Source organism: Adiantum capillus-veneris, chromosome 29 (assembly GCF_014529385.1).
Source record: "Adiantum capillus-veneris isolate H3 chromosome 29, ASM1452938v2, whole genome shotgun sequence".
In the NCBI taxonomy this organism is placed as follows: domain Eukaryota; kingdom Viridiplantae; phylum Streptophyta; class Polypodiopsida; order Polypodiales; family Pteridaceae; genus Adiantum; species Adiantum capillus-veneris.
In genome coordinates, this window is record NC_140959.1 from 86154716 (window position 1) to 86226804 (window position 72089).

The window sequence follows — 72089 nt, forward strand, 5'->3', positions numbered from 1 at the left end:
GACTTAGTGTGCCAATGTTGTGTGAGAGAGAGAAGAAAAAGAAGAAAAGAGTTTTAACTTCGTACGAAACTATCCCAAGAGACCTTAAAGATCTAGCCAACGAGGAGTTGAAGTCAAGACCTGTTATTCAAGAGGGAAATGGCATAACCAATCTACCACACTTAGGTGATAGAAAGATTATACAATTTTCCTCTTTTTACTACCGCACACACACCCACACACACACACACCCGAGGAGAAGAGAGTTTTAACGTCATAGAAAACTATCCCAAATGACCTTAAAGATCTAGCCAACGAGGAGTTGAACTCAAGACTTGTTATTCAAGAGGGAGATGACATAACCAATCTACCACACTTAGGTGATAGAAAGGTTATACCATTTTGATCCTCTTTTTCTTAGCGCACACACACACCCGAGAAGGAGAGAGTTTTAACATAGTAGGAAACTATCCCAAGAGACCTTTAAGATCCAGCCAACAAGGAGTTGAACTGAAGACGACCTGTTATTCAAGAGGGAAATGGCATAACCAATCTACCACACTTAGGTGATAGAAAGGTTATACCAATTTCCTCTTTTTATTAGCGCACACACACACACACCCGATAAGAAGAGAGTTTTAACGTCGTAGGAAACTATCCCGAGCGACCTTAAAGATCTAGTCGTTGAGGAGTTGAACTCAAGACCTGTTATTCAAGAGGAAAATGGCATAACCAATTTACCACACTTAGGTGATAGAAAGTTCATACCATTTTCCTCTTTTTATTAGCGCACACACACCCACACAAACACACCCGAGAAGAAGAGAGTTTTGATGTCATAGGAAACTATCCGAAGAGACCTTAAAGATCTAGCCGACGAGAAGTTCAACTCAAGACCTATTATTCAAGAAGGAAATGGCATAACCAATCTACCACACTTCGGACCATAGAAAGGTTATACCATTTTCCTCTTTTTATTAGCGCGCACACACCCACACAAACACACCCGAGAAGAAGAGAGTTTTGATGTCATAGGAAACTATCCGAAGAGACCTTAAAGATCTAGCCGACGAGAAGATCAACTCAAGACCTGTTATTCAAGAAGGAAATGGCATAACCAATCTACCACACTTAGGTGATAGAAAGGTTATACCATTTTCCTCTTTTTATTAGCGCGCACACACCCACACACACACACACACCCGAGAAGAAGAGAGTTTTAACGTGGTAGAAAACTATCCCAAGAGACCTTAAAGATCTAGCCGACAAGGAGTTGAACTCAAGACCTGTTATTCAAGAGGGAAATGGCATAACCAATCTACCACACTTTGGTGATAGAAAGGTTATACCATTTTCCTCTTTCTATTACCGCACACACACCCACACACACAGACACCCGAGGAGGAGAGTTTTAACGTCGTAGGAAACTATCCCAAATGACCTTAAAGATCTAGCCGACGAGGAGTTGAACTCAAGACCTGTTATTCAAGAGGGAGATGGCATAACTAATCTACTACACTTAGGTGATAGAAAGGTTATACCATTTTGATCCTCTTTTTATTAGCGCACATGCACACACACACACACACACACGAGAAGAAGAAAGTTTTAACATCGTAGGAAACTATCCCAAGAGACCCTAAAGATCTAGGCGACGAGGAGTTGAACTCAAGACCTGTTATTCAAGAGGTAAATGGCATAACCAATCTACCACACTTAGGTGATAGAAATGTTATACCATTTTCCTCTTTTTATTAGCACACACACACCCCCACACACCCGACAAGAAGAGAGTTTTGACGTCGTAGGAAACTATCCCAAGCGACCTCAAAGATCTAACCAACGAGGAGTTGAACTCAAGACCTGTTATTCAAGAGGGAAATGGCATATCCAATCTACCACACTTAGGTGATAGAAAGGTCATACCATTTTCCTCTTTTTATCAGCACACACACACACCCGAGAAGAAGAGAGTTTTGATGTCGTAGGAAACTATCCGAAGAGACCTTAAAGATCTAGCCAACGAGAAGTTCAACTCAAGACCTGTTATTCAAGAGGGAAATGGAATAACCAATCTACCACACTTAGGTGATAGAAAGTTTATACCATTTTCCTCTTTTTATTAGCGCACACACACCCACTCACACACACACTCTCCAGAAGGAAAGAGTTTTAAAGTTGTAGGAAACTATCCCAAGAGACCTTAAAGATCTAACCGACAAGGAGTTGAACTCAAGACCTTTTATTCAAGAGGGAAATGGCATAACGAATCTACCACACTTCGGTGATAGAAAGGTTATACCATTTTCCTCTTTTTATTGGGCACACACACCCTCATACACACACACACCCGAGAAGAAGAGAGCTTTGACATTGTAGGAAAGTATCACAAGAGACCTTACAAGATCTAGCCGACGAGGAGTTGAACTCAAGAACTATTATTCAAGAGGGAAATGGCATAACCAATTTTCCACACTTAGGTGATAGAAATCTTATACCATTTTCCTCTTTTTATTAGTGCACACACACCCCCACACACACACTTGAGAAGAAGAGAGTTTTAACATCATAGGAAACTATCCCAAGAGGCCTTAAATATCTAGCCGACGAGGAGTTGAACTCAAGACCTGTTATTCAAGAGGGAAATGGCATAACCAATCTCCCACACTTAGGTGATAGAAAGGTTATACCATTTTCCTCTTTTTATTAGCGCACACACACTCACACACACACACACACACTCGAGAAGAAGAGAGTTTTAATGTCGTAAGAAACTATCCCAAGAGACCTTAAAGATCTAGCCGACGAGGAGTTGACTCAAGACCTGTTATTCAAGAGTGAGATAGCATAACCAATCTACCACACTTAGGTGATAGAAAGGTTATAACATTTTCCTCTTTTTATTAGCGCGCAAACACCCACACAAACACACCCGAGAAGAAGAGAGTTTTAAAATCATAGGAAACTATTCCAAGAGACCTTAAAGATCTAGCTGACGAGGAGTTGAACTCAAGACCTGTTATTCAAGAGGGAAATGGCATAATCAATATACCACACTTAGGTGATAGAAATGATATACCATATTCCTCTTTTTATTAGCGCACACACACCAACACACACACACACCCGAGAAGAAAATCGTTTTAACGTCGTAGAAAACTATCCCAACAGACCTTAAAGAACTAGCCGACGAGGAGTTGAACTCAAGACATGTTATTCAAGAGGGAAATGGCACAACCAATTTACCACACTTAGGTGATAAAAAGATTATACCATTTTCCTCTTTTTATTAGCGCACACACACCCAAGAAGAAGAGAGTTTTTAAGTCGTAGGAAACTATCCCAAGAGACCTTAAACAACTAGGCGACGAGAAGTTAAACTCAAGAACTGTAATTCAAGACGGAAATGGCATAACCAATCTACACACTTAGGTGATAGAAAGGTTATAACATTTTCCTCTTTTTATTAATGCACACACATCCACAGACACACACACCCGAGAAGAAGAGAGTTTTAACAACGTAGGAAACTATCCCATGAGACCTTAAAGACCTAGCCGACGAGGAGTTGAACTCAAACCTGTTATTCAAGAGGGAAATGGCATAACCAATCTACCACACTTAGGTGATAGAAAGGTTATACCATTTTCCTCTTTTTATTAACACACACACCCACACACATACACTCAAGAAGAAGAGAGTTTTAACGTCGTAGGAAACTATCCCAAGAGACCTTAAAGATGTAGCCGACGAGGAGTTGAACTCAAGACGTGTTATTCGAGAGGGAAATGGCATAACGACTCTACCACACTTAGGTGATAGAAAGGTTATACCATTTTTCTCTTTTTATTACCGCACACACACCCACACACACACACACACCCGAGAAGGAGAGAGTTTTAACATAGTAGGAAACTATCCCAAGAGACCTTTAAGATCCAGCCGACAAGGAGTTGAACTCAATACGACCTGTTATTCAAGAGGGAAATGGTATAACCAATCTACCACACTTAGGTGATAGAAAGGTTATACCATTTTTCTCTTTTTATTAGCGCACACACACCCACACACACACACTCAGAACAAGAGAGTTTTAACGTCGTAGGAAATTATCCCAAGAGACCTTAAAGATCTAGCCGACGAGGAGTTGAACTCAAGAACTATTATTCAAGAGGGAAATGCCATAACCAATTTACCACACTTAGGTGATAGAAAGGTTATATCATTTCCTCTTTTTATTAGCACACACACACACACACCTGAGAAGAAGAGAGTTTTAACGTCGTAGGAAACTATCCCAAGAGACCTTAAAGGTCTAGCCGATGAGGAGTTGAACTCAAGACCTTTTATTCAAGAGGGCAATGGCATAACCAATCTACCACACTTAGGTTATAGAAAGGTTATACCATTTTCCTCTTTTTATTAGCGCACACACACCCACACACACAAACACCCAAGAAGAAGATCGTTTTAATGTCGTAGGAAACTATCCCAAGAGACCTTCAAGAACTAGCCAACGAGGAGTTGAACTCAAGACCTGTTATTCAAGGGGGAAATGGCACAACCAATCTACCACAATTAGGTGATAAAACGGTTTTACCATTTTTCTCTTTTTATTAGTGCACACACACCCACACACACCCAAAAAGAAGAGAGTTTTTAAGTCGTAGGAAACTATCCCAAGAGACCTTAAAGAACTAGCCAACGAGGAGTTGAACTCAAGACGTGTTATTCAAGAGGGAAATGGAATAACCAATCTACCACTACTATGGGAGAATGCTATTGTTACCGCACAGCATTACCGCATAAGAGGAGAGAGAGAGCTTCAAGAAAGAGAGAGATTGTATGTTGTAGCCCCGTCGGCGCGTTTTCCGATTTTTCCGTGAGTATTACCGCATATATAGCCGCCCAGATTACCGCAATAGGAAAAGAATCCACGTGGCCCATTCCTCTCCCACTTTTCCCTTTCTATAAATCCTATTCTATTTTGTTACTTTTCAGAAATTGGTACCCCCTTTTTGCATGGAGTGTAAGAAATCCCATTCTCATTGGGATTTTTAGTACCTCTCTTCTCTTTGCTTGCCTCATCTATTGGTATGATTCTCCTACTCTACTCATTTGTACTCCATGAGATTATATATCAAAAAATATTTTGTTTCCACCTCAAAATCTTATGTCAACTATGCATTCATATGGAAATGCCAAGCGAATGATGATCAAAATTGTATTGTCACCCCCTTTTTGCACGGAGTGTAAGAAATCCCAATCTCATTGGGATTTTTAGTACCTCTCTTCTCTTTGCTTGCCTCATCTATTGGTATGATTCTCCTACTCTACTCATTTGTACTCCATGAGATTCTATAAACAAAAATATTTTGTTTGCACCTCAAAATCTTATGTCAACTATGCATTCATATGGAAATGGCAAGTGAACGATGATCAAAATTGTATTGTCTTGTGTTCGTAAACAAATAGCCCTTTTGTACAACATGAGTAGAGAAATTAAAAAGACAAAATCCAAAAGATATTTATTAATTTTCATCCTCCAAGAGATCTCTACAAGTGCTTACATCCATGTCCAACCCCATGGTAGCTAAATCAACAAATAAATCTATTGATTCATCCTCTACAACCTCTCCTATTGCATCATCATCACCCTCTCCATCCTCGTCCTCCTCCTCACTATGGTTGGTTATTGGGAATGGTTGGTTCTCCTTGACCTCAACTGCATCATCGTCATTGGTGTCTTCTTGAGATGGTATGGTGGGCTCTGCCAAAGTCTCTATGTTCGTATCTGCAAAGATAGATCTGCTCCGTGGTGTGACTGGAATAACATACCAAAGTCGTCTTCGATACATACAAGGCACATAAAACACATGTAGGTCATAAAGCAAACAACAACATGAATGTAGTTTTGTATGTATCATATGATGTTTTAGTGAGTTGCACATGGACTTTACCTGCTCACAACTACTAGGTTGCACCAAGTTGTCAGTCTCCCCGCGATCAAATTGCCCGGAGTCTACCATATAGAGCCCATTCTCATGTCTCTTAACCTCACCCGCAAACCATCGGCAGTCAAAGAGATATTTGTGAAATGTTCTGAAATCCACTTTGATTATCCTCTCTATTGTTCCACATTCCCCCACCTCTTGTGTTGTCGTGTCAAAGTTGCCCATAACTCCACTATCGTGAGTGGTTCAACGCTCATCTATCTTGCGGGTTTGAAAATGACGTTCGTCGGACCACGTAGAGTTGAATGTGAAGGCCTGCAAAAACCAATCAAGATAGATGAGAGAGAGAGAGATGACACACATACACACACACACACACACACACTCGTACACACACACTAAGAACATTGAGTATATTACCCTTGGTAGACATCCTCGCGTGTACTCCCATTCTTTAGGGCTTATTTGTTCTCCTTGTGCCTTGGCCTTGGTCATGGCATTGTGTATCCACCCAACTGGAATTAGATCAGGTTATTTGGCAAGCTCTTTAGGAAAGGGAGGTGCTCGCCTACCTCCATGCGACCTCTTCCATGCTTCCCTCTCCCATTCTCTCGTTGTACGCACCTCCACATACATATCCACCCATTTGCCCATGATGGGAGCATTGAGTAGACAATGGTTGTTGACTATGGCTTGAAATTCCCTATCCAAAATCAAAAGAGAACCTTTCCCACTTGGAATGTTTGCGTGTTTTTTTGGATCCTCTTCCTCCATCTTTAAACGAGGCAATGATGGGTCTATTGTGAAAAGATATTGAGAGACATACACAAAAGCCTCTTGTACAATCCAACCCTCTGCCATGCTTGCCTGAACACATGTACATGAAACCATTAGTGATTAAAGTAACCAATAAAAAGCGTTGTGAATACAATCCAATCCTAATAAGATTTAAGGCTTAAGATCGATGAATACCTCTGGTCGTGATCGTAGCCTTACAAAGTCTTTCAAGGTCTTTAGGAACCTCTCAAGAAAGAACATCCACCTGGAGTGAACCACACCACAAATGGCTATCTCCTCAACAAGATGGAGCAATAGGTGAACTTGGCTAACAAGGATAGAACGTGGGAATGCATCCTCAATAGCACAAGTTGCTTCAATCGCTAGAAGTCGAGCTGTTGGAATGGCTGAAACTTCGATTTCTTTGGAACTCACAAACCTGTAAAAACCCTTCATAATCTTCATAGTAAAGTTAGTCTTCAAAGTAAAGTTTAGGAGGGAGGATCAAATGTTCTATACCTGACAACTTCTCCCACCTGGAATATTGCAGTCTTTACCTTCATGTCCGCACATTCAGGGCAAGCATCAAGCCCTGCATGTTCATTGTGGAATAGCACGCATCATCTTGCCTAATAGCCTATGACATAATTAAAGAACACTCGTTATTGCATATAACCACGAAAAAAACTCACAACTAACACTTATTACACTTAAACGTACCTCAATAGTGCATCGACCCCTCCATTGCTCCATCCAAACATTGCTTGAATATTCAAGATCTCAAGAGACTCTCGTCATATGGAGTAGGAGCATCCCTTGTAAAGAGCGGTGTGTGCTACCTCTAGCAATGAATCTTTGGTTTTTTGGGCGGCTTCTTCACATGCACACTCAAGCTCACACTCATTCGCCACCTCACGTGCAAGAAGATCCTCAACCATATTGTGCAAATGATCTTCCTCCACCTCCATGTGGGGCGGGGTGGTGGGGAGATCCCCATATGTGGTGGATGTAGGATGTGCATGCTCTCGTGTGGACCCACCCACATCGGACGGCAAGTGTGACTCTCCTCCCATGACTTCTTCCTAGCGCAATCGCTCTTCCTTCCTCCTCTCGCCTCCGCCCCCGATCACACTCTAATGGGGAGCGACATCAATGGATGCCAAAACCCTCGGATCGCTAGTTTCCATTCGAGCGCGTTTTCTCGGATCGTCCCATAGTCCATAATCATCCACCTGAGCCAAGCATATACGCCGAAGCCATGCAATCGCACGCTTAGATTGCGTACATGGACATGGTAATCGCTCGCTCAACCATCGAGTTCGTTCCGCGCCAACCGGCGGACCCGCGTCATCCCAATCGTCCTGCACACACGACCACACACTAAATAAGAAAAAATTAAATAAGAAAAAGAAGAATCAAGAATGTTGGTACTGACATGACTGACACTCATTAAAGATAGAGGGGAGGTGGGTACAAGAGGTCATGCAGTCGGCGTAACTTTAATGTTTCATCAGAGATTTTCGCGGTAATACAGGCGGTAATACAAGCGGAAAATGGCGCGGTAATATACGCGATAAAATCCCAAGCAAATTCTTTTATATAAAGGGGGCACCTGCGTGCCCCCGCGAAATTGAATGCCAAAAATTCAAAAAGGAGCTCCTCTTCTGCACGGGCGTGTTTCCCTCTCCATCTCCAAGCTCTCTCTCCTTCTCCCTCTCCATCTCCAACCTCTATTACTCTCTTCATCTCCATCCCCACCATATCCAAGCGATCGAGGTCACGATTGTAAGTGCTCGAACTCTCTCTCTTTCTTCTCGTTCTTCTACACACACACACAAACACATGCACACACACACACAATGCATACACATTGCACACACACACACACATGCACTAACATGCACACACACATTGTACACACACGCACACTATTTTGTGCACAATCACACACTAATGCCCGCATTAGTGCGTGCATGCGTTACAAGCACACACTAATGCTTGCATTATGGTGTGCTTGTGCATGAATTAATGTGTAAACACACTAATGCATACACAAGCACACACTAATGCAAGCATTAGTGTGTGCATGCATTAGTTAGTTTTTACACACTAATTTGTGCTCAAGCATACACTAATGCAAGCATTAGTGTGTGCATGCATTATACACACACGCATTAGTTAGTTTCTACACACTAATTTGTGTCCAAGCACACACTAATGCAAGTATTAGTGTGTGCATGCATTATACACACACTAATGCTTGCATTAGTGTGTGATTGTGCACAAATTAGTGTGTTTTCACACACTATTTTGTGCACAATGCATGCATTATACACACACACTAATGCTTGCATTAGTGTGTGATTGTGCACAAATTAGTGTGTTTTCACACACTATTTTGTGCACAATGCATGCATTATACACACACATTATAATGCATGCATTGTGCACAAAATAGTGTGTTTCCACACATTAATTTGTGCCCAAGCACACACTAATGCAAGCATTAGTGTGTGCATACCTCTCTCGCGCTCATACACACACGCATTAGTTAGTTTCTACACACTAATTTGTGTCCAAGCACATACTAATGCAAGCATTGGTGTGTGCATGCATTATACACACACTAATGCTTGCATTAGTGTGTGATTGTGCACAAATTAGTGTGTTTTCACACACTATTTTGTGCACAATGCATGCATTATACACACACACACACACACTAATGCATGCATTAGTGTGTTTCCACACACTAATTTGTGCCCAAGCACACACTAATGCAAGCGTTAGTGTGTGCATACCTCTCTAGCACACACTAATGCTTGCATTAGTGTGTGCTTGTACACTAATTAGTGTGTTTGCACACACTATTTTGTGCACAATGCATGCATTATACACACACACACACACACACACACACACACACACACTAATGCTTGCATTAGTGTGTGATTGTGCACGCATTAGTGTGTTTTCACACACTATTTTGTGCACAATGCATGCATTATACACACACATAATGCAAGCATTAGTGTGTGCATACCTCTCTAGCACACACTAATGCTTGCATTAGTGTGTGCTTGTGCACAAATTAGTGTGTCTACACACTAATGCATGCACAAGCACACACTATTGTGAGCATTGGTGTGTGAAAAAATTGCACACACTAATGCAAACATTAGTGTGTGCTTGTGCACTAATTAGTGTGTGAAAACACACCAATGCATGCACACACACACACACACTAACGCTTGCATTAGTGTGTGCTTGGGCATGCATTAGTATACCAAAACATACTTCCATTAGCATTAGTGTACCAAAACATACCTCCATGTGGGTGTGCGATGAAGTTGATTGAGACCCCAATGGTCAACGAGAAGCCCAACGGTAGATTAAGGTTCAACACACACACATTAGATTAATTTATTTTCCACACACTAACGCGCACACACAATAGATTAATTAGAAGCACACACAGACACACTCTAAATGGATGCAAAAAAAATAAGCACACAAACCATTTCTTAAATAGAAGATAAAAGGAATCTTATGCAAGGAGGAATTCTATGCAATAAAGAATCTCACTTTGACTAGAATCCAATGTTAATTAGGGTCCCTTTTTTTGGTGAATTGTAGGATATAGCATCCTCTTCAACGCCCGGCTATCGATCCATAGAGGACTTTCTCGCCGAGGGCCTCTCTTACGAGGACGCTTGTGATGCTTGCTACTCGCAGTCTTCCTCCCACCAGTCACAATCCACCTTCGGCTCTCGATGGTTCCGAGATGCAGTACATGACCCCGACCTCGAGAGGGCATACCGCGCCCAGGGAGAGTGGCTATCCTCGCAGCAGAGTCTTCGAGGGCGGTACACACCAGCACAGTTGGTTGCCTATGGGCTCTCACCGCTTGCGACACCGGGCGTCGGCATTCCGATCGTGCAGAGTGTGCCTCATAGTGGGCCTCCCTCCACCTTACCCTCGACTTTCCCGTCTCCCGTAGCTCCCTCCACCTTGCATTCGCAGCGATCCACGCCCGCACCGTCGAGTTATCCGTTGCCTACACCACCCAGCGGTTCGGTCTCGGGCTAGCGCTCTTCGGGTGGCCAGTGCTCTTCCCATAGTGGTGGCTCACGCTCTTGTTGAGGTAGTGGCTCGTGCTGCTTTGGTGGTGGAGGGGGCAGTGCTACAGATTCACCTCCTCTTACACCCCGACCTCCTCGCTCACCCCTTGGAGCTCCACATGAGGATGAGGACCGCAATGCGCCCACCCCGGACGCTCGTTATTATATACATCGAGGGGGGGAGGTGGATCTAGGTTTCTCTTTGGGGAGGACATTTCGAGGGCACCTTAACCAGCTGATCCACTCGACATACCAAGATTTCTTTAAATCTTTCAAAGATCAGGATCCAGCCGACTTGACGTACATTCACACGACATTGCTCATGCGGTTCCCTAATCCGGAAGTGGAAGAGTTCTCTAGGCAGTGGCTTCAGGAGTACATCAAGAATTTCTTGAAAAATAAGAAGTCCAATGTGAGGAGGGTGGAAAATAGAACATTTAAATCTGAGGGTCACAACTATCGCCCTAGAAATGTTCACGACGAGGAGTGGGAGAAAGCCCAGGGCGAGCTGAAGGACGAGAGAGCGGCAGGTGCTAGGGCGCACACTCGACAGGTGAAGGCGAGGGCGCAGCAAACGCCCACACATTACGGCTCAGACGGAAAAGCAACATGGAAAGATAAATTTGTGAGTGCGCGTATTTTTATTTGAATTGATTTAATTTGTGGTAATAAGGTTAGGTTTGTGATATTTTTTAATTGATATACAGTCAAATATTACTATGACCCGCCCAAGCCGAGAGATCCAGAGATACAGAGAGAGCCACTCCGAATATCAGACATGGTGCTGGCTGTATGAAAACAACAAAATCAATCGCGAAGAATTTGAAAATGCATGTGGTACACTACAACCTGTAAGTGTGAACTTTTTTTTTAAAATCAGTGCATGCAGAATTATGTATCCATTTGTATTAATTAATGGTTTTGTTGTTTTTTTCTTTTCCAGAGTCAAGGAGTCCCTCGAGAGGTCCCAGGATCCAAGTAGCTCAATCCTCCAAGTGTTTTTGGGCCTGCGCGTCTTCTTTTCACCACAGTTGTATAGCCCCCATGTATCGACTATTTGGGCAATTTTGTAATATTCAATATAATTAAACACTTGATTTTGGCCCAAAGTCTTCGTTTGGCCACAGTTGTATAGCCGCCATGCATCGCCTATTTGGGCAATTTTGTAATGAACAGTTTCTCCAATATAATTAAACATTTGATTTTGGTCCAAAGTTTTGGTGCAATGAAATTGTTGTTTTTTTATTTATTAAATATATAGGAAAAAAAAGGCAAATGACCATTTAGATGGGTCCTACCAAGGACCATCCAAATGGTCATCTACTTTTTTTAAAAAAATACTCGCGTGCGCGGTAATGGTTGCAGTAATACTGGCGGTAAGTAAAGCGGAAATAAGCGTTAAAACGTAGCCGGGCCGATTACCGTGTGCATTGCTGAAGGACCATTACCGCGAGCATTGACTCGAGCATTACCGCTCCCGAGATTTTTTGACTTGAACTTTTCCTTTGTTTTTGTGCCCCTATCTGAGCGGTAATGTGCTCCAAATGTCATAGTGCACACTTAGGTGATAGAAAGGTTATACCATTTTCTACTTTTTATTAGCGCACAGATACCCACACACACACACCCGAGAAGAAGAGAGTTTTAACATCATAGGAAACTATCCCAAGAGACCTTAAAGATCTAGCCGACGAGGAGTTGAAGTGAAGACCTGTTATTCAATAGGTAAATGGCATAACCAATCTACCAATCTTAGGTGATAGAAAGGTTATACCATTTTTCTCTTTATATTAGCGCACACACACACACACCCGAGAAGAAGAGAGTTTTAACGCCGTAGGAAACTATCACAAGAGACCTTAAATATCGGCCGAGGAGTTGAACTCACCCACATACACACACCCGTGAAGAAGAGTTTGAATGACGTAGGAAACTATCCCAAGAGACCTTAAAGATCTAGTCGACGAGGAGTTGAACTCGAGACCTGTTATTCAAGAGGGAAATGGCATAACCAATCTACCACACTTAGGTGATAGAAAAGTTATACCATTTTCTTCTTTTTATTAGCGCGCACACATCCACACACACACACACTCGAGAAGAGGAGAGTTTTAACGTCGTAGGAAACTATCCCAAGAGACCTTAAAGATCTAGCCGACAAGGAGTTGAACTCTAGACCTGTTATTCAAGAGGGAAATGGCATAACCAATCTACCACACTTAAGTGTTATTCAAGAGGGAAATGGCATAACCAATCTACCACACTTAGGTGATAGAAAGGTTATACCATTTTCCTCTTTTTATTAGCGCACACACCCACACACACCCAAGAAGAAGAGAGTTTTAACGTCGTACGAAACTATCCCACGACATCTTAAAGGTCTAGCGGACGAGGAGTTGAACTCAAGATCAAGACCTGTTATTCAAGAGAGAGGCTTTTAGAAATGGATGGAGCACCAACAGCTACCAACTCTCCCGAGGCTTACTGCCTGTGATGCCAGCCTTCAAAAGTGTATACATTCCACCAACCAGCTCTCCTAAGAGCGCGCTCTCTCTCTCTCTCTCTCTCTCTCTCTCTCTCTCTCTCTCTCTGTGTGTGTGTGTGTGTGCAGATTATGTTTTGGTTTAGTGTAATCCCACCTACAATTTTTGCTTCGTGCAGCTGCCCACCAGCCAACAGATCTCCAGATAGCTCTCTCTCTCTCTCTCTCTCTCTCTCTGGGGATAGTTTCCTACAACGTTAAAACTCTCTTCTTCTTCTTCTTCTTCTTCTTCTTCCTCTGCAGGTTCACACCGATTGGTAGCCCGCTTCTGAGTCCGTTGAAGAGTATCCAGGTTAATTTTCAACAATAGATGCTGGATGGCTTGGCGTTGTCGGTAGGTGGGAGTTGAAAGCAGCTGCCCAGCGCGGTAGCATGCAGACGTGAGGGCTGGGTCTGTAGCTGGGGTTGTGGAAGGCAGCAGTAGGTGTACACGTGGGGGCAACCACGAAATCTACAGGTGCTCACTATGGAGAGGATGAAGCTTCAAGCTCCTCGCTACCAGGGGTATGCACAGAGAGTCTGGGGAGCATGCGTAGTCAGAGCAGACACGAGATGGTTGGCAGAGGAGTGCTTTAGGTTATCAAGGATTCCGGACCCCCTCCCAGACACGTGGTGAAAGATCTTTCATCCGGCCAAGTCTGACGATAGTGTGCCCTGGAGAGAGAGAGAGAGAGAGAGAGAGAGAGAGAGAGAGGGGCTAGCCGCTAGAGCCCATTAGGTGTGTAATCTGTGCAGTCTGGACCGAGCGAGAGTTGTCTGCACGCTCCACTCACACTGTGCATCTCTAGGGGGCGATGGCAGTCAAGACTCAAGAGGCAAGGTGAGGTAGACTGTTCGCGCTGATTCCCATGCTAATTTCATGCAGGCAGCAGGTGAAACATTGTTCGTGCTTAGGGCATGGTCACGCGAGGCTTAGTTAGAACTAAGCCCTGACATCCTCTGGCTGGAGCTCAGCGCCATGACAGTCTACAGCAGGTAGAGAGAAGAACAGCAAAGCGCAAGCAAGAGAGAGAAAGATGGCGCTGACCGGGGCAGCGGGTGGGCATAGTTGTGTGACTATGCCTTTTTAGGCATAGTTAGCCTAGTATGCCGGTGGATGCTTGCAAAAAGCTGCCGACTGTCAGACCTTGCCGGCTTAAGTTACGGGAAACTAAGCTCCACGTGACCATAGCTTTATTCCCAAGTTGAACCAACGATTTCTTGCACGTAACTTTACATCACACAATGATGATAGGATCTTATATAATATTGTTGACGGCGTTCTTGACACCAATGATAGACTAAGTCAGTGCTCAAAAAAAAACCTAGGTTTAGTGTAATCCCACCTACAAATTTTGAAATTTATCTCTAAATTTTATTTTTGAGGTGAGAAAAACCTACAAAATTTTGAAAAAATTAGTGTAATTTGGTGTGAAAACCTTCAAATTTTCCTCTATTGTTTCACAAATGTAGGTTTGCCAAGTTTTTGGAAAAAATATTTTCGAGCAATGATTATAGTGCGGCGCCGCCACCCCCAAGCATAGTCGTTGGAGTTGAGTCGGAGTGGAGTGACAGTGATGATCCTGACAGCGGACCACTATGAGTCACAACCTGTAGACTACAATGTAGATAGGCAAAGACTCAATGCTCATGAGCTGGGCTCTCGCCAGCTCAAGACGCCTGTCTCATCACCAATGAATCAAATGCTAGATTAGGTCTTGAAGCCTCTTATATAACCTCAGGTTTCATGGGCGACCTCATGGAAAGTGCCATTTCATCTCTAATGCGGTTGAGCTCATGGAAATTGTCATTTCATCCTTTGATGCCGTCGACACCTCTCTTTATATTGATGTTACTGAGCTCACCTCACCTCAAGCACCCCAATCATCTTGGCAAGTTGTCCAGCCTCAAAGCATCACACAATGGTTATGATGCTATTGAGATTAGATCTTCTCAATATATCCAACAGAGAGCATTCACATTTTCATCACCCAAATATGAAGCTCTTTGCGACGTCTCATGGTAATGGTGATCGGATGGATCTAGACATACACCAGAGCATTCAAACAAGGATCATGATAGGATCGCAAATCATCGATAGCCCTCAAACACCCACTTGTAGCAGTGATGATGGCGCATGAGCCCGAGTTAGAGCATCTTCCCCCTACAAAGATCCTAATGAGAAAACTCAAAAATCAAACCTCAATCTCTTGCATCTTTTACTTGCGTGCATAGTGGTGGCCATATGAGGTCTCGACTACAAGACAGATCATGTGAGTGGAACTCCTTTCCAAAGATTGGCTTTTTATTTAATCAAGGTACTTGAAGCTAGGCTCATGTCCTCTTCCAAAGAGGAGTTGTGCCAAGTCTCTAACTAGGATGTCTTTACCCGCATGCGATATGCTAGAGGCCTTATGTGTATTTTACGATGTGAATCTGATAGGGAGGTTCTACCATCTAACTCTTAACAAGTAATACTAGATAACACCTTATCAGATATACAACACTTCACATCATTGATCTACACATAGGCTATGCATGCAATGGGTAGCTTCTCTTTATGCACTCGCATTGAGATCGTGTGGGCCTTCCAAGTTGAGATTGATAGGAACAGGGCCTCTGAAGGATCCATTGATAAGCATAGGGAAGAAACTGACGGACATGGTAAATTCCTTGCACGTGTCTTTTTTTTTCTTCTTAGTAATCGTCTCAGCTTGGCAGGTGATCACGACCGTTCTCTCTCTCTCTCTCTCTCTCTCTCTCTCTCTCTCTCTCTCTCTCTCTCTCTCTCTCTCTCTCTACCACCCATCTCGGAGTCTACAGCTCTCAAGGTTTGGTAGCCACAATATTGGAGGCTTCTTGTGTCTGTTGCTATTCTCATTGTATCTACTGACTTCTTGGCCTCAATCTCTGTCACAGCCCTAGGGTAAAGAGACTTGCAACCATCATGTGCTCTCTCTCTCTCTCTCTCTCTCTCTCTCTCTCTCTCTCTCTCTCTCTCTCTCTCTCTCTCTCTTTGTGTGTGTGTGTGTGTGTGTGTGTGTGTGTGTGTGTGTGTGTGACGTGAGTCTATTTTGGTAAATTGGAGTAGATAGGTGTACTTTTGAAGGAACGCTTAGCTATGGGTGCAATAGCATGGAGGCCCACAAGACTCTTGCTTATATTCTAATGAGGCCAAGGCCATGTATGCGAGGCTCTTGCAAAGGCCTGCTTCTACCACCATGCACATCTCAATAAGATGAAGTTTTACTATGTTTCCATGTGTTTTATTCACTTTAAGCACACAAAAGCCTCTCAATATGGCATCAATGTGATTTGTTTGCAAGGTTGTGAGGGTAAGAACTTACAGTTCTAAGTTTTGATGGGTTGTGAGAATGAGTGCATGTCCTCCAAATCATTTTCCCTCTAGCCTTCATTCATTGCTGCAGTTTGGAAAAAATTCATTTTGGCATTTGCTACTGTAGGTGATCCTTAGTTAAAACTCCACTCTCCACAATTCATGTTGCAAAGTGAGTACAAGACCCTCACTTCCGAGGGGGGATAATGCCCAAGTGAAGGCTTTTTTGTATTGCTAATTGTTGTGTGCCAGTGTGGATGAGTGCTCTCTATCATTGGGTCGCCTAAGAGGTTGTTTGCCACAATTTAGGAGTATCGAGATAAAAATACACTTTTTTTTTCCAAAATATGTAGGTTTTGTCATCCTCAAAATGTATTGTTTGAGGTAAATTTCAAACTTTGGAGGTGAGATTACACTAGCTAGACCACGGAAACGTGGTGCAAAGAGAGAGAGAGAGAGAGAGAGAGAGAGAGACCTTAGAACTAGGGCTCGATAAGTTTTTTTTCAAAAAACTTGGTTTAATTCTCAAATACGATAGATTTTTCGACTCTTTTAAGGTAGATTTCAAATTTTGAAGGTGGGATTAAAGGCTAGACCTAGGTAATTTTCGAGCACTACTCAAAAGACCAGAGGGAGAAAGAGAGTACTTTTCTTGATCTACTTTTATAAAATTTGTCAAGAGCAAGGGGCTTGAGGGTAAAAGGGACCATGCCGTCGCCGGAGGCGGCGCCGTTTTACTAGTAGGTATTATGTGGGGTATGATGACTTTATGAAACCAAGGTGAAGGCTTGTTACTCTCCATGTAAATATACATTAGAACTTTACAAGGTAGGGCGTCTCTTTTGTCCTTGGGAGTCTTGTGTAAAAGACCATGGGATATTTGTAGTTGTAACAATAAGAAGGTGTGCTAGTGGTTACATCATTCTATATTACAATGTTGTGATCATACAATGTTAAGTTGCTAGGGTAGATGGGATGGTGTTGATTGAAGGCATAAGAAATGAGGGTATCAGTCAATGTGGTTTATCTCGTGAGGCTCTTCTTTAGGGATATTCTTATAACTTTTTTAAAAAAATTAATACACAAAGGTTGCTTGAGTCGGTAAGTTAAGGGCCGTGTCATAAAGTGATTCTACAATCCGCCATGATTGTCAACTTATGTTGTGGCACAAGAAGTCAATTTGATTCAACTTCCTTACCATGCTTTTCTAATCTTAAATATAACGTTTTAGTAGACAAGCCTCTTGTTAGGTTTCTTTTTGGGTAGGTGTATATCACAAAACTTAACAAAGAATGTCTTCTCTAGTTATGGGGACAATAGGGCTAGAAGAAGGTAGGGTTCTGCCAGGTAGAGTGGTAGAAGTAGTTAAGTAGGAGCATGATTTACCCCTTATAATTTTTTGTGTTAAAAAACACATTTGTAAAGCCCCGTTATGAAAAGAAGTCATCGTGCGTGAAGAATAATCACTCGTCGAAATATTCTTTTTCATCGGAATATTATGGCCGGATGGCATTCGAAAAGTGGTTGAAAAACGACCGGCCGATTGATCGGTTGGCCGGTGTGAATAGTCAATGGCCGGTGGTCGGTGGGCATTGTGATGCATTGTAAAGTGGATGCAACAAGGTGTGCGAGATGGTGAGAGTGAAGCAAAGCAAGATCTCCAAAAGAGTATAATCCCTTTGTGACTTACTTTTTGTTTGAAGTACTAAAGCCATTGAGAGGTTGCTTTCTCGTAAACGTAACCCCCATTGGGTGAACCACGTATATCGTGCTCTCTCTCTCTCTCTCTCTCTCTCTCTCTCTCTCTCTCTCTCTCGTGAAAATTATCTCTCCCCCATTACGTAATCTACTCAATTATCTACGTAGCTACGTCCTATTACCTACCCTCGATTGGAGTAGCTCGCAGCCAATTAAGATGGGAAAGCATTGGTTATCCATGAGTGATTATGTTTTCCAAACTCTCTAGCATTGTACGTTCTCTAGCTTTGCCCAAGTAGTTCTACTCTTCCCCTCTTGTGTCCTCTAGCATCATTAAGTTCACGAGTAAGCATAACTATGTTTAAGTTGATTATTAGGACCCTTTAGAGTTGTAGCCTAATTAAATGCAATTGCATGCTTAATGCAATCCATTAGTCTCTCTCTACATATAATCTATATAAGCAAAGCTTTCATGTTCATGACCCTTAGAAGTAGCCCAGTTTAAGACATCACCATGGATTTCTTCAAGTAAGTTGGTGTAGCATCATTCATAGAGCCTGCTCAAACATAATACATTCTCGCCCTTACAAAAGTCACCTTCTTTGACATGGTCACGTGCACATTTGATGGATGGGCAATGGATGTTCCAAATTTCAATGGTCCAATTTGAGATTCTATCAATGCTAGAGATGAGTCCTTTGACTCCTAATGGACAGCCTTCTAGGGTGTCAAACTAAGAGAGCACTTAAGTGATGATCTAGCATCAATTCCAATCCTCGAAAAGTCATGCCTAATTATTGTGCCGTGAAACGCTATGTTCTTAACACAGAGCAATAGACCCAATCGACCTTGAACAAAGGTTGGGGTGTTGGCAGTCATCCTTCATATCCAAGGCCTCACAATTCAACATGGAACCAAGGGTGACCTCTTGAGTAAAACCATGTGTGTGCTAGGAAAAGGTGTTGGATAACATATGCTACCAACACCATAAGTGTACGATAGGCTACAAGCAAGAATTGCATCCATAATCTTAACAAAAGAATAGTAAGGGCAAAAGGAGAGACAAGATGTTAAAGTACATATGGTTCAAAAATGTCGTAGTATTATGGATATCTATAAAGCCACAACCCTACATAAATAATTCAAGAGATAACACCACGTAAACAACAGACAGTAGCTATAAGCATTGGTACTTGCCACCATCAAACAACAAAGAAACTAGGTTAGCTTTCTATTAAGTGGAAGGCAGGTGTTGACAAGGAAACATAGCTATTATCCTCTTTGACTCCTTAATGAATGCATTAAAACATTAAACCTGAGTATCCATGGTTGTGGATGTTTCCCAAGTGAAACAAGGGCCAAAATTGCTCATTCATTGGTGATTCTGCTCAAGACCCTTACATCACAAGCGTTGTTTCGTTCGTGAATAAGTTGGTTTCAAAACAGCAGTGCAAGGTGGAAAATCAGAACTTCAAAATAGAGAAAACACATATCGCATCGAGGGCTTGCTCTTTACAATTAATTACATTGTTATACACAATCTCACGAAGTGGGGCACTCGAGTGCTTGTACATCATTCAAGCGCATGGAAAGAAACAAGGACTGTTTATAATTATGCTTTTGTCAACCTACAAAAATGGCTTTAGAGAGTAGCACTTACAATGTTGCCTTCACTTATTTTGTATAAATACGAACGAGCATTGGATGTGTTCAACACTACAACCTTTCATTTTGCAATCTTTGAAACTCATTGTTGAAAAATTGACCAAAGGTTTTTCAATCGAGGCAGTTCCTTGACAATAGATGCTCACACTTAAGTAGCCTACACATATGCAACTCTCTGCCAAGGTGCACCCTAACTAGTCCCATCGCAATCAGATACATCATACATCGATCATCTGACATACTTCTTTGCTTCTTGGGCTTGTTACAGACCCAAAAAGAGAAGCAAATCAGTCATTGCAGCCAAGCTGCAACCAGACAAACCTAAGCGAATCAGTGTCCATATCAATTTCTTCGTCACCTTTCGTTCGAATTCTCTTTCCTGACGGTGAGAGTGCATGATGTGTCTGGAAAATACTTGAAAAAGCTTCTATATAAAAATATACATGGAGCAACGCTGTATATGACTCGAGCTATAACCGATATATAACAGAAAGCATATGCACAGAAGTGCTCCTTACCTCTTAACCCAATGAGGACCCACCCTCAAAGCAAAGGCAGGCAGCTCAACCAATGCCACAATAGGGTGCCCTCTCCTACTAACCTCATGCACATTTGCCACACAAGGGCACTCACATAAGGTCTTTCAAGGTAGCCCTCTCCAAATAACCTCTCGCACATTTGCCACACAAGGGTACTCACATAAGGTCTTTCAAGGCACCTTTCTATGATCTCTGTGCCAAGGTCTATGCATTCAATAAATAGCCCATGCAAAGGGTTCCCACGATTGGGCAGTAAAACCCACATCAAGCTCCCACTTGTCTTATTGAGGTGCTTTTGGTGATTCACTAGGCCCATCCACAAGATGGATGATGGACTGTTGCATGCTTGCATCCAAGTCTGCCACGTTTTTCATTACATGGACACCTGTCCGAGAGTTGTAGTAGCACAGCATTCCCATATCAGGTGCAACATCCACTTTGGTAAACTGATTGTATGTGGGCAGTGGTATCATATGCCCTTGCCCCGTATGCTTCTCTGCCCAATTCTTAGTTCTCCAAAATTGTAGCTGCTTCTGCAACTTTTTCTGAAGAGCAAAAGAAAAAATTTATTGAGTTCAAGAGCACAGTTCCGAGAGAGAGAGAGAGAGAGAGAGAGAGTCAAAACATCCTACACCACATGAAACGAAAAGACACGAGTGTTATTAGCTGAAGAACATCAATGATATTGCAATCTATAGGCTACAACATGGAATTATATTACAAAGAATAAACTCGTAAAACCCGAACAAAGATTGAACTCAACCATTCAAGAAGCCTCAACGATAACCTCTAATCTGAAGGGGGGAAAAGAAAGAAGGAATTGGCATTCCCCCTTTCTGTTCTTTTTTTTAGGAGGGGGGGGGGGGGGGGGGGGGGGGGGTTGTTCCCCTTTGAAAATTTATTCACTTCGCCATAAAAATTACGAGCTAATATGCCTGAACTCTAACACCCCCTCTCGGCTCCTGGAAAGGAAGATGGACCAGGAAGTTGGAGTGAGCAATCTGCAACTGTAAAGAGAGGGTTTCCTGGAAGAAGTTATCTGCTACAGAACTCCAAGGGCGAACAATACAAGGTGCCGTAGTATCATCCGACCACTACCCCCGAAAGACGTTCGGGAAGTAAAATGTTGTCTACTGAAAGTAAATCCAACTCTAACAAGAATCTCCTCAACTCAACCGACTCAAAAGTTGCACAACCAGAATCTGCAAAAAATATTGTTGTTGACTACTTCAAGAGAATGCATCAAAACTGAGGGTCAAGGCATAAACTACTGGAATCCGCATCATTTCTCAACTCTCAAGTGCTCCACCCTTGAGGAAAGAGTCAGAAACCTGCACCTCCGATCATATACCACATGCTAGAATCTCCAAGCTGCTATGGAAAGTCCAAAGAATGGAACAACCAAAGCTACTGAGAAATCAACTGTCCGAAGAAGAAGAACCAAAGAACTGCACCAACCACCATATACAATGATGAACCGCAAACTATATCTGAAGGAACTTAATCAAAATTGAGACCGAAACTGCTACTGATCTTCGGTTATCTGGAACACATCCCAAGGAAATATCACCCCACTCTCAAAGTGAATCGAGAACAAACGTCCAGTAAAAAGGAACACACATAAATATTGAGACTACAACTAACACGGCAAGATCAAGAGACCTTGCATCCAAGCTTTGTAAGAGAAGAATAAGATGCTACTGAACGCCACCGACTAGACTGTCAATCCTGTATGGCACTGCACATGGAACCATTGGTACTGAAATGAAGTAGTCCACGGAAACTGACTCCCAAACTGGCTCCACTTCCCCCTCTAAAGAGAGAATTTCCGGACCATGGATAACTGCCATAACTCTCCAGCAATCTCTTCTTGTGTAATTGGATGACTCAAGGTAGGTGAATCCGAAAGCAAATATACCTGTGAAACCTGGACCCAAATCTGGGCGAACCGAGAGGAACATCTCCCCAATTGCAAAGAATGCCATGGAAATCTGCCAATTCATCTCCTCGAAGACAACATAGCCATAGAAACCTGTTGGGGTATAGGCGCATGTGCCTTGCCCGACCGCCCAGAGTCTGGGCGCCCACTGACTTGTATACCTTATACATAGCATAAGTGTATAGGGGGCTGCTCACTCTTTTGAGTCTCCCCACCCACATTGTGTCTGTCTCCTTCTCTCTCTCTCTCTCACTCTCCGTCTGTGGTGCTCCCCGATCCCCTTCAATTGGTATCAGAGCATATACAGATTCTGCAAGGTGCAAAGAGAGCGTAGATAGTGCCATCTCCTCTAGCTCCTGCCACTGATCGTTAAACATGTTTGAAGGTCTACCTACATCACCACTCAATGGTCGATGCAACCCTCGCTGTGTCAATGCGTCAAGCATACACTCTCTCCATGCCGCAAAGTCTGACCCATCAAACATGCGCATCTGTGAGAGGTCACAATCTGATCGATCACCTGTCTCTGCCATGAGCACAATGTAGCAAACTAGAAAGCAAAACCACCTCACTAACAACACCTAAAAACTGTATACCAATATGGCCAGAAACACAATGTAAAACCTGTGAGACACACTCCAAAATAGAGCTCCCGCAATGTCAATACAAGCCTCGCATGCTCTAGTATCACACTGCAATCTGTAAGCTGACCAATCGAGATCAAACTCACACGCAAGTCTCGACGGCATAGAGACTTGACATGTTGGCATTGTGGACATAGAGGGCACATTAGGCGTCGATGTTTCAGGCGTTTGAGACAACGGAGGGTTTTTGGCATAGCTTTCACACCCGGACTCGGATACATGTGATCCAGGAGTCTACCTTGGGGTTTTGGCACGCTCCGGACGCGCTCGTCATATCAGAATTTTTAAATTCTGAACGCTGAATTTTCTGCTGCAGCAGTTGTTTATTGTGTGTCAAGGATTCCACACATGGTTTGCTCTCAGATGTGAGAGTGATATTTGCTGCAAGTTTCCTCACAGGTGGGAGGATACGATGTATGCCTTATGTGGTTTGATGCTCAGGGAGACTAATGTGATTGCATTTTGAGCTCGGCAATGTATGCCTCGAGCATGTTTTTTGGCAGTCACAGGTAGAGAAGATATTTGTGTACTAGATTTGCAGGTGTTTGCAATGATGTATGCAAAGTGTGGAGATTGGTGCATGCATTTGGAGTGCGGTTTGATGTGCTTTGGTTGCTCATGGTTTTGAGCGTGCAGTCAGTTTGGTTACTGGTTTTGTGGCCGTTTTACTGACGAAACTCTGGCGAAATTTTCCCAGGTGTTTTATGCGCATCATTTATGCGATCTAGGTAGAGATTGCGGGTTGCACTCAGCATTTGCGTGCGGTGTTCTCTGCAGGTGGGAGATTTGTGCGTGTGTATGCATCGATACCGTACAGTGTGGGCTTGGTGATTAGCTCACAGGTTTGACAGGCGTACAGTTATCTTGGCACACTCACAGGAGTGAATATTGTGATGTATGCTTGTGTGGCTACGAGCTAGGTAGCCGGATTCGAGCACTAATGGCTTGAGATTTTTCAGCAGGTTTCAGCTACAGGTTTACAAGTTTACAGGCAGGTTTGAGGTCTTATTTGGGCGCTGAATTTTCAACCATTGTTTCCTCTTTGCAGGTGTCCATGTATGGCTCAGTTGTAGGCTGATTTGGGACACATTTGTGACTTGTTTATGCAGCTGAATTTTGGGGCTGTTTTGGGGCTGATTTGCAGCCATATCTTACAGCCATATTTGCAGACTTTTGTTGATGCGATTCGAGCCAGTTTAGGGCTGATTTGGTTGACATTTGCTACTCATTGTTGGTTGCTCTTTTGCGAGCATTATGGCTGATTTTTCATTTGACTTCCAGCGTTCTGGTCTGACACAGTTTGATGGTGTAGATTTTGTTGCTTGGAAGGAGCATATGCTTGTTGCATTGGCGGATTTGGGGCAGGATAAACCCTTGCGTGGTTTATCGGCGAAGCCCAATTCTATGCGTGATGATGATTGGCAGGATCTTGATGAGTTAGCCATGTCTACGATTTGTTTGAATCTGGTTGAGTCTGTTTACTGGCAGGTCTCGAGGGAGACTACAACTCATGCTTTATGGCAGAGTTTACATGCTATGTACGCGACATCCATGTCTACAGGGGAGTCTAGTCCCACTTCTATGTCCATGGGAGAGATTGGTCCCACACGCAAGTCTCGACGGCATAGAGACTTGACATGTTGGCATTGTGGACATAGAGGGCACATTAGGCGTCGATGTTTCAGGCGTTTGAGACAACGGAGGCGACAGATGCGTGATGCAGATTTGGGCATGACAGATGCTAGTGAGATCAGTACGGTGGTTACTGAGTATGCTTGTGACGGCGATGTCACATTTACATCTAGCTTGTCTTCAGACAATCTTATGTCTACGGATTGCATATCGGATTGCACATTGTCTTCACATTGGTTACTAGATTCAGATGCTACATTCCATGTCACGTCGCATCGTGAGTGATTTAGCACGTTTTCTAGTGGGAGACTTGGTTGTGTGCACATGGCTGATGGTGTTGTGTATGACATTGAGGGTGCAGGAGACGTATGTTTATCCTTGCCCAGTGGTATGAGATTTACCCTGCGTCATGTGCGTTATGTGCCAGATCTGAGACGGGATTTGATCTCAGTCAGACAGTTACGGGATTGTGGATGTCAGATTTCGCTACGAGAGCGAGATTTTGTGATGCATTTGGGTTCGCTAGTGATTGCGAGAGGTGCCAGGAGTGGTACAGGTTACCCATTGCATGTGGATCACGCGAGAGACAGTGTTGTCTATGTGATCATGCAGCCAGGTAGACAGCGAGAGAGCATGCGAGTCTCTTTTGCTCATGGGTTGCAGGGTACTTTGCATGGAGTGCAGAGTAGTGAGCTCGTTGTGCACACAGTTGGGGCACGACTTGAGCAGTCACACAGAGAGGTGACAGAGTCAGACATGCATGCTTTGCTAGTGACTGAGCAAAGCAGAGAGTCAGTTGTGCGAGATACTTCTATGCAGGATAGACAAGTAGAGCGGTCTTGCTCTAGTGAGTCACGACAGGAGGACGTTGTGAAAGAGTCTATGCATACGGAGTTAGAGCATGAGAGCTCTAGTGAGTCACAACAGATTGAGTGGTCATGTTTACAGTGGATGATTGCAGAGGAGGCTGAGATGTCAGCGATTATGCAGTCATTCCTTTCTATGCTCGACAGTGAGCATGGGGATATAGTTGTGCAGGATATGTCTTCCAGCAGACACCTAGAGCAGCTGGTTTGCTCTGAGGTTGCACGACACGTTGATACATCTTTTGTGGACAGTCAAGAGATGCATGTGGCTGACACGCCTTGTCAGTCAGAGATGCCTATTGCCAGGGACATATATGTTGATGCATGCTCCGTAGAGCTAGCAGGGCCCGCTAGCATTGCATCGGCATTCGGTGGTCTCATGTATGAGATGCTGATCTTGAGACCCGATATCACAGCTGCAGTGGGAGCATTTGCAGTTGGGGTTGTCAGTCGTTTGTTGACTGATGATGGCATAGTGCACGAGGGAGATATGCAGGTATTGCGTACATACTTGCAGTACGTGTGCGGTACATCTGGTGGTGTATGGACTTACACAGGAGCAGGACAGCCGGATGCACACGATCACAACCAGCCAGTGGGCATCGGTTGAGAGCGGTTTTCTCTCGCCTTTTGTAGTCTTTAGACTAGGTTCCCTTGCTTAAAGGCACAGTCGCCTTTAAGTGGGAGGTTGTTGGGGTATAGGCGCATGTGCCTTGCCCGACCGCCCAGAGTCTGGGCGCCCACTGACTTGTATACCTTATACATAGCATAAGTGTATAGGGGGCTGCTCACTCTTTTGAGTCTACCCACCCACATCGTGTCTATCTCCTTCTCTCTCTCTCTCACTCTCCGTCTGTGGTGCTCCCCGATCCCCTTCAAAACCTACTCCAGAAGTGTTGAAGAAGATCCTACCACTGTCCAAACACCTCTCTGAAGAACAAGCTGAAAATGAATAGCTCCCCCTCTGGATCCAACAACCGCATGCTTTCTTCCCTTGCAGGAAGGCACGGCAACATGACTCCATCTAGGCAAACCAAATTAATCCAGCACTGCTACCCATTGTGAAACCTCCATCGGGTTCCCCTCCGTAAAAAGAGGCCGGGGTAAACAAGGATAAAGACAAAGAAGTCGTAGACGAGGATCCAAGGCCTCCACATACCCAAATCTGCCCCATACTAGAGAAAAATCAGGAAAAAACAGTAAGATTCTTCTCTCTCAATCAAGGCCAAAGCGGCACCAGATCATCCAAATCTGAGCATCCAAGGTGGTCATATCACATAGGGCTTTGATACCATGTCAAAAGTGGCAACCAAGATGCAATGAAGACAAGAACTGGCTCGTGATCCGTTCACATGGTGGACACCTCTATTATCCTTTCCCAAATCAATCTCTCTCTCTCTCTCTCTCTCTCTCTCTCTCTCTCTCTCTCTCTCTCTCTCTCTCTCTCTCTCTCTCTCTCTCTCTCTCTCTCTCTCTCTCTCTCACACACACACACACACACACACACACACCCAAGTGTCGTAGATTGGTTATGCCATTTCCCTCTTGTATAACAGGTCTTGAGTTCAACTCTCCTTGTCGGATAGATCTTTAAGGCCTCTTGGGATGGTTTCCTACGACGTTAAAACAATCTTCTTCTCGGGGGTGTGTGTGTGTGCGCATGCATGCTAATAAAAAGAGGAATTTGGTATAACCTTTCTATCACCCAAGTGTGGTAGATTGGTTATGCCAATTCCCTCTTGAATAACAGGTCTTAAGTTCAACTCTCCTGGTCGGATAGATCTTTAAGGTCTCTTGGGATAGTTTCCTACGACAATCTTGATGGTGGTTTTGTTGAGAGCTCTATAATCAATGCACATTCTTCAAGATCCGTCTTTCTTCAAAACCAACAACACCGGAGAGCAGTAGGTGAAGTACTCGGCTGGATAAGACCCTTTTCCAAGAGGTCTTTCACCTGGTTCATAATTTCTTCATTCTGGGCTCGGCTCACACGGTAAGGTGGCCGGTTTGGTGGTGTGCTTCCAGGTATCAGATCAATGGTATGATCCTCAAGACGAGCTAGTGGCAACTCGCTTGGCAGGCCCTCAGAAAAGCAACCGGCATGAGTGTGGAGAAAATCTTGGCGTTCTTTTTCAAGATCAGACATATTTGTCCTATGATCATCCTTCAACTCTTTCAAAAAAATCGAGTAAACAAACAGACTGAATTTCATTGATTTTGAAACGGCCAAAGCCAATACAGGAGGGACAGACTCGCCCTTAAGTTTCACATCAAGTACAATGGTTCGGCCCTTTTCTGTAGTCAAAGTCGCTTTTCTAGCCCGATAATCGACCACAGCGTTGTTCTTATGGTATCAGGGAATGCCCAAGAGGACATCACAACCTTCCAAGGGCACTATGTAGAAGTCCTCGTGCCCCAAATACCCCTGACAATGCAACCAAAGTTTGCCAATGATGACAAGTGTAATGGCTACGTCCTTGCCGAGTGCCGCTAGAACTGCCTCTGCTTGTGGCCCCATCCGATTGGGTGTAATCTCGAGCCGCACCGCCAATTCAGGTGAAATGAAGTTGGCCTTGGCTCCTCCATCAAAGAAAATTAGGGCTTCTTGATCTTTCAGTTTGCCCCAAGCTCGGCAAAGTTCTTTACTCTCATCAATTGTGCTTGGGTCAGTACCCATGCAATCTGGAACCAGTCCTGCTTTCATATTGCCTTTCCGTCCACGTTTCTCAGCTGCTTTTGAACTCTCTGGCCTTTCTTCATCTTGTTCTTTCTGTGCCTTTTTAGGGCAATTCGCGAAGATGTGTCCTTGTTCCCAGCATCCAAAACACTTCCCCTCTTTAATGTAGTTGGCTCTCTCCCGAGGAGAGAGCCGGGGTCGTGCATCCTTATCTTTCTGATCTTGGGGGTTCTTCTTCTTTCTACTTTCATTTTTAGAAGTCTGTTCTGTTTTCTGCGTCATGATCTCATCTGTGGGGTAAGTCAAACTGCCTGAGTGTATGGCAAAGCCCCGTCTCACATGACTCATCAGTTTTTGAATAGAATCTGACTTTTGCTCTAAGCAATGATCTCGGATCTCCGTAGGAAGTCCCAAGGTAAACCGCTCAATCTGTTCTTTAAACAAAATCTTCTTAGATGAAGAAGCAGGTAGAAAAGAGCTCCAAAATCTCTCACAATATGCGTCCAAGGTATCTTTTTTGGTCATCCCTTGAAGTAAGAGGTAGCGCTCCGAATCTTGGAGTGCTCTGAGTAATGCCCTCAAGAGAAAGCTATATCAAACTGTTGTATGAAGACCAAAGCCCTCGAAGCATCTCGGAATCCAGAAAAAGGGTCAAATTTAATTGACTGTCCACCTTCTTTAAATTTTCGAACTTTCTTGCTTTTATCCTCCAGAAAGTCATATTGGTTGACTTTATAGAAATTCTTCTTCTTTGCATAAAATCTGTGATCATCGGAGTCCGAACTATCTGAAGGCGAGTCCTCTGTAGAACTCTCAGAAGCTGGGCGAAACTTAGGTTTCTTTGCCTTTTTATTGCCCTTTCCGAAGCTTTGCGGAGTCAAAAGAGCTAGAAGAACTGTCAGAAGAAGAAGAAGAAGAAGAATTGGATACTCCTTCAAATTGCACATGCTTCTTCTGCTTTCGTGCCGAGGCAAAAGTAGATTGACGACCCAAATAACCCGGGAAGTCAGTTCCTTTCTTCTGCTTTTTGTCGTGCTTTTTGGCTTTGTTGGTTGCATCAAAAAGCTGGGTAATCCGTGTATCAACCACCTCTTCTAACTCTTGCTCTGTAAACATCCTCGGAGTAGGAGGTTTCTTGAGTGCCGGTTTGAGGGGTGGTTCTGTGGCCTTCCGCCACTGAGAGTGGACTTCGTCGAAGGATGTCTGAGTCAAAAATTTTGCAAATTTGATCAATCATCTTTGTCGCATCGTCAACCAATTGTCAACGCTCCATCTCTTCAATCTCCCCCTGAGTAGGCCGAGGCGGGCCGTACTCCTCGTGAGAATCTTCTTCATGATCTCTTCCCGCATCCCCGGATGCAGAGGAAGTCGACTGACCTCTGTTTGAATCCATAAGTGTCGCGAGAAAAAGGATCGGATTTCTCAGTAGAAGAGAAATCGGCCGCGCTCTGATACCACTGTAACAAACTTGGACACTCCAAGTCAAGATTCTACCGCGACACAGCAGAGATTTACTTCAAAACAGTTCACAATTTATTCGACACAGCCCGGTGGAGTTCCGTGCCAAGAGGTATTGGCCCCAAAGACTGGCACCCCTTTCGGTATTTCTTTTTATATTAATCTTCGAGCAAAGCACAACTCCCGCAGGTGCTCGCTCTCAGACTCTGCGTCCAGATGCTCTGCAGAGGAAGCCCCCTTGGGTTTATTATAAAGGTTACAAGGGATGCTAAAAGCAGAGCCCCAAAATCTTGAAAATCAAAAGCTTCTTTAAAAATCAACTTAAAATAAAGCAACTTTTCCCAAAGTTTCCCCCAAAAGCTTGCGTAGAATTCTCTTGCTTTTTCCCACGCAAATCCAGCACAAAAAGCGGAATTCCGTCCGCTCAGCCACGTCAGCAGCCCAGCGGAATTTGCGCCGCAAATCACAGGATTCCGTACAGCATGCCATGTCAGCAATTCTGCATAAATTCCGGGAGGCTGCATGTGTATCTGCTGCCGCCATGACACGTCACCAGTTTGTGACACTTTGTGCACGTGATCAGCTTTTTCAAATATGGCGGCCAGGGTGCTTTTGGTGCACGCGTTGATGCATATGGATCTTACAGTATTGGTAGGGGTGATTACGGACCATATGGTATGGATACAGGCACTTACAAACCTTACGGTGCATATGGAGTACATATGCCAGGGCTTATGTACAAAGATCACTAAGGGTATCCTACTGGAGGAATTGTTGGTATACATAATGACAATGAGATGCCTCCAACCTTTGGGACATCTTTAATTCTGAGGGTAATTGTACCGCCACACATGTATGACCGCTTTATGCGGCATGCCTATGAATCCCCAGAAAGACTCTAAAGACGGAGGCGAGAGCCTGAAGTTTGACATTTTCTCGAGGCCTCGAGATGCGAGCAAAGCTTTGGCTTTTAATGAGTAGCTTGATGCAGCATTTTCCAGAGGCAACTTTACGGAAGCTTCCAAATTTACAAAAGCTGCTTCTTTCCTGAGGGAGAACGCACAAAAATGGTGGTCAGCCTTACTGTTACATGTAGAAGCATCCCATACTTGGGCGGGGTTCAAGAGATTGCTTTCTTCTCTATGGTTGACACCTAAGCATGAAGCAAAGATTCTGACAGCTTGAGACCACTTATGGATAACTGAGGATGATACTCTTTTGGCTTACAACCAGCGGTTTTGGGACACGTTTCTCTTGTGGCTTCTTCTGAGATGGTTTCTATCGAGGTGCCAATGGAGTGCTACAATTGCAACTTGCCAGAGGAGCGGCAGAGCTATTGCTTGAAGCATGAGTCAACAAGAATTCAGGTACTGTTGGACCATGCTCAGGATGGTTATGCACTGCTCCTGGTATCTTTGACCTTCGGGATGGCTGCATCAGGGTCAAAACCATCTGATAAGGAGCCCAAAAAGGGTAAGAAAAAAGATTAAGAAACTTGTAAAGAGGAAGCCACCTGAAGTGACTCTATTGACAACTGAGCACAAGGCTGAGTGGTACAAGCAAGGAGTGGTGGAGGTGTGGGTGGGTGGGTGTGTGTGTGCGCAGAGGGGGGGAAGGGTGTTTGGGTTGCTACTTAATTACCATTCTCTCCAATAAATCCTTCACATCGACAGCTTGATAATCACGTGCTTGGAGAGCCTCAACATCACAATCCTGTTCGAGCAAGAAAATCCTCTTTAATACACACTCCCTATGCTAATATGAATTTTAGAAATAAGATGCAATCATGTATGCAAGGATCAACCTCCAGTGATAGAATTGCAACATCATCAGTCTGCACGATTTCATCTTTGCTCACTTCAGCGGCCAGCCTCCGAGACTTTCTTTTTGCTTTAGGCAGAACTTGTACAGATGCCGAATCAGACGGTTTCACGTCTAACACATTTATAGAGACCTTAGGTATGATTAGTTTGTTCTCGACACTGACAAAATCACTTTCACTTTTAGAGGATCTTGAAGGCTCTGAGAAAATGGGCCTTCCCTCCACTGATTGTCCTTTTGTATCAGAGCTCGTCGCCTTTGCACCCTCTTGCATCTGTACACCCTCAATCGCCGTCGATGCATTTGAAACACTGCCCTCATTTGGTGGAGCATTGTCTGACCCTTTCACTGAATCTGGAACACTCCCCTTCTCTTCCTTAGCTGCAACACTGAGAGGGGGCACTTCAGGTACAGATGAAAGAGAAGGGCTCGATGCTTGCACAGGTGTGGAAGCCTCCTCAGAGGTTGACTTTAGCCTCTTTTTGTTTTCTGCAATGACACCGTCATTACCATCTTCCGGTTTTTCTCCTTTCTTCTTTTCTGTCTTATGGGAAGTTTTCTTTTTCTTCGTCTTTGAAGCACTTTTGCTATCAATTTTCCCACCTGATGCAGGATTCTTTTCATCGGCAGCCTTATTTGAAGGCTGTTCCAGTGCCACCTTTGTTTCTTCAGTCTGCGGATTTGTGCGTCTTGAGCTGCTTTGTGCTGATGATGATTCTGAACGCGAAGACCCAGGGTTCATGCCATCGCTATCAGTAGAGGCACCTTTCTTCTTCCCTTTATGAGAAGATTTTTTGCTCTTCTTATGGCTAATAGTCATTAATGGGCACCCTGATTAAATCAGAAACTAAAAATATGAAATTTGGACCATCAGCAGGTGCAATACAACTAAAAGAAATTGTCAATGCCAAATCTATAAGATGATCACAGTTCAACATGAATTTTACAAAACATGCTGATGGCACACCTGCCAAAGCAGGAATAAGATGGTGCAAGTGCGTGTGAAGGTGGTTCGGCGTGTGTGTAGCAGAGGGGAAGGGGACCAGGATGGGGAGTGGGGAAAAGGTATTCCAGTGCCTTACCATTGGATACTAGCTCAGATTGCAGCACATGAAACTCTTCTTCCTGCAGGTAAGCAATAAAAGTTTGAGCAATTAGATTGCTACAGTCACTTCCTTCTTAGAATTGAAAAGATGTAAATTTACAAAAGCCCGGGACAAAACAGCACTCTTTTCCTATGGAGGACAACAATACAATGTGTGCATATCTTGTTACCCCAAAGATGATAATTAAATGCACAGCTAGTTGCTAAAACTTCAGTGTTTTATCAGTTAAGAAAACACCCCTGTGCACTCCAAACAACACTAGCGACCCTGCCCACAGATCCCTTGATTTGTCGTCCACCGCATTTGGCTTACCTGTACTCTAGTAAGATTCTGGAAGCAATGAAGGTTACACCATGAATAAACCATTCCATTACAAATACAATACCTTTGGGTAAAAGCTGTTGATAGTCTTTATAGATAAAAAAGGGCATAGCTTACTTCAAGTCGCAGAAGGTGAGAGACAGAAAGAAAAACAATTGAAATTCTATATCATCAGTAATCCTATTTCTGTTTCAACACCCCCTCAGTTCCAGGATAGGTGCCTACACCCCTACGGTTCCAGAATTGCCCCCTTGCCGGCTCATTATCCCAAATGGCAGCATTCCTTCCTAAGGATTCCTCAGCAAACCAAGGCGAGAACAGCATTCTGTCACAGACACGATTCTTCCCCTTTCCAGTCAATATGCTTTATGATAGCAAACTCTGAGAAAAAGGATAGTTGATTACTTGTGTACAAAAACAGCTACACAGAATCAAAGATGCTCAGAAAGAGAAATAACCCAGGTTTCATGAACTATTGTGAAGCTGTAAAAGTTTGAGCCCACTTTCGATAGTGGAGACATGGTTTTGACCCTGCTTCAGATGTCTTGGTAGAGGAGGTAGACATTCCCATCTCCATCTACTTTCCTGGTTTGCGGAGCGAGTACCTACCACTTTTGTTCAGGATAGACTCAGTGATTGGGACTGTCCTGGAGCACCTCGCACAGCAGCCTCAGTAGCTGCCAAGGCGGCCGGCATTCCCTCAGTTCGCGTTCTGGTTAGGGACACTCACACTCTCCCGAAGGTCATCCTCCTTCCTCGGGTGAGTGGGGGTTGGTTTAGACAGAGCGTGGAGTACTCGGGCCTCCCCGAACCAGTGCTTCATTTGGGCCAACTTGCGAAGGCCTGTCCACAAAGGAGGCCCCGACCTACACCACAGACTCATCCCCAACCTGCAAGGGCTGGCCAGCAGCCACAGGCAAAGACACAAAGCACACAGGCAGAGCCACCCTTCGAGCCTGGGGCTCAAGCGGAGGAGGGATGGCAGCAGGTTCGTGGTCGACGACGGCAAGGGCCACAGCGACAGCCTGGCACTCAGGGTGGTCCTCAGGCACCTGCCGCCCGGCAGTGGGTTCCCACGGGGAACCGATTCGGTCCTCTTGAGCAAGACGAGGTCCCTGCTCCAACCCCCACCTCAGCTTCACCCTCGACAGCCCCCCTCCTCCCGAGTTCCCCCCGTTCCTCATCAGCCCCCACCCCCCCCCCCCCCCCCTTCTGCTCCCGCCGCCTCTCTTCCTCGCCCCTCTACCTTTGCCGATCCCCCTATCCCCTCTTCTCCCCCACTTCCCCCTCCCCCTGCTCCTACACCCCCCCCTCCCGCTCCAGTTCCACGGTCGCCCAAGGAGGCAGGGCCATCCCCGGCTGCTAGGAGATCTCTTGGCAGCGCCTTTGCCACGAGTCGATTGGTGAGAGAGGGACAGCCTTTCTTGCGACCCCCTTTACAGGTACAGACGTCTCCCTTCGCAGCAATCCCTCGTGGTCTGACGAGCTTTGACATTCGGCGCCGTCGGGACTTCTTTGACTATGATTTTACACGCTTCCTCGGCGACTCCTCGGCAGACCATGAGGTAGCCTTCTTTAGGGTTCATGTTTTGTTCCTTGCAGCTAGGGGGATAGAGGCCTTGGACTCAGCTGTTGGCTTCTCTTTTCCCCTTTGTGGCAGGGACCAGACTGAGTGGACTCTCGACTCAGTGTTGGAGTGGTTGCATACACAGGCCCTAGAGTTCTCTCACCACATGGGAGACCTAGGAGTTACAGACATGCTGCAGACTCTGTGGCCATTGGCCAAGTTTGCGATGACCCCTCCAGATGCAACAGGATGTAGACACAGTGTGGTTCACTTCTTTGCTGATACGCAGTGCTCGCCATGCTATGTACACATTCATGAGGACTCCTGGACAGAGGAGGTTGCTTTACGTACGGCTCGGTCTACTTGGACTTGGGCCAGGCACTCTTTGCAGTCACGCCTATCTAGAGGACGCTCGGATGCGGATTACTCCCCATCCAAGCCAACCTCAAAGATAGGGGCCGACCGCGTCAGGAGCTTCAACGTTGCCTTGTGGGAGGCGAGATTGATCTCCTTATGCTACAGGAGCATCATCTGTGTGAGAGCCGCATCAGACGTTGTGGTCAGGCTTGCGTGGACGATATGATACTTTTTGATCAGCTACTTTTGGACCTGGAGGCATCCAGGGTGGGGTATGTATGACTATTGCGGATTCTTTGCAGCAGACCATTGTGGACAGAGGGATTATTGTGCCAGGCAGGGCTCAGTGGATCACTGTGCAGGTTCAGGGTTGCCTTGTGGGCTTCTTGAACATATATGCGCCCAATGTGGCAAGTGCACGAGCAGAGTTTTGGTCACAGATTGTTGAGTCTCTGCCGCAGGCAGAGCAGTGGTGCATAGGGGGTGACTTCTTCAACATGTTGGAGGACCCTTCTGACAGGATTGGTGGTAGCCATGCTACTGTGCATGGAGTTGAGCTGGCAGCTTGGGAGAGGTTTTGTATGACTTTGAGGGTTTTGGATGTGTGGCAGCACTCTAGCTTTGTGAGGCCCCCAAACAGCCTGGCCTTCTCTAGTTCGGACAGCAGAGTGGGAGGAGTGAATCTATCGCGGATAGATCGCTTCTACACTAGTGACCATTTCTGTGACTTGGGTGGGACAATTGACATTTTGGCAGGGACTTCCTTTTCTGACCATGCACCAGTGATCCTCACAGTGGTAGATAGATAGAGGAGGGGGAGCACGATGCTTCGCATCCCTGAGAGGGTCTTGCTGGACTCTGCACTCAGAGAGCGAGTAGAGGCTCTTTGGACAGAGAGCTTGGACATGCAGGATTCTCCTGCTGACAGAGTGGCCTCAGAACTAGCTCCGCTTAGTCATTTGTTTCTCCAGGAGTCATTGGCTCGCCTGGCTGCAGCGAAAGAGGAGGAAGAGGAGGAGCAGCGTCTCAGACAGGACGTTGCTTCCTTGCAGAGGATGCAGGAGCAGCATCCAGACAGTCCTTGGTTGGAGGAGCAGTTACAGCAGGCTCGCCCGGAGCTTGTTAGCACAGAGGAGCGGCGCCATGAGTTTGCTTTCCATCGACAGGCATCTCAGTGGACGCAGGTGGGTGACAGAGAGACTGGTGCTTTCTTCGAGGCAGTGGGACCTCGGCATACGCATGCCAAGGTCAGTCAGTTGAGGAGACCCGACGGATCAGTTGCTTCTAAGCCAAAGGACATGCGTGCAGTTGCCACTGACTTTTACCGTGAGTTACTGTCTGCAGAGCCTCAGTCAGAGCGTCAGGATGCATGCAGGGAGCAGGTGTGAGCACAGATGCCTTGCCTTGTGACTGAGGAGATGCGTCAGCGGCTTGAGCTGCCACTTCAGCTTGAGGAGTTGTACACGGCTCTTAGTGCACGCCCCCGTGGTAGCTGTCCAGGTGAGGATGGCTTGACTCCCAGTTTTTTCTTGGAGTATTGGGACTTTCTTGGCCCATATCTCTGTAGTGCTTTTCAGTACAGCACACAAGAGAGATGCCAGACAGCATGAGTAAGGGTCTCATCTATCTCATTCCCAAGGAGGGTGGCTCCTTGGATGAGATTCAATAGTAGCGCCCCATCACCATCCTCAACTCAGCCTACAAAATTCTTGCCAAGGCTCTGAGTTTGAGGATCCAGCCACTTCTAGAGAGCCTTATACATGGGACTCAGACAGGTTTTGTCAAGGAGCGCAATATCCTTGACAGCATCTTTACTTTTTGGGAGGTTTCTGCCCTAGTGCGGCTCTGTGGTGAGGATCTGGTGATTCTTCTTCTCGATTTTGAGAAGGCCTACGACAAAGTTGACTAGGACTTTCTGGAAGGCACTCTACGCAGGATGGGCTTCTTAGATGCTTGGATCAGAGGGGGTCAGCTTTGTACAGACGGGCACACAGTCAGGTACTTTTGTCAGGGGGTAGGGGTGATCGTTTCATGCTCACAAGTTCGGTCAGACAGGGCTGCCCTCTTGCCCCATTCCTCTTTCTGTTCTATGCTGAGGCGATGAGCAGGTTTTTGGTGTCGCAGCAGGTTGGTCTACGGGGCTTAGCACTCCCTATTCGGGGAGATGAGCTCCTGGACGCTGAGTTTGCTGACGGCTCAGCCTTGCACTTGGATGGCCAGGAGGCCAACCTCCACAGCTGTGAGTAGGCTCTTGAGACCTTCTATGGTGCATCTGGCGCATTGATCAAACGGAGAAAGACAGCAGCTTTCTCGGCTGGTAGTGCTCTTGTACCCGATTGGATGCCAGGTGAGGGTTTCAGGTGGATCCCCCCAGGGATTGCAGTTCGGTACTTGGGCTGTCAGGTTGGTTTGGACTTGTCTCCCGAGCAGCAAATTGCTCCCCTCCTCCTGTCTATCAGGAGGAAGTTGTTACATTGGAGCTCCGCACGACTTTCTTTGGTTAGCAGAGTTGTAGTGGCCAACCAGGTGTTGTTGGCTACTATGTGGTACATCACTTCTTGCTGGATCTTCTCGAGTTCTTGTATCAGCCAGGTAGAGAGGCTGATCAGGAACTTCCTTTGGTCAGGGCATGACACTCGGACAGCCCGGGCCAAAGTGGCTTGGCAGGTCATCACTCTTCCTTGTTCACAGGGAGGGCTTGGGATCATCGACCCAGCACAGCAGAGCAGAGCCTTTCTTGGGAAGTTCATCGTTCGAGGGCTTCTTCCAGGTGAGGAGCCCTGGAAGGAGTTCTTGCTACAGTGGCTTCATGCTAGGTGCCTCAGGCAGGAGGCCCCTGGCAACCTTCGACCAGATGGATCTTCACAGAGATGCGCAGAGTTTGTTTGAGCAGGAGACTGGAGGACCGCTTCGCTGTGGGTTTGCTTCGATCTTGAGAGCACTTGCGGTGAGGCCTGGAGCAACGGCAGCCTACTTGCACGGAGGAGCGCCTGCGATAGCCCCTTGTTTCGAACCCCAGGTTAGCACTCAGAGAGGCCACTTGGTTGGTAGTCGGCCTCATGTTTCCTGGGGTCCCATGGCAGCGGGTCCAACACGCTCTTTAGGTGATTGGTTACAGTTTTCAGGCTTGTCAGAGGAGCTGCAGGCTTTCAGCTTCAGGGCATGAGAGGGGTGCAGAGCATGTGCCAAGATATCTCAGAGGCAGTTCCAGCTGTGTGGCTCACCCCTCTCGAGTCAGCAGCGCCCAAATGGATGGGAGTCTTCACACGACTGGAGGTTCTCATCTCAGTTCGGGCTTGCTCAAAGACTGTTCTCTCCCTGTTTTTCGAGTTACAGGGTGAGGGACGCTTACAGCGAATTGCAGTAGAGTGGCAGAGTGCTGTTTTCACGGGATCCGAGTGGTGGGCATCTGTGGGAGGACTTGTGTCATCGATCCTGACCCAACTGCTCTTGAGACTGGACACTGGAGACTGTGGGCTTGGGAGTGCTATCCACTGGCACGAGTACAGTGGGATCCTGGAGAGTGGCTTTAAAGGGATCCTTTCTCTTCTGCAGACCACCCAAGCGTCCCTTTCTTTCAGTACACTGTTCAACTGGGACGGCACATACTAGCAGCACAGAGAGAGGCTCGCCCTGCTGCAGCACCTCATTGGCAGGAGGAGGGTCTCACACAGCTGAGTTCTTGGCAACTTTTTGGGAGAGGTTGTGGGACTCCAGACACCCGAGGCGAGTCACTTTGTTTCAGTGGTTGGTCGCACACAGAGCTACAGCAGTTAAGAGTTGGCTGGTGCATAGTGGTCTCTTGGCCGCATGCGCAGCTTGTGACCATCTTGTGGAGAGTCAACGTCACTGTCTTTGGGACTGTCCCTTGGCACAGCAGGTGTGGCTTCGTGTTCTTCGGCTGATGCCTGCTCTTTCCACGGCTCGGCAGTATACTTGGGGAGCAGCTGCTTGGTCCACTCTCACGGGCCCGGCACTTCAATTTGAGCTATCTTCCACCAACAGGATGATAGTGATGCAGGGGGGGGCGACCTACACTCCAGCCTGCCACATAGCTTACTCCACAGGAGTGGTGCAATGAGAGAGAGGACTACTGGGAGCTCATCAGTGGCCTGACACTCTGGTTCATCTGGCGGGCCCGTTGCTTCCACATCTTTGAGGCTCGCCCTGTACCACCAGCAGAGACTATTCGCGATCTTTGGTTAGAGCTGATCCACACCCTCAGAGGACAACTCGATAGACTTCAGGGCAGCTCCGACCACATGAGGGAGCGCAGAGAGGCCTTCCTTCGACTTTGGCGTCCTGGGCCTTTTTTCACCATGGCCCATGGTGTACTCAGATGGCACTACCGTCCACCTGTGTGGCTCTTCCCTCCCCCCCATTTCTTGATTTAGCCTCATTGTACATATATTGTTTTTCATCGGGAGAGTCTCCCCATCATGGTTGTTGTAGCCCTCTCTCGAAGAGGTGGTTGTAGCCCTATGGGCAGTTTCATTAACCAATAGAAGGATCTTTTTCTTGGAAAAAAGAAAGGACATGAACCGGTAAAATAAGTATTGAATTCTTGAATTTTTGCTTAATTTAATTTAAAGTTCTCTTCTGAGAAAGGACCAACTGAACTCACCATTGAGCAAGATTTTGAATTTTTCCGGTTTCTCTCCGGGCAGTTCAGTTGGACCTCTACAATTGAGGACAATTGTATATAAGTGAGAGGAATGTTGCTAAATTGGCTTTATCTGACAGAAAAATAATTCTAAATGAATTATTGGATTTATAAGTGAGAGGGTTTTCTCGCTTGGAACACCAAGGAAAAATAATTCTAAATGAATTATTGGAATTTTAAGTGAGAGGGTTTTTCTCACTGGAGACATCCGAGTACAGAGTATTCCTAGTACGTCATTCAAGCAATGACGGGAGCACTGAACGGGAATATCTGTAAGGCCACCAGGAACGGGTACTTCTGATGTGTCACATCGGATGGGTGACAGGGAGCATCGGGAAGAAGTATCCGACCATCCGGGAACGGACATCTCTGATGCGTCATAGGATGGGTGACATAGAGCATCGCGAAGGAGATTGTACCGTAAGTTCAGTAGGAAAGGTCTAGGTGATGGATATTCCTGATGTGTCACAAGGTGCGTGACGAGTACAGTGGAAAGGGAATATCCATAGTTAGGAGGACATTCCGAACTGTGTTAGAATTGTGCACAAGGAAAAGCAAGCACTTGAATGAAGATGGGTTCAGAGGAAACTTTGAGGAAAAACAGATGCTTTTCAAGAAAGCAAATGCTTTCCCATGAGGAAGTCTATGTCTACATTGCAACTGTGCATGTGATTGCATGCAAGGACGCCAGGTTTTATTGAGTTTTTGGACAGATTCAGACCCTTTTTAAAGGTGACCGGCCGCCCACTTAATAAGTGGGCAGCCTATGATTAACTAAAGCCGTATAAACCAGCCAACGATTTTTCTCTCTTTTTCTAACAGAACAACGCACCCCAAAAAAAAAACGGCCGCGATCTCTACACAAGCAGCCTGCGCTCAGCTATTCGCGCCGTGGCCAGGAGCTATAAAAGCATCACATGCCCACTCAGAGGAGCATCAGTTTTTGCAAGAAGAAGATGCTGCTGCAGATTTCATCCGCAAAGAAGATGTTGCAGGTGATGCCCATGGCTGCCCCAAGTGTACTAGATGTCGCCAGGACCCATTGCGCAAGTTCCCTCGCGAAGAAGTGCCTACAAAGCGTGTTTCCATCGCACCAAGCTGCTGTTTTTCTCTGTTTTCAGCCCATAAACGTCGTAGACGGGGCTGATTTACAAGAAGGAACCCAAGAACACACCTGTTTTGTGTGTAGGATTGGAAGAGAGGATTTTATATGTAGAGATCTCTTCCGGGGAATTGCTTTTCGAGAACTGAGTTGCGTTTCGAGCGTCGAGACTTTGAAGGTAATGATTTTAATGTTATAATCTCTAAGTATTTGTTTGCAGGTGTACTTCCTCTTAGTGAGAGAGTAGGAGCAAAGGGAGGCATGAGCCTCTGCAGGAGAAAAGTGCTCTGAGGAACTAGAGCCAGATCAACCCAAGGGTTTCGTACCCAAGTCTGGGAAGTAGATCCACGGATCGGAGAGAGATAGCCTCTCGAGTTGTGATCCGGAAGTTGAGATTTCCAAGTAAGGACTCCGAGTCCAGAAAGCAGAGTTCTTTTGCGGGAAGAGGAGTCTGGAAAACAGAATCGGAAAAGAGTTGCAGGGATGCCATGCCCTAAGTCTGGAAGGTGAGATCCAGAGGCAAGAACCTTGATTCTCGAGGATTTGGAATAAGGAACGGAAGTTCCTTGGAATAGGGTTTTCAAAAAGCATCTGGTCTCCAAAAGCTGCCAACGCATTTTCAAGAATTCCGTACAATTGCCACGTCAACAAGAAGCGCAATTTGCGGTCCGTACAGTGCCATGTCAGCCTATCAATGGAAAGCATGGGCCATCCGTACAATGCCTCAGCATGTGTCAACATGATCTGCAAAATGTTCGTACAGTCCTACCACGTCATCAGTAGCTACGCGATTTTCTTCTGTTGTGTGTGTGGATCCTGCTTTGTCTTTAGTCACTTAGGTCCCATCGAACGGGGGTCCCATAAGTTGGTAAAACTCTTTTGATAATTAGGCCTCTCTACGGGGAACTACAAGTTGGTGAGAACCTCTTCTTCTTCTACTGCTTATAGGGTTTCGGTCCCTTGGCCGGGATCTGCAAGTTGGCTAGAGTTAGGCTCGGGAAGCCCTAACCCCATGGGTCTTCAGTGGCTTGACAAGTCAGCAGTTTGTGACATGCTCTGATACCTATATTACACCAAAGGGAGATGGGGAACAATATGCTCCACCCTACCTACCCCAACCTCTCTTTAAGGTTGGTGGAGCCCCCATGCTCGGTTCCCACCAACCCCTACCCCGGCTCGGCTACCCTTGGCCTTACGCAACAAGTTTATGTTGGCACTTGAGAGTGTTACTATCACACTGCGTAGCAAAAAGCAATCCACAATTGCTTTGTCGAGTACAAGTCTTAAGTACACAAATGATGTAATGATAGCATGTGAATAGTGTGACTGCAAATGCTACTTATAAAGTTGGGTGTACAAGTCGAGAGGCCGATTGTCCATTACTGTGACAGCATTAGTAGCATATAGTTGGTGTGGAACCCATATTCCACGCATGGATAAGGCACACTGAGGTGCACTAACACTTCATCAAAGGCAAGGCATCGAAGGTAGGTTGTTGGCTCACAACATCGACCGTAGATACGTGAGGATGGATAAGCAGACTCCAAGCATCTTCACAACAGCCTTTGGAGCACAAAAGCTGAGGCAATTTCGAGCAATTCTTGGAATACGAGAGATGGCGCTCAACATAAGTTGAACATAGGAGCACATGAATGGCTTCTCAACTGCATTCATCACGGGCACGAAGTAGCAGACACGATGATCATCGCCAATGGTGCTACAGCTGGACTTCACCAACATGGTCTACCTACCAAGAGTGATGGTCGTTATGTTGCACTCACTACCCATTTCACATTGATCGTTCTACATAGTCAATTTATTATGTTGTATTTCCTACTTATGTTTTGTAGTCCATCTTATCAATTTGAGTAATGAAGAAGACGACGCGGCTTGAAGCCTCCATCTCCATTGTGTGCTCTCTTGGTTGTGTGTGTGCACTTGCAATAGCTCAAGCTCTCTCCTTCTCTATATCTTACATTGAGGCTCTAGTTCTAAGTCCCCCCATATAAAGAGGTTGATAGACTACACTAGCCTGTTCATTATTCCAGATATCGCAGTCCTCCAACATGATAATATAGTCATCGTATGATGTTTCTCTCCGTTTACTATACATCTCACGCATTCATTCTAAGCTCTAACAAGGAGTGAATAGGACAGCATTGATTGACTCTATCCTCTTAATTCTAATACTAGATTGGCTCCTTTCTTGTCTATTTCCCCATTGCTCAAGTGACCTACATTCAAACTTAATCTATCACAAAAGCTTGACTAAGAATCAAGTGAGATGAGAGTAACCAGATTTTTGCAAAGTGTGCATCATGCATAGACATTGCAGACATGTTCTTGTTTGCACAAAGAAGGCAAAGATGCCCTTTAGCAGCAGAGGGGGGGGGGGAGGGAGGGGAGGGAGGGAAAGAGTGCAAACCATCCTTTCAGCTTCTTTTAAGCTTTGCAAAATTGTTGTCCCAAGTATCTCATAAGCAGCTTCCTGATTCAAGAACAAGATAGGTTGAATAAACCGAGAGTAATCATGTCAGTTTCCAACAAAGATTGTGCATAGCACACTTTTTTAGCAAGAACAGTCTGGCTATTAAATCAACTTTTACCATATTCTGCAACCTTTCCATGGTGGCATGCAGCATTGCTTCCTGATCATTCATAATACACAAAAACTTCTTAAAAACAGGTTAATGTGAAATATATGAAAGTCCAAATGCTCCTGGCTTCTCCATAAATTCACATTAATCTAAATAAACATTAAAAGTAGTTGAGTTTAGGAAGCGGAGACGACAATGGTGAAAGTAAATACACATAAATGGAAGATTTGATAATAAAAGCAATAGGAAAAATGTAAGGGCACACATATACACATAGAGGGAAGGTCAAAAGTCATTGAACCTTACATGCATTCATCATGAACATGCCCTAATTTTATGCTGCAAACCACCAAAGACCACAAAACTCTCGAGGAAATGCTCAACAAAGCATAAGGATTTACTTTTTCATTACTCGATTCCAGGTTGGCCCAAACCTCAGCTTGATGGCTCATTATAAAATTCTGAAAAACATGCATAAAACAGATTCAGAGGTCTATCAAAAACCTAAAGCATTAAGAAAATTGGTAACAAAAGTCACCTTTCCTTGATACAAATTGGCCAAGTGATCTCGAACATCGTGCTCAACTTGCTTTAAAAGCTCATGTGGAGATGGGGTGGGAGGCGGTTTGGCTTCCTCAGTAGCTTTGACGAGATCCTGTGCTACATGTAAGCTTCTCAACTTCTCTAACTGATTATGAAGGGTACTCTTTGGAGATGCTCCAAGAGCCTCCTCCCCCAGTGTCTTCCCTGATGCATCACACTAAACAAGCCTGCTTGGCCTCTTAAATTGCAAAAGGAAAGATAAATCTCATTGTAAATATTCTTTGCTCAACAAGTCCCCATAACTCTCTTCACAGTCGTACAGAAGCTGATCTTCATGTATCATGGATTCGCAACTGGTGTTTCTGAGCATTACAAGCCACACAATGAAACCAGACAACAGCTTATGTCAACTCTGTAGGGCACTAGGCCCCCAATGCAAATGCTCTGAAGGTGGATGATCAACTAGCAACTGAAACAAATGAGCCAACATGCTGCTGTTAAGTCTACCAGTACGCGCAAAAGTCCCAGTATCTGGAAAATTTGAGAACAAAGACCTTTTGGATCCATGAATATCATATGCTAACACCTAAAAACATACATGTACCATCTCCTTACTTTGTTCTAAAGAATACCATTCTTCAGTTTAACCTGTAATACATAACATCCAGCAAACAGCACTAGTCACTTGCTTATATGCAATCAAGGTTTACCTATGTTCTGAAACCATTGGTACAAATCTTGAAGGCTGAGTGCCTGCTCCTCAGTATGCAGCAATCCTGCCTAATTGTCAACCATAGAACAATAGAATAAAACACATTAATTATGTCTCAACCTCCAAAACCTCAAAATGCATTATTTAGTTAACCTATTTGTACAGCACATCGCATGCACCTTAGTTCTCCAATATTATATAGAATCACAAAAGTGAATAACACCAGATTAAGCTGTGCGGGGCACATAGCGTACTAGGAAGCTAACAAGGCCGCAGAATTCTTTTATGCTGGACTTATGAGCAATTTGCAACATCACAATCTATGAGTGAAATCATGAGTTCAAGATTGAAAGATCCACACAGAGTCCAACATGGCTTCATATGCCTAACTGTGCACCAGATAAGTTACGACGTACCAATTTTCGTGAGTGTTTGAGTAGTACACTTGGGCCACTCATAAACGAGGTGTCACCTCCTCCTGGAAGTATTGGACTCTCATCTTTCAAAGCCTCACCCAGAGAAAGATCCTGTAGCATTTCTGTACGCATTCTAACAAAGCCCATGGACTCCTTGACTCGAGCTCGAAATTCTTCTCGTTTGGTGCGCTCATCCAGTGGCCCATGGTCATCAGCAGTGGCAGTAACAACCTTCTCTGGGACTTTCTCAAAGGCAGCCCTCCGTTCCAATTCTTCGCTATCAGCATCAGAATAAGATTCTTCTTCCTGGTTACGCGAGCCATCGGGTACAACCGTATACATCCAAAAGCTCAAGTCCGTCGTGTCTAATGCCTTTTCAAAGTGCCTAGGGCATTCTTTAACTGGCTGAGGTACGAAAATCTGATCATCTTTGGGATGTCTAGCTTCTTCATCAGTGGAGCAACCTGTACACATATCTGTCTCCCCTTTTGAAATGCCTTGCGCTTTTGAGTCCTTGAAATGTGCCCTATTTTTCCTTGCCTTTTTGACCGCTACATTTGCAACACAATCGCCAGCGAATGCAATACCGGTAAGGCTCGACAAAAGACGGGATGCTTCATCATCATCATGTCCGTTTGTTGTGAAGAGTGGAGGCATAGATGAAGCCGTCAGAGTATTGGTAGACTTTGGCCCCTCCATATGGTAAGTCCTGGGATTCATGTTAAACAATGATAACAGTGTTAAACTAAAGGTTGGCGGGCGTGAAGGCAATCATACGGTGATCAACACTTACTGTAGCGTATGCATGTACATGAAAAGATCAAAAAAGTGGATGCTTGGTTGACAAGTAAGATGTGCATGCAGACATACATAAAAAACTACATCAATTTTGTGGATAAGCCTCCATGTTCGACGCTCCCTCCTCTACCAAGTACAATGGCACACATACATACACCTCTCTCTCTCTCTCTCTCTCTCTCTCTCTCTCTCTCTCTCTCTCTCTCTCTCTCTCGCGCGCGCGCGCGCACCTTCTCTCGAATGCCCAGGAAGGACAGAACGGAGCTGGCGGGGAGTGCCGGTAAGGAAGGCTCTTCCGACGTCGCCATTGCCAACCTCTGTGTGCGGACATAGTGAGTGTGTATCACTATAGGGAGCCTGTCTTTTCGCTAATTGCCCACGTCTCTTCCTGAAAATATGAAAACTAGAGTGCTTCATTAGCTGCGTTCGTATCGAATTAAGATTTAAGTAAAATATTCGAAGTGATTATCCATCTTGTGGTTTTTCTGTGAAGGTACCAAGAAAGAAGAAAGGAAGCAATCTCCTGTTTTCATTGAAAGGCTGTAAAGCTAACGATTTCTCAGTTTGCGATGAGAAGGACGTCAAAGGGCCGAAATTGTAGTTTAGAGCAGGAATAGCTCAATAGCTGCACGTCTTGACAAGGCAACTGATGAAGGTCGATGCCACGTGGATGAAGCACTTGCCGTTGGATGGTCGATGCCACGTGGATGAAGGATTGTTCCCTTGCATCCCCTGGAAACAACCTAGGGCTTTCTGGCCCTGCTCTTGTTGCGCACATCTCGAATCAACGCATTCCAAGGGATGACATTCCACATAGGAAGCTCCTTAGCCACACTTTGTGCTTTCTCAAGCGTACCACATTTGACATAGATATCGACCAAGACAATGCTGCCAAGCACAACATCTTTCTTCAATAGCCTCCGACTCACAATATACTTCTGAGTTTTTGTGCCCATATGAGCATCTTGTGTAGAGCCACATGCCTTCAAGGTACGTGTAAAGGTAATGACAGATGGAGAGAGACCCTAGCTTTGCATACTTATTGACCAAGACAGTGCCAAGCACGACATCTTTTTTCAACAGCCTTTGACTAACAATACAATTGTGAATTTTTGTGCCCATATCAACATCTTGCTTAGAGCTACATGCCTTCAAGATGCATGCATAGGTGATTACATCTGCAGAGAGGCCCTCAGTTTGCATCTGCTGAAAACAAATTAGAGCTTTCTACCCCTACCCACGTGGGACAAATCTTGCAATTAGTGCATTCCAAGAGTGCACACTCCAGACAAGAATATCCTCGAGCACTTGCGTAGAGCCACATGTCTTTAAGATGTAAGCGTAGCATTCAAGACAAAAGTATAGGTGACTGAATTTGAGAGATACACTTGCTTTTGCATCCACTAAAAACAGCCTAGAGATTTTTGGCACTGCTCTTGTTGCGCACATCCCGCAATTAGTGCATTCCAAGAGGTGACATTCCGGACAGGAAGCTCCTCAAGCACTTTTTGTGCACCACATTAAGCATACATAACGACCAAGACAGTGCCAAGCACTACAGCTTCCTGTGCCCTTGTCGGACATATCCTATAATCAGTGTGTTCCGAAAGACGACATCCCACACCACATGTGGCATACATATTGACCAAGGCATTGCCAAGCATGGCAATTGTTGGCAACAACCCCTGACTAACAATATCATAGTGAATTTTAGGCCAATATCAGCATCTTGATGCACTCTTATGTGATTGCATTTGGAGAGACTCCCTCACTTTGCATCCCCACCGAAAGCAGCCAAGAGATTTCTAGCCTGCTCCTATTGCGTGTATCCTGCACTGAATGCATTCCAAGAGACAACATTCCGGATTGAAAGCTTCTCAGACACTTTTTTGTGCTTCCTCAAGCACACCACATTTAGCATACACTGTTGATCAAGGCAACGCCAACCATGACATCTTTTTTCAACAGCCTCACTAGCATCCATGACCTTTGATGTTGAAGCCGTGATGTCCATGTTCTCATTTGCTATCCTAGAGCCTTGAGCATATTTTACTAGGAAGCTTTGCAAGGATGCATACATATCGACAAAGACAATGCCAAACATGACATATCAACATCTCAAGCGCATCACATTTTTAGCATACATATCACCCAAGGCAATGCCAAGCACGACATCTTTTTCCAACAGCCTCACTAACATCCATGACCTTTGGTGTTGAAGCCTCCAGGTGACATTCTGAGTAGGAAGCTCCTCAAACACTTTTTTTGCTTTCTGAAGCGCACCACATTTGGCATACATATTGACCGAGACAGTGCAAAGCTCGACATCTTTCTCCAACGCACCACATTTGGTATACATATCAACAAAGACAGTGCCTAGCACGACATCTTTTTTCAACAAACTCTGGCAAACAATATAATTGTGATTTTTTGTGCCGATATCAGCATCTTGCACCACATGCCTTCAAAATGCATGCATAGATGATTGCATCTACTGAAAACAAACTAGATCTTTCTCCTGTGGGGCAAATCCTGCAATCAATGCATTCCAAGAGTCCACACTCCGGATAGGAAGCTGAAAATAGACTAGAGCTTTCGGCCCTGCTTCTGTAGTGCGTATCCCATGACCAGTACATTCCAAGCATTTGCATCCACTGAAAACAGCCTAGAGATTTATGGCTCTACTCTTGTTATGCACATTCCACATTCAATGCATTCCGAGAGGCGACATTTCAGATAGGAAGCTCCTCAAGCAGTTTTTGTGCTTTCTTAAGCGCACCACATTGGGCATACATATCGACCAAGGTAGTGCCAAGCACAAAATCTTTCTAGCTATTCTCTTGTTGTGCGTAGAGCCACATGCCTTCAAGATGCATGTGCAGGTGATTACATCTGATGAGAACAATCTAGAGCATCCTGAAATCACTACATTCCAAGAGTCCACACTCCCAGACTCTGGCGCTATTATTGTTTTGCACATCCCCAATCAGTGCATTCTGAGAGGCGACATTCCAGACAAGAAGCTCCTCAGGCACTTTTTGTGCTTTTTGAAGTGCACCACATTTGGCATACATGTCGACCAAGAGAATGCCAATCACGACATCTTTCTCAAGCGCACAAAATTTGACATACATATCAACCAAGATAGTGCCAAGCATGATAACTTTTTCCAACAGACTCTGCCAAACAACAGAATTGATTTTTGTGTCCATATCAGCATAACATCCTTTTGTGTCAAATCAACATCTTGTGCCACATGCCTTGCATGCATACGTGATTTCATAGGCTCTGCCATGAATACACCCCATTTGGCACATTTCCTGCAACAATAAGTCCATACCAAGAGACCGCATCCCATCCCGATCCTGGAGGAAGCTCGCCAAGAATGTGTCGTGCTTTCGCGACTGCACCAAATGCAACAGGCATGTTGACCAAAGCAGTTCCAAGCACATAGTCTTTTTCCAAATTGTCCTGGGCTATCTCATGAAATTGCCTTTGTCTGGAGAGAGAGAGAGAGAGAGAGAGAGAGAGAGAGAGAGAGAGATGACATCTTCAACGGGAAGCGCGGCACTCTGCAGAGCTGGGCTCCAATCTGCATCGGCAAAGGCATGAGAACCAACCAGATGGGCAAACAAAACAAATGCGCACGTGGCTTCTTTCTCTCCAACGTGCATGGTGTAGGTCAACCCCCGGGGCACACTGCGTGCAAAAAAGGTGGAGGGTTGAGGTGTGGAGGAGCAGGGCCAGGAGGTTGATCAGAGGTTGCACGAGAGCAGTGTTATTCGTCCACTATTGGGAGAGCTTTTTTTTTTGCCTGCGTTAGAAGAATGCCACCCATGTGGACGAACGTGCTTCCATTGCCTGCGTTAAATAATAATATGGATGCAGATGTTACAAAATGCCAGCCACGTGGACAAACGTGCTTCCAGATATGCGATTTTGCCTTCTACGCTAATGAAGTAACAAGCCACCTTCAAAATGAAGGGAGGAAAGGCAGTTATTTTGCAAATGTGTCGTATGATTGCTTTATATAGGATCTTTTGCAAGCAGAAACATGTGTGGATGAGTGATGTGACCAAAAGAAAAATCCTTTTTTCGCATATTGTGGAGGGCGAGACACCTTTTTAGCTAGGCAAGTCTCAAATTGAATCGTTTATAGTGATTGTATGGTGGATCATTTGTTTGAGTTTTCTTTGTGGTGGTAAGCTTGTAACAATTTGTACCAGCTTTTAACACTCTTTGCATGGACTTTGTTGTTAGCAATGATGATTTTGAGCCTGGTCTCCATGGTCACTTGCGTCCCTTGTTGATGTGGAGAATGAGAGAATGCCTCAAAGCTAAAGTTATCATAGCTTAATATTGCAAATTAGTATAGCTTTGTATTATTTTGGTGAAACACCAATGTGAGTTGTTGCTTGTGATCAATCGATAAGGCACAATCTACAAGAAATGAATGTTGGATCTTGTTTTGTGTATTGAATTTATGCTTCCATTGAGATATGTTCAAAGACTAGATGATGTGAGGAAGTGTTGTTGGAGGGGAGCATACAATTTTTTTCCATTATGGCTTTTGTTGGAAATCTTTAAGCACGCACTTGTAGACCTTGATTTGGTTGTTCTTTATCGGTATCGTATGTGCAAGTTTATGGGATCGTGTGTGTGTGTGTGTGTGTGTGTGTGTGTTGAGAGAGAGAGAGAGAGAGAGAGAGAGAGAGAGAGAGAGAGAGAGAGAGAACATTGTAAATTATAACATGAATCTTGATTCAAGTGGGATCAAATGTTAATATTGCCATGTTTTGGCTTGGTGATTGTGAACGATTGTTCAGTTATCTTCTCAAAGCTCTATTTAGTGTGATTTTTCCAACTTGGAACTCTTTATTTATTTGAGATAGTGATGTTTGTTTTGGTTATTTTTTTGCATAGAGAAGCTATTGATTAGAAACACATAGCCTTTACATAATTTAGCATTAATTGTCGCTATTTTTTATGGGTCAATGATAGTACTCATACATGCAGTCAATTTATACTTTGGAGTCACATGTAACATAAAAAGACGTTAGTAAATAAGCCCTACACCCATTTAGTCAGAGTCGAAGACCATATGTAAGGTAGTAAGTATAAGTGTTTATCCCCATATGGAAGGAATATTCCATATTTCCCCATTTGTTCAGAAAGCAAGGGACGTGTGTCACAAATGCCCATAACATCAATGTAATAAGCGACCACATACGGCCTTGTGAGCAACCCAATTAACAACCATATTTACCATAATCCACAACCCATCATAACCATAACCATATTAGGCCACCATCCATCATAACCAACCATTCATTCGACTCATTTAAGAAATTTTGCCCAAGATCCATAGACACAACAGCATGGACCGGATCTGAACAAGAGTGATAAACTTGATAACCAACCAGAGTCACATCAACCTTAGTATACCCACCACGGCAGTCTTACCAGAACATACACGCTGTTGTCTTACACCCCAGAAGTGGGTCAACCCCACTATATAGGGTCATACACCAGATATTTAAGCAAACCCTCTATCATTAACCCCTTCTTGTTTTTTAAACTAACTTTCAGGTCACATTTATCCACAGTATTTGAAGAACATACAGCCTTTCAATGTTTCTCTACATGCTTATGACAAACCGTAGAAATGCATTGATAGATATCCCTAAACTCGAAAGTGAATTATAAACCAAAGCCATAGACACCGAAAGGGTGCTCAAACACATGCATATGATAGAAAAAAGCGATACCTAACTCACAAGGTGAGTAAAAAACCAGTGCCGTAAATACAAAAACGTTTCAGCAGAAGTTTCCGTTAAAGTACCTCTATCGGCATATGCATGAGAGTATTACCATACCAACAAGTGAATCACAATCCATCAAACAGTTCAGACAGCAGCCCATTTCAATGCCAAAAGTCACCTGAGATTGAGTCGGAGCAGCCAGCTCCACAATAGCTTGCTTATCCTTGCCCTTTGCCATAGATCCAACACTTAACACTACCCCCTTGCAGGTAAAACCCTCCACAAACAACAACTCCAAAGTATACACACACACACACACTACCAATGCTAAGTGAGCATGTAAATCTCACCTTTTTATAGGGTTTGGAGCACGTAGCCATTGTCCTTCACAATCGTATGGCGGGCCGGTTTAAAGAGGGGGATGGTGCAACAACACCGCCTTGTACACACACACACACACACACACACACACACACACACAGAGCTAAGGGTGCAGTATTGTAGACCTGTCAGGAGGGAGCCACCCTGCTATTAAGCAGAAGAAGACATCATTTACAGAGCTGGGTAATCCACCCATAACCCCTTTAATAACTAAGGGTTAGGTACCATTAAGGTACCACCTTTTTAAAAAAATTACCCATTGAAATTAACCCAATTATTCACCAAAGTAACCCCAGGCCAACTGTTCCAGTGAATTATACCAGGGAAATAGCAACACGCAATAACCAGCCATATGTGTGTGTGTGTGTGTGTGTGTGTGTGTGTGTGTGTGTGTGTGAGAGAGAGAGAGAGAGAGAGAGAGAGAGAGAGAGAGAGAGAGAGAGAGAGAGAGAGAGAGAGAGAGAGAGAGAACAATGTAAATCATAACATGAATCTTGATTCAAGTGGGATCAAATGCTAATATTGCCATTTTTTGGCTTGGTGATTGTGAACAACTGTTCAGTTGTCTTCTCAAAGCTCTATTTAGTGTGATTTTCCAACTTGGAACTCTTTATTTATTTGAGATAGTGATGTCTGTTTTGGGTTATTTTTTTGCACAGAGAAGCTATTAATTAGAAACATTTTGTCCATGTTATATGACCATTTTCTAGAAGTCTTATGTATTCTTTTTGTCCCATATTCATGAAGCTATCACAAATGTTGATGTCTGTTGCAAAATTTGACTACCATGCCTTCCTTTAGCTTGACGATGGAAATTAGTATGTTTAATGCTTCAAAGCTATTTGGAATAACTAGATGCTGAGAGCAAGTTTTGTGGTTCTTATCATGTGCATGCGCAATGCACGATGTACCAATGAAGATCTCAAAGATAAGGTGATTATGGTAATTCTTCAAGTTGTTTGTAAAGAACAGGTGAAGAGTAAACATGTCAAAATATTTGTGGTTGAAGTCTTAGATTATAAGTAGAAGACCTTCTTCACAATGATTACCAATCATATTCAATTTAATACATTGATGAAATGTATGACATCCCTATCTTAGGGGTACTCAAAAATTAATAAAGAAGTATTTGAAAGTGAGATTGAGATTCATTTTTTGCTTTTCTAGTTGCTTTTTATGATTTGTGTGCTTTTTTATGAATGCATTTCTATAGAAAAGCTTACAAACTAATTTGAGAGTAAGAGTAAGAAGAGAAAGTTGCTTTAGTATAAAACCATCATTTTGCAATTTTTCTCTTCCAATGGGATTCGATCCAAAAATTGTCCACCAAAGGCAAAAATTGTGATTGGGATATTTAAATATTGTAAATCACACGATTTAAGAATCGTGATGATAAAAGTTAATGATTAGGAAAACATAAACCTACATTTCTTCATACAAGAGCTTGTAGACTAAGCTAGTTTCACCCAAAGAGTTTGTTTTTGGTCGTGAAATGTATGTTTCTGGCTCGAATTTGAGACGCTTTAATTGTTGGACATCTAATGTGAACCCTAAGGCTGATTTTACCATAAATATGGGATGAGAAGTGAGGGAGCCACACTTTTTCTTCATGAGCCCTCCTCTATTACTATATAGGCTACCTTGAACAAGATTTCAACCATCTCTTTGAACTGGGGTTCAGAGGATGCTTTGTTGGCCAGTTCCTTCTCAAGAATCTTAGAGGCTTCCACTGTTATCTTTTGTAGGAGTTGGTTTGTGATCTTGATCAGTCATTGGAGCTGCACCTTCCATTGGCCCATCTTGATCTGGAAATTTTGAATTGCTTGAATGAGATTAGAGACCAGATCTTTCTTTAAGGCATCGGTCAGCACTTGCTTCTAGGCAGTCCATTCGGTGGTGGCCTCCCCTCATACCAACTCTCTGAGCTCATCAACAATCTTGATATAGCGTTGTTGATCTAAAGGTTCAGGGTATGTTGGATATAACACTAGAAAGAACCTTGGGAGAGACTCTTTAGCCGAAAAGGCATATAACAATGTGGGGAAATTTGGGACAAATTTCAAAAAAAACATTACCACCCCGTTCTCTTGATGCATAATTTTCCTATTGATTCTTACCCGGTGGAATAAGCTTTTAAGGTTTCTTTCCTGTTCTCCCAGACTTAGTCTGGTTATGGCCCCTCTACTTGAAGTGGCATTGTTTTCCAAAAGGAGTTAAACTTTATGTTCCAAAAATTTTCTGGCACTCTGAAGCTAGATGAGTACCTCTTTAATTTGTGCCCTGATATCTTTCATACACTTGTAGGTTGGCTTATTCCCTAAGAGCATTTTCAATTCTAATCCCTGAGATTTGAGATTAATTGTAGAAGGGTTGTGAAGATGAGGATTGACTACAAGATCCTCTTTTGTGACGCACAATTCAGGGATTCTTTCCAAGACCTGAATGCAACTTGGATGTGGAGGTAGCTGACATAGCTACTAATTGCAGTAGCTAATTGATTTTCAAGAATTAACAATTCTTCTAGCTCCCACAAACAACATCTGAAAGCGTTCCAGATCTGAGTATGCCATTTCATTATCAAGAAATTTTTGAATTTGGAGTGTTTTTTGTTGTCTTAGAGCTTTATTTGAAGCTAGTAGCTTAGTCGAATGACCCTATTCAGGTTTGAAGTTTAAACTGGACTCCACTAACTTACCCTTGCCCTTGTACCGGTTCCCTGTTGTATATTGAACAATTGCTTGTTGTGTTGCCGCATGCTAGGAACCAGTGTGGCCATGTGTCTGAGATTGGTCTTGAGTCTGATGCTGCTACTAAGACTGACTCTAATGTTTAGTTTGGTTATGAGGATGATCTGCTTGGCTGGTTGAACCACTACCTTGTGTAGATTGATTGCCTCCAGTTACGAAATTTGGAGATGGTTGGTCATCATCTTCATCATCGTCCTCATCCTCATGATCAACTCTGTTGTCCTCTCGATCTTGATCTTGGTCCTCTTGATCTTCTCCGTCTTCATCAACGTCCTGATTTTTTATGTAAACCAAGACTTGATTTGCAAGTGCACCAGTGTATACTTTTCTTCTAACTCTGACTTCATAGATTCAAGTAGACTTTGAAGGTCTTCCATATTCAATGTCGAGTTCCCTTCTGGATCAGCAATGTCCACTAAGGATTGATATATGTATTTTTCTATCACAGCTTGTCTGAGAGTATGGTGATTTGCCATCAGGGATTTAAGGCTGAAGGAGTACGAGCGGAAGTGCGACGCGAGAGAGAGTGTGAGAAGAAGAGCACGACGATATGGTGAACTCGCTCTCCTGTAATGTGTAGAGCATAGTGAGTTCTTATTAGGTTTTTACAAAAGAATATGTGTACATACCTGGCGGCCCGCCCACTTACCTGGGTGACCACATTGGGCTTTATACCCCAACAACCTCCCACTTAAAGTCCAATGTGGTACTTTAAGTGTGAGAGAAGCTACTATACAAGCTAATATACAAGAGATGTAGAGAAGTGATGTACTACCCTATACCTAACTGCTTGCGAAAATGCGCAAAGCTCTCTAAGGGAAGTCCTTTTGTAAGTAGATCAGCAGAATTTTCTGTGGTGTGAACTTTGACAAGCTGAATTTACTTATCCTCGAGCATTTCCTTGATGAAATGATACTTCACATCCGCATGCTTCGTCTTTGAGTGATAAACTAGATTGCGAGCCAATTGTATAGCACTTTGACTATCACAATATAACACAGGCATCTCTTCTTTGATTCCCAAATCTGTTACTAGTCGATTAAGCCAAATCGATTCTTTGCATGCCTTTGATGCTGCAACATATTCAGCCTCTGTAGTAGACTGAGTAACACAATCTTGTAATCTAGAACGCCATGATACTGCTCCACCAGCCAATGTAAAGACATACCCTGACGTAGACCTTCGGTTGTCTAAGTCACCTGCATAATCTGAGTCTGTAAAACCCTTTACACTTAGCTCCTGACTCCCATAGCATATACACATACTTTTTGTAGCTTTCAGGTATCTCAATATTCCTTTCACTGCCTCCCAATGTTTCTTGCCTGGGTTTGACATGTATCGACTTACTACTCCCACTGCAAATGCAATGTCTGGGCGAGTAGCAATCATTGCATACATTAAACTACCCACTGCAGTCGCATATGGAATCTTATCCATTTCAGCCTGTTCTTCCTCAGACACAGGACAATCTTGTTTGCTAAGTTTCACATATGGTGGCAATGGAACACTCAATGCCTTTCCCTTCTCCATATTGAAACGTTGCAAAACCTTGTCAATATACTCTGTTTGAGATAACCAAATCAACTTCTTTGATCTGTCTCTCTCAATGCGCATACCAAGTATATGACTTGCCTCACCCATGTCTTTCATGTCAAACGATTTTGCCATCTTTGACTTCAAAGCTGAAATTTCTTCCAAGTGCTTGCCAGCAATCAACATGTCATCCACATACAAAATAAGGATCAGCCAACTACCATCCTTAGCCTTCTTTGTATATAGACAGTGATCGAACTCACTACGTTTGTAGCCTTGAGAAAGCATAAACTTGTGGAATTTATGGTACCATGCCCTCGGTGATTGTTTTAAGCCATAAAGACTCTTTAACAACTGGCATACCAAATCTTCCTTGCCTTTCTCAACAAACCCTTCTGGCTGCTGCATGTAAATTTCCACATCTAAATCACCATGCAAGAACGCTGTCTTGACATCCATTTGGTGCAACACCAAATCTAAGATGGCAACCAATGCAAGAAAGCATCTCAATGTAGTCATCTTGACCACCGGAGAGAAGACTTCATCAAAGTCAATGCCTTGTTCTTGCTTAAAGCCCTTGGCAACAAGCCTTGCTTTGTACTTTGGCTGACTATCATGAGCGGTGATCTTATACCTGTAAACCCATTTACAAGGTAGAGCCTTTTTGCCCTGTGATAATTTAACTAGCTTCCATATCTGGTTTTTATGCAGAGCTGTCATCTCTGACTGCATGGCCAATTGCCAATTCCTGGAGTCCTTCATTTGCACTGCTTCCTTGTAACATGAAGGCTCATTGCAATCAGTCAACATGACATCGTTCATAGATGGAACAAACCTATCAGGAGGTCGCGAGATACGTTCAGATCTACGCACAATAGGTGGCTCAGGCTCAGCCACAACCTGTGGTTCCACTCTATCTTGTCCTTGCTCCTCTTGAGCCCTGATATTTTGTCTTGCACGTGCAAGTCCATCTTCTTGGAAGACAACTCTTCTAATCTCCTCAACCCTCTCTGGTTTAGAATGATATTTGGCTTCATTAAAGTGAACATCATTGCTGCGGATAACCTTTTTGGATTCGGGATCCCAAAGTCTGTACCCCATCTCACCAGAATTACCATAGCCTAGAAAGATGCACTTTCTACTCTTTGGCTCAAGTTTGTTCCTAAATTCCTTTGGAGCATGAGTATATGCCTCACAACCAAAGACTCTGAGATGCTTGTATGAGGGCATTTTGCCTGACCATACCATCTCTGCCACTGAATCCTTCTGCAAAACCTTGCTAGGAGATCTATTTATAAGATGAACAGCTGTTGATACAGCTTCAGCCCAAAACCCATTTGGCAGTTGTGCATTAGACAACATACTTCTGACCTTCTCTTGTATGGTCCTATTCATCCTCTCAGCAACACCATTTTGAGGAGGATTGCAAGGAGCAGTAAGTTCACGTTTTATACCTTTTGACTCACAAAAGTCCTGAAAGGCCTTTGAAACATACTCTCCACCATTGTTAGTGCGTAAGCATTTAAGATTCTTGCCACTCTGATTCTCCACAAGTGTCACAAACGTTTTGAAAACACTAAACGCTTCATCCTTGTGCTTGAGAAAGTAAACCCATACTTTCCTCGAGTAATCATCTATAAATGTCATAAAGTAAGAAGCTCCCCTTAGAGATAGGTTAGGCATAGGTCCACACAAATCACTATGAATAAGTGCCAACTGTGTATCTCTTCTACTGCTTCTATGCTTATGTGGCTGCTGTGTTTGCTTACCATACATACAATATTCACAGAATTCAAAATCATTAAATGACAAGCCAGGCAAATAACCAGAACGAGACAAGATTTCCATTCCCTTCTTGGACATATGTCCTAACCGGCTATGCCACAAAGAAATGTTCGGCTGCTCAGTTACATTGATTACATTTTTAGAGACATTTGATACATAAATCATGTAAAGTCCTCCAGACTTTACTCCATGTGCTACTATCATAGAACCCTTGGATATTCTCCACATGTTCTGTCCAAAAGTGGTGACGTAGCCAGCATCATCAAGTAAACCTGTGCTGATCAAGCTCTTTGTAATTGCGGGAACATGTCTCACATTCTTCAACGTGAAAGAAGAGCCATTCTGAAACTTCAATTGAACATCTCCAACACCTAAGATCTCACATGTCTGCCCATTGCCTAGCCAAACATGATCTTTAGTGGTCACATAAGAGGTAAACCACTCCATGTTTGGAGACACATGAAGTGATGCCCCTGAGTCTATAATCCAGTCACTCATTGCATTTCCATCAGATGCTGTAAGAAGAGCTGAGTCCATTGTATTCTTCAAGAAGTAGATGTCTCTTGACACTAGACTGTCACCCTCTGCAACAGTGTTTGTCACATTTATTTCTTGAATCTTCACTGAGGACTTGTTCTTCTCACCATGGTCTTCAGCTTTCTCTTTGCCTTTTTCTGCTTTCCATTCTCTGCAGTCTCTTTTCATGTGACCCTTCTTTCCACAATGGTAGCATTCTATGTCACTCTTGCCTTTAGCACTGCGGGACTTGCTACAAGACTGATTCCTCTTTCCACCTTTGTACTTTTCTCTGGTCCTTCCCCTAACAACTAAGGCTGTTCCTTTGCCTTTGTCCATTGTCTTTCTATCGGTTTCTTCAGTAAGCAGACTTCCTTCTACACCTGCTATGTTCAAACCATCTGGAGGTGCAGAATTACTCAAAGCTGTGCGAAAAGTGTCCCAACTTTCCGGCAATGTGATCAATAGGAACATAGCTCTAACAGGTTCATCAACTTGACACCTTGAGCTGACAATTGACTATAGATTGTGTTGAATTCATTCAGATGATCGGACATAGGTGTCCCTTCTTTCATCTTCAAGTCAACAAGCTTCTTAAGCCAGTATACCTGTGAAGCTGCACTCTGCTTCTCATAAAGATCACTCAGCTTTAACCATGCTTGATAAGCCAACATCTCGTCTGCTACATTGAAGTAAACGCTTTCTGCCAAAGTCAGCATAATGGTAGAAAGTGCCAATGCATCCATTTCGCTCCATTCATCTTCGTCCATATCTTTTGGTTTTATCCCCTTGAGCTTTATAGGTTTTATCTGCTTCTTTTGTACCAACACGTGCCAAATCTGCTTCTTCCACAATGGGAAATTGGTTCCATCCAGCTTCTTGATATTGTAAAGAGCAGTGTCCTGTGATCCAGTCATAGCTACGCTTCACAGTAGTTTACTTTCCTGGGAAAAATTCGGCAGAGTTTCCCCTGTAAACTGACCTCTGAACCAATATCAACCTGTCAAATGAACCAAGAAAGCTTCAGATTCTGCATAAATTTCGGCAAAGTCTCCTTTGTAAAATGGCTCTGCTGTACTAAAAAACAAACCAAAAAACAGCTCAAAAAACCACTATCTCTCTAACATTGTAAGCTGTGGGTAAACCTGTCCTGCACCTGTACTGTCTCTCACTGTCCTATCATTGTCCTGTAAGCATAGACTGCGACAATGCCTCAACGGTAGTAAAGCAAAGATGCAATCCCAACTGTCTAACTCACATTCAATACATCCTAATTGCCTATCTAAGGGTGCTCGAGGGATCGCTCCAAGACCTGTATCACCGAAAGGATCTCAACATTCGAGAATCCCCCAGCTCAATAAAACCTCACTCAACCCTCAACAAAGGCTGCAATAAATCTGACAGTACATAGACTTCCCACAAAATCATACATCCACAAATTTCCCACTATATGCTGTAACCACTGCGGCGGTTGTTTGCTGCGTGACTCACAGCCAGCAAGCCCTCAACAGACATACATCATCTCTGACAATACATCCCATGTGGAAGTACCTGCAATGTCAGGATGAAATCTGGAATATCAAGCAGCAAACAGCTACCTGATGAACTAGTGGATGTCGCCTACAGTCTGTGTGTAGATGCGCCCGTGTCGTATGTGACGCCTCCAAGAACTGTGAGCCGTCCTTCGATGTGTAGACAGCCACAAATCAACACTCTGGGAGTGCCGATATCCTCAGCACCTGCAGTCGTAGGCCGAAACCCCAAATTTGCAGAGTCGGATCTACACCCGCTGAGAGCACGTAGTCGAAAATGGCTTGCGCAAAACTTTGTCGAAGCCGAACGGTGGCCGAGATGACCTCAGCATGAAATTCTGAGAACACCAAGTCCTTCGGGCCTTCCCACAAGAGTTGGGGCCGTGTCTTCGCCTGTCGAATCTCACTCCAATTTGAGCAGGTGACTCTGGCTACCTGCAAATGCTTCCCCGAGCCTCGATCTGAGCTCTGATACCAGTTGAAGGAGTACGAGCGGAAGTGCGACGCGAGAGAGAGTGCGAGAAGAAGAGCACGAGGATATAGTGAACTCGCTCTACTGTAATGTGTAGAGCATAGGGAGTTCTTATTAGGTTTTTACAAAAGAATATGTGTACATACCTGGCGGCCCGCCCACTTACCTGGGCGACCACATTGGGCTTTATACCCCAACAAAGGCTGACTTTTTCTCCTCCAACCTTCCCTGCACCTCAGCAGTGGCTTCTTTAGCAATTCTCTTTTCTTCTAGAGTTTGGCAATGTCATGTTGTTGAGATGCCATGATTTGGGCATCATTATTGTGTTCAATGACCATTTGCAACATCTTCTATTCAAGCTCAGTTAGCTCATTCTTAGCCTTTTCCAGCTTTGTCTTAGTCTCTTGGAGCTCAATCTGAAGGTAGAGCTCTCTGTTGGGCTTCAACTAGTTGCCCCATAGCATGGACAACTATGTTTTAGCCAAACATCATACTGGAAACACAACCATCTGTGATGGTATCTAGACATGTCTGTGTTGTCTCATAGGCAATGAAAGGGGTTGGATAAGGCATGTTTGCCTTATCTAATTGTTGCACAACCATTTTACCATGCAGTGGTTTGTGTTGAAGGCGTTGTAGTCTATCTGGTTGCCTGATCTGAGCTAGAGTTGGTGGAAGTCCCAATAGAGTCTGAGGTGCACCTTGCTCGTGCATATTGGCTGGTGGGATTTGCTTGGTTTCAACAGTTTGCTGTCATGGCTTATCTGGTGATGTCTGAGCTAAGTTAATGGGTTTATCTGTAGAAACCCCTTGACCTATGGTCTATTTCGTTGGCTTGTTTGGTGTATGTTATTTCAATTTGAACTTGGTTAGCAAAGCTACTATCTTCTTCTTCTTAGGTGGTTGAGTGACATCACTGGTTCTAGCTTTTGATGTACCCAGGTCAGCTTGTGCTCATGTTCTTTTACCAGTAGTGAAAATTTCCAATTCAGTCATTTCGTTAGGCATTTCCTGTTCTTGTTGCTGGTTAGTTAAATCTTGTCCATCACCTGATTAGTGCGTGCTTCATTTCATGTTGCCTTGTTCCGAACTTTTTCAGCATTGGGGTTGGGTGGAATGTAGGTTGCCCAATACAAAAATTGCCAGGCATACCATCCTTTAAATACATTCTAGTTTTGGGTTTTCACCTTTGTTGTTTACTGAATGAGGCTGCCCTAAGGAAAACTTGCCAGATTGATCTTGGCTTTAGGGTCTTTAAGTCTCTTCATATTATTCCAAAAATATTTTCAGTGACAAATGTCGGGTTATTCTTTAGACTAACGGATTCAACGATGAACTTATAAATTGGCCTAAATTTTAGAGCTATGACTGGAACTCCTTGAGCTCTTTTTTTTTGTTTCTTGAGGGCTTCAACATCTTCATTCAAAAAAATACTGACTTGATTATAAGTGCATGGCTTGGCCTTATCATTGTAGGACATTTTGAGAATGTGTCCCAGAGCCACTGCTATGATTTGAATCTCCCGACCATTGGTCTCAGTAGAGCTTTGTTCTGGGTCAAGCGCTAGCCCTCATGGCATCAAACATTCTTATGTTAAAGATGCCTTACTTTTCCTATTTTCTCCCCCTTCTTTTCATTGTATTTACTAGGCATATGTTGGAAACTTATAGGTACTTCACGCAAATAAGTTAGTGCAAGGAGTTTTTGAAACTCAACGGTCATATCAAGGTAATTTTTAATGCTATGTTTTCGTGTGCATTTTAACTACTTGCAAATTGTGTAATGGGATCAAAGAGAATTGTTTGCTTTTTGCAAGTGTTAAAAGGAAATTTTCAAACATAAACTGACCAAATGACCATCTACTATGCAAAGAAATGGATTATCTGTGTACATCTGTCAAAGGGGGGGGGGATTATGAAAGTTGTCCATGTCTCTCTAAGTGTGGTGTGACTTTTATTGATTTATGAACTTAGTCTAGCTCTTTGCTCATGCATCCTATCCTTTGCTAAACGAAACATGAAAGATATTGTTGGTTTCTCTAGTACAAATTGTCGAAGTGGGGGGTTACTCTAGTGTGGGCAAAACATCGATTAAAGATGGAAACATTGCAACATGATACTCAACAATTTGATATGCCATACATTTCAAGGGAGAAGTTCACTTGTATGATCATACTTCAATGGATGAGAAAGAGTTAGATCACTATGAAAAGTTACTTTTACACATGTGTAATAGCAAGGGTATGCTCATTGCCAATGGTGTATATTTGTGGAGTGGAACCAATGGATTTACATGTAGAAAACATAATGGGGATAGTGTGATTGACTATATGCTACTCTCCAAAGCCATCATGTATCGCATAAAGAGTTTTACGCTTGGCCAATGCACCCCAAAATCAGACCATTGAACCTTATGTATTGACCTTGCACAACTAAGCATGATAATCTCAGCCAAAGGGAAGAGAAGTTATCACTATATATGGATTTCAAATGGGCACCGATGTACATTGAAATGGTTGAGCAAAAGTTATGGATGACAAAGCTTCAATATGATGCACCATTGGAAATTAAATGGGAAGCTTTTAAGAAATTTCTTTGTTCTTGTGCCGAAGAATGCTTTGCCATAAAGCATGTCCATGGTATAAACAAATATCAATCACTCAAAAGGTGGTTTGATAAAGAATGTCAAGATGGTCAAAAGTCCTTGATAAATCTTGATGCAACTATGGACAACTATGGACAAAGAAAACTATCAAAGTCATTTGCATACATAGTAACGACATTGATTCAAAAGAAGAGAAGAAGATGGGAAGTAAAGTAATAATTTTTTAAAGTCCAAGAAAAGGCAAGTGCATGTGGAAAATTTTGGAGAAACTTGAGGGGCAAGCGGGTTGAGAGTTTTAAAAACTTGAGTCTTGTGGATATGTACACACATGATAGGCAACTATATGAGCAAGCAAATGTTGGAAAATGCCATTTTGCGGTTCACTTCCATGTATGCCCTCTTTTTTTACTATTGAGGATATATGCAGTGGACTCGAAAAGTTGGCCACTCACAAAGTGGGATATCTTTAAGATATCAAGCCAGAAATGATTAAATAGACGGGAGATATTACACATGAGTCGATGTGTGATATGTTCAACCTTACACTTCAATATGGTATGCCTTATGATTGGACTACTAATTGGGTCAAGCCTTTGCATAAAGGAGGAGATGTAAAGAATGTAAATAAAAATCGGACTATAATGATTGGATCTCTTATGGCAAAGTTGTTTGGGTGCATAATGGAAATAAAATTGAGTGATTGGACTGAAGAGAATGGCAAGCGTGCAAAAGGACAAGCGGTTTTTTGTCGACACCATAGCACCATTGATCATATTGTCACTCTTCGTGTTCTCATGGAGGAAAGTTGGTTGAAAGGCAAGCGGTTGCATTGTTGCTTTGTGGACTTTAAGAAAGCCTTTGATATGATTCCACATAACAATTTGTGGAGAAGGATGAAATAATTCCAAGTGCCAACAAGTGAGTTTATGCATGCGATTTCTCGAATCTATGCGAAGGTGATGTGTCAATTGCACATGGGAAGAGGAATTTCAAAACTTTTTGCAAGCACTATTGTTAAACAAGGATGTTTGTTGTCACCAACTCTCTTTGGTCTATGCATCGATCAATTGGAACAAATGGTACTTGATTTTATGCAAGAAGAAGGCATTGAAAAGGTCACTATTTGCAATGTGGTAATCATGCTTTTGTTGTATGCGGATCATGTAGTGCTTCTAGAACACACTTTAAAGGATGCACAAAAGCTTATGGTTGTCCTTAAGAACTTTTGCTTGCATAGTGGGATGATTGTAAATGAATCCAAATCAAAGGTTATGCTTGTGAAAACCAACCATAAGGAGAAGCCATGCATTGTGTACAACAATGAGACACTTGAAGTTGTTGAGAGGTTTAAGTACCTTGGCCTTGTGTAATGCGAGAAACATCAAGTGTTGGGTTCTCAAGAAGTACCTTTTTGACACATTGGTAACACCATTTCTTCTTTATGGAGTTGAAGTTTGGGGTGGAAGCATCTCGAAGTGTACTTGGAAAGAGTTCAAGACTGCCCAAAAGCATTTTCTTACAATCTTTCTCCAAGTTAAGACACAAACATATATGCTCCTACTTCTTGAGTCTGGATCTCTTCCAATCGGGGTTATGGGCATGGAAAGGGTTGTGGAGTACATGATAAAGATGCATCAAAACCCCTCATATCGACTTCCTACAATTACATGGAAAGCAAGCAAAAAAGTTCAAAAGATGCATAAAAGCAAGATCTTGAGCATGGGATGGATGCAAGACATAAAGAAGTGGTTTGGGAGGTGGGATGCATTACACTTGCTACATGATGCCTCAATTGACTCCCAAGTGAATGAAGCTTTTCTACAACGCCGGCGTATTTTATGGCTTGGGAGCAATACGGTGGGTCATGTTTTATACATTACACCACCCATATTTCCCCCAACTACAAAAAAACCATGTTCTTTGCTGAAAGAGGAAACCGTACTCACCCTTGCATGCTTGAGCCTATCCCCTTGTCAGCGATACACACTATCGTAGCCATTCGGCTTAACTCTTACTCCCTTCTCTGCGAGACGGGGCATTGGGGCAATGGAGAAGAGAAATCAATTGTGCACATTATGCTCACTACAAGTTCAAGAGTCTAAGTATCATACACTACTAGAGTGCTCAATTTTTGGTCACATCCAAATTTGCTTCACTCACATTTTTAGCCATGACTTAGACCTACACACTTTCCTCTCCTAGCCACAGTGTGGGCTCTCCATTGTGACTCTCATCACCACAATTTTGGAGCATCGAGAGTCACTCATTAGCCACACACATACTACATCACATGTAACTTTGGTCCCATAGGTCATATTTGACCTCCGAGGACGATAATAAATCTATCTATCTACCTCTCTCTCTTCCACGGGTATTTCCAGAGTCATGTCAATACGCGTGGCAGAGAGAGAGTGCACTCTCTCTCCGACCTCACACCGACTCTCTCTCTCTCTCTCTCTCTCTTCACACACACACACCCATGCACACACCCTCTCCCACAAGCACACACCCTCTCTCTCTCTCTAACCTTGAATTTGCTAGTGCCACATGTCACCCTTTAGGTGACTGGATTGCTCGAAGGGTGACATGTGGCACCAACAGCTTGGAGGTTGTAGAGAGAGAGGGTGTGTGCACATATAGGAGAGAAAAAGAGAGAGAGAGAGTACGTGTATGTAGAGAGAGTAATAAAGAGAGATAGAGAGAGAATGAGAGTGTGTATATGCGCATAATAGAGAGAGAAGGGTAGAGAGTGTATGTGCGTATGTGCATGTGTTGAGAGAGAGAGAGAGAGAGAGACAATGTGCATATGTGTGCGTAGAGTGAGAGATATAGGGAGAGTGAGATGTTTGATGCTCCTATTAAAAGTGGGTTTCAATTTTTTCAGATGCTTGTTGACTCTTGGAAATTATGTTTGCCAATCTTGTATGGCCAAGAAGAGTTAGATATACTGGTAACTCTCTTGGTGCTGAGAATGTATTTTGGAGTTTTGTGTTTAAAGAGCCACGTGCTATTTTACTTGGGAAAAAATCCCTTTCTTCATTTAAGAAAGGGATTGGGCAATTAATCACCTTCTTGACTTTAACAAAACAATTAGATTCTTCTGTGCAGCTCAAAGGCAATACTTGTTGGGCAACGAATTCAGAATTCCTTGGGAGCAGCTATGTACACTTGTTGAGGATTTGCAGGTTCCAAGCACAAGACTTCAAGAAGACACATTCAGAGATGGGACTTTGCCAAATTCATCAACTGACTAGTGGACCTCCAAAACATGTCGATTCTATGCTTTGTTGCTTCCTTCCCCTTCTCTACATGAACGATGTAATAAACAGTGGTCTATGCACCAACAACAATCATCATGGTGGCTTGATGTATTACAATCTATTTGGAAACTGTCTATTCCATTTAAATTAAAGATGTTTTAATGGAAAGTTACTATTGGGGCACTCCCCATTGTCACCTTGCAGGCAAGAAAAGGCTTTGGCAATGGACAATGCTATTTGTGTAGAAGAACAGAGACTGTGCGTCATTTGTTATGGAGTTGTAAGCAGGTTGTTGAATGGTGGCAATGATTCAAGCATTGGTGGAATGAGTCTTGAGGCATCAAATTTACTAATTTTTTGACTACTTTTGGGTTTTTTCAACCACTGGATGATGCACAACTATTATGTTTGCATTCTTTTAGAGTGTGGTTCTTATGGTGTATTTGGAATGCTCAAAAGTGCACAAGATATGATGGAGCTACGTTTTCTTTTGCTTCCATCCCCTCTTCCTTTATTCTTTCCAAGGTGCAGGAGGATGTTCTCATGCTATTTGGTCCTCAATTCAGAGATAGATGCAGTCTCATTTTGAGCAAGATGTAAATATATACATTGCAACATAAGATGTTCCCCAAAGAGAGAGAGAGAGAGAGAGAGAGAGAGAGAGAGAGAGAGAGAGAGAGAGAGAGAGAGAGAGAGAGAGAGAGAGAGAGAGATACTTCTATTATCGTCCTCGGAGGTCAAATATGACCCATGGGACCAAATGAACATGTCACATGGTGTGAGTGGAGGTCATAAGTGACTCTCAATGCTAAAAAATGACTGAAATGAGCGTCGCAATAGAGAGTCCACATTGTGGTTGGGAGAGGAAGGTATGTAGGGAGAGCTCATGGCTGAATATATGGGGAAAAGAGGACTTAATGTGGTCAAAACTTCAGCACTCAAGTAGTGTGTGGTACTCACTCTCTTGCACTTGACGAGAGCATAAGGTGCAAAGTCAATGAGACTCCTCGCCAGTGCCCCAACGTCCTATCTCCAGCGTAGAGAATGGGAGCTGAGATGAATGGAGGCAACGGTGTGGATCGCACTCAACAGGATGGGCTCAAGGATGTAGGGATGGGTTCGGTTACCTCTTTCAAAGAAGAAGAAGAGAGATTTGTAGTTTTGGGCAACGTGTGCGGTGTAATGGCTGAAGCGATAACCTCTGGATTTCTCCCAAGCCGTGATATATTGGCATTGTAAGAAGGCCTCATTAACTTGGGAGTCGATCGACGCATCCTTGACCAAGTGACATGCATCCCATCTTCCAAACCATTTCTTGATGTCAAGCATCCACCCCTGAACTTAGTATTTTGCTCTCGCATGTCTTTTGGACCTTTTGACTTGCTTCATATGCGATTCTAGGAAGTCAATACAAAGGGCTACGTTGTGTCTTAAGCATGTACTCCACAACCCTTTGCATGCCCAAGACCTCAATGGAAAGAGATCCGGACTCAAGAAGTAAGAGCATGTAGGGTGCTTTTGTCTTGACTTGGAGAAAGTTGGTGAGAAAACGCTTTTGGACATTCTCAAACTCTTTCCAAGTAGATTTCCCGATGCTACCACACACCTCCACTCCATAAAGAAGCATCGGTGTCACCAAAGTGTCAAAGAGGTACTTTTTGAGAGCCCAACGCTTGATCTCTCCAGCATTGCACATGTTCTCAAATGCATAATAAGCCCACTTTTCGACTTCCAAGCAACGCATTGCGCAATCCTTCCATTTATGATTGGATGGAACCTCAGAGAGATAGATAGATAGATAGATAGATTTTATTATCGTCCTCGGAGGTCAAATATGACCTATGGGACCAAAGTTACATGTGATGTAGTATGTGTACAGCTGATGAGTGACTCTCGATGCTCCAAAATTGTAGTGATGAGAGTCGCAATGGAGAGCCCACACTTTGGCTGAGAGAGAGAGAGAGAGAGAGAGAGAGAGAGAGAGAGAGAGAGAGAGAGAGAGAGAGAGAGAGAGAGAGAGAGAGAGAGAGAGAGAGAGAGAGAGAGAGAGCACGTCTATGTGTAGAGAGTGAGAGTGAGTGTGTGTGTGTGTAGAGAGAGATGGGTAGAGAGTGAGTGAGTGAGTGAGACGGAGGGAGGGAGAGAGTGAAGGAGAGAGAAAGAGAGAGTGTGTGTAGAGAGAAATAGAGAGTGTACATGTTTGCATAGAGAGAGTGTCATAATAATCAATATCTAATTCTCCTAAATGATTTTCTCATATTAAACTGATCATTTAATGTGGGGAAGTGCCAAGGGAGAAAAAGCTAGAATATTGGTTAAGTTAGCAGACCGGCCACAATAGGGATCCAAAGGAGGGAAAATAGGGATCCAAAGGGGGGGCCATCTGCAAAAGAGCCATGTGAAACAATGGGCTAAAAAGACCCTAAGGTTCAGCCCATTAAGACTTCCAAAATGCTAACGTTCCAAAATTCAAAGGTTGTGTCCAAAGGTCAACCCTAGGGAAAATTAGATGCTTAGTGTGTGCCCAAAAAGTCTTTCTACATCCCTACATGGGAGGGGGCGAGCCCCAAAGCTAGGGGATGAGAGAGAAAGCCACACACACACACACAGGCTCCCTTTACACAAAGGGAATGAGGGACACATGTCAGCTCCCTAGGCCAGATGCCCACAAGGTGTGCCCTATTCCTATTGGAAGACCCTTGAAGTGGACCAATGAGAATTAGGCTAGAGTAAATCTAGTTTAATTAATTTAAAAACATTTAATAAAAGAAACCAATAAGAATTAAGTGTCCTAGAAGACTATTGGGCAGTCTCCCAAGGGGTCCAATGAGCCTTCAGGAGCCCCATGGCTTGCCTGATTCCTATTGGCCAGGAGGCAAAGGGGTCCAATGAGAGTTTAGTTTAATTATTTAATTATCTAAAGCTCTCACAAAAGGGGAAAGGGGGACACATGTTAGAAGGCTATCACTTATGCTGCTTAATCCCTATTGGCTTGACCTGGGGAGGTCCAATGAGGCAAAAGCCAGACTAACTTAGCAGCTAGGGCTCGCCCAAGAGAGAGAGGGGACTGATTTTTGCTTGGCATTGACACTCACACTCTCACACTTGACCATGTGTGAAGGGAAAAGACTCTATCTCCTCCCAAGCTTTAATGGAGAGCTCATCACCTACTCCAAGCTTGTGAGATAGAAGCCTACATCAACACTCTCTTGGCATGTGGATGCAAATCCAACCAACAGCCAAGCTTCAATGCATGCTCATCTTCTCTACCAAGCTAATTACTAAGCTAAGCTATGCTAATATGAGTGATTATGTGAGGAGATGTACTTCTTTCTCGTAAGATACTTCTTTTTCCTCTCAATCTACTCTCATACCCTGCTAGCTCTCACCATCTTCGAAGGTGTGTGAGGTCTTGGGTCTGAGAACGGGGATAATTCAAGTTGTGTTTGATTAAGTGTTTTGCTTGGTGTATGAAGCTTCCATCTTCATTGCACTAGCTAGTCTTGAAGGAACACAAAGAATTGTATTGTACAATGTCTCTCTTGATGGGAGAAACCATAATACAAAGCCTTTTGGAGGGGGACCGGCTCCATGCAAATCCGGTCCTCAACTGTTGTCAATAGTTTAATTGCTCTCTCTTTTGAAAGTATTGTCGATGCTATCTAACTAGGTGTTATGCTTTTTGTTGCTCTCTCCACCCAAGCACTCTTGTAATTCTCATTAAGAATCAACTCTAATGAAATGCCCACTATGTTCATGCTAAATTCCGCTACACAAAAGATTTTAGGCCATTAAATGTTACATTGGTACCAGAGCTCAAGGTTTCTCTTTTCTTGCTCAAGAAGGGAGGTCCTCAAGCTAGCTACAAATGGTTGGTATTATTAATTGCCTGTGAGTAAGTAGAATAGGGATTTTTCAGCCTTGCAGTGCACCTGCCTTTGTGCAGTTAACGGGGCATCACCGTCGAGAGCTATGGTCTTAATAGTGGAGTCCTACGGGGCTTGCCTACGGCTTAACCACTATTGAGCTATTAGAAGCTTGACAGGAGCCGGTGTTGTTTTGGTGTCGAAAGACCCTCTCTTCTATTCCTTGCAATTAATGGTATTCGAGCCGCGGGTACAGTAGCTTGAGTGCTTTTTCTAAAGGGGTAAAGAGGAGTAGCAACTAGGGCTTGAAGTGCCAAAGTACACCTAAAAAGTTTACACCTAAAAATTGTTAGAATGGCTGACAATATTAAAGAGAGTGAAATTAATGTTGATAACTTTGATTTTGCTCATGAGCAAGCTACTAATGATGCTTCAATGCTTGTTAATTATCTTGTTTCTAGGCTTCAACAAGCCATGGGCAATCCATCTCTCCAAAGTGAAGTGCAACGGCAGCTCCGTGCTCACGGGATTCTCCAAGCTCATCACCATGACGAGAGAACACCTAGGAAGCCTCCTTGTGAGACTACCAAAAGAGGTCTCTCTCCGATTCGGGAAGAAGAAGAGAATCCATATGAAGGGCTCAAGAACTTACTTCTTGATGATGCATATCCTTCCCAAAGGAGAACTCAAGAGCCTCCACCGAAGGAACGAGAAAGAAGCGAGTCTCCCGCCACCTCGGCGGAGATGGCTCCACGAAGACGGCGGGCTAAACGCTCTCCATCACCACCAAAGCGGAGAAGACCATCACACTCTTCTCCACGCCATAATTCAAAGAGGGATGATAAAAAGCAAGAGAAGAAAAAGGCGAGAAAGAGGACACCCTCTTCTCCATCTTCTTCATCCTCTTCCTCTTATGAAAGCTATGGTGAAGACGACAAAGATCAGATAAGAAAAAGGCGAGAAAGAGGTCACCCTCTTCTCCACCTTCTTCAAATTCTTCATCTTCTGAAGAAAGTGATGGTGCAACTTTTGAACCATCAAAAAGAAGAGGCCATAGGAAATCCTATGCCGCATGGAAGAGGTCGTCCAAGCTGAAGAAATTCAAAGAGGGAGGGAAGAGCATCTCTTTTCTTACCTATGATGGCACCTTCGGTGCTACAGACAAAGTTTTGGCCTTTATCCAGCAATTCGATGCGGCGTTTGGAGATGAGGGCTTCACGGAGTCCTCTAAGCTACGCCATGTAGCTATGCACTTTCAAAAGTCCGCCAGACAATGGTGGTCTAGCCTACGAGCCAACGGTGAAGCTCCACGAACATGGAAGGCTTTAAGAGCTTCCATTATGAAGCAGTTTTTGGCCACCGATGCCAAAGACAAAGTACTCACCAAATGGCGAAGCTTAAAGCTCTCTCCCAATGAATCCATCCACAAATATGTAGACAAGTTTTGGGACTTACAACTCAAAGCCACTGTCTTCAAAAAGTTGGATTTTGGAGAGCAAAAGCAACAATTTTGTGCGGGCTTAACCGAAGAAATGGCGGAGTATGTCAACTCCCAAAGGCCACGTACCATATCGGCGGTAATACACCATACTATGGTGGCCTCGCGAATCAATTTCCAAACGGGGGGTAAAAGAAATAATAAGCCCCCGGAAAACAAGGGTTCCAATGAGCCTAAGGGGAAGGACAATGTCCAAAAGTCTCCTAAGGGCAATTCCAACAAAGCTAAAGAGAAGGGAGTTTACAAAGGAAAGAATAAACTCTCTCCTGAAGAGCTTGAGCGTTATCGTAAAGATAACCGGTGTTTCAAGTGCGGCGAACAAG

The 72089-nt window shown here is 43.9% G+C and overlaps 1 protein-coding gene across 2 annotated transcripts; it reads right to left on the reverse strand.

Annotated features, from left to right (window-relative positions):
* Positions 1–19975: 19975 nt before the first annotated feature.
* LOC147419527 (uncharacterized) lies at positions 19976–46219 on the reverse strand. 2 transcript variants are annotated; one of them, XM_086505326.1, is made up of 11 exons: positions 46041–46215; positions 45013–45721; positions 44595–44664; positions 43880–44088; positions 43743–43802; positions 43351–43392; positions 43170–43232; positions 32711–32753; positions 31612–32459; positions 31449–31520; positions 19976–21136 (listed from the first exon to the last, which is right to left on the reverse strand). In XM_086505326.1, exons 1-11 carry the CDS (start codon positions 46139–46141, stop codon positions 20873–20875), a joined length of 2481 nt encoding a protein of 826 aa, XP_086361452.1. In that variant the 5' UTR covers positions 46142–46215; the 3' UTR covers positions 19976–20872. The 2 variants fall into 2 exon arrangements, with proteins under 2 accessions (XP_086361452.1, XP_086361453.1); XM_086505327.1 differs by lacking the exon at positions 19976–21136 and adding an exon at positions 30599–31238 and having other exon boundaries at positions 46041–46219.
* Positions 46220–72089: the final 25870 nt, after the last annotated feature.

What these genes read in the sequence shown, in the direction of transcription:
- LOC147419527 (XM_086505326.1), bottom strand. Translation starts at nt 46,141, where the DNA reads ATGTCCGCACACAGAGGTTGGCAATGGCGACGTCGGAAGAGCCTTCCT. An exon ending in TCCTGGGCATTCGAGAGAAG is followed by an intron (nt 45,722 to 46,040) that starts GTGCGCGCGCGC and finishes CATGAATCCCAG; the next exon opens with GACTTACCATATGGAGGGGC. An exon ending in CCAATTTGTATCAAGGAAAG is followed by an intron (nt 43,803 to 43,879) that starts GTGACTTTTGTT and finishes CATGTTTTTCAG; the next exon opens with AATTTTATAATGAGCCATCA.